At 39.2% G+C, this 70,509-nt stretch overlaps 8 protein-coding genes across 9 annotated transcripts in view; 5 read left to right on the forward strand and 3 right to left on the reverse strand.

Annotated features, from left to right (window-relative positions):
- Nucleotides 1-425, forward strand: part of LOC133710071 (uncharacterized) — a 1,187-nt gene extending 762 nt beyond the window's left edge. Inside the window, exon 1 of the mRNA XM_062136048.1 lies at nt 1-425. This exon is cut by the window's left edge and continues 762 nt beyond it. Within this exon, the coding sequence (XP_061992032.1) occupies nt 1-294 (294 nt within the window). The 3' untranslated portion in view covers nt 295-425.
- A 23,887-nt stretch (nt 426-24,312) lies between these two features.
- On the forward strand, nt 24,313-25,462 carry LOC133710267 (uncharacterized). The gene has a single exon (XM_062136295.1). The coding sequence runs from the start codon at nt 24,544-24,546 to the stop codon at nt 25,117-25,119; it is 576 nt and encodes a 191-aa protein (XP_061992279.1). The 5' UTR covers nt 24,313-24,543; the 3' UTR covers nt 25,120-25,462.
- A 779-nt stretch (nt 25,463-26,241) lies between these two features.
- Nucleotides 26,242-31,825, forward strand: LOC133709360 (DNA replication licensing factor MCM2). The gene is made up of 17 exons (XM_062135078.1): nt 26,242-26,538; nt 26,640-26,818; nt 27,042-27,208; nt 27,314-27,500; nt 27,620-27,839; nt 27,924-28,131; nt 28,350-28,484; nt 28,582-28,773; nt 28,855-29,027; nt 29,113-29,301; nt 29,389-29,505; nt 29,662-29,746; nt 29,842-29,994; nt 30,094-30,219; nt 30,307-30,489; nt 30,998-31,159; nt 31,301-31,825. The coding sequence occupies exons 1-17, from the start codon at nt 26,315-26,317 to the stop codon at nt 31,415-31,417; spliced, it is 2,817 nt and encodes a 938-aa protein (XP_061991062.1). The 5' UTR covers nt 26,242-26,314; the 3' UTR covers nt 31,418-31,825.
- A 628-nt stretch (nt 31,826-32,453) lies between these two features.
- LOC133709362 (calnexin homolog) lies at nt 32,454-35,048 on the forward strand. Its single transcript, XM_062135081.1, has 6 exons — nt 32,454-32,630; nt 32,746-32,815; nt 33,010-34,139; nt 34,238-34,309; nt 34,423-34,539; nt 34,627-35,048. The coding sequence occupies exons 1-6, from the start codon at nt 32,511-32,513 to the stop codon at nt 34,765-34,767; spliced, it is 1,650 nt and encodes a 549-aa protein (XP_061991065.1). The 5' UTR covers nt 32,454-32,510; the 3' UTR covers nt 34,768-35,048.
- A 129-nt stretch (nt 35,049-35,177) lies between these two features.
- LOC133709361 (pentatricopeptide repeat-containing protein DOT4, chloroplastic-like) lies at nt 35,178-37,728 on the reverse strand. Of its 2 annotated transcripts, XM_062135080.1 has the most exons (2): nt 36,661-37,728; nt 35,178-36,492 (listed from the first exon to the last, which is right to left on the reverse strand). In XM_062135080.1, exons 1-2 carry the CDS (start codon nt 37,577-37,579, stop codon nt 35,612-35,614), a joined length of 1,800 nt encoding a protein of 599 aa, XP_061991064.1. In that variant the 5' UTR covers nt 37,580-37,728; the 3' UTR covers nt 35,178-35,611. The 2 variants fall into 2 exon arrangements, with proteins under 2 accessions (XP_061991064.1, XP_061991063.1); XM_062135079.1 differs by having other exon boundaries at nt 35,178-37,728.
- Nucleotides 37,729-45,677: 7,949 nt separating this feature from the next.
- On the reverse strand, nt 45,678-46,613 carry LOC133711211 (uncharacterized). The gene has a single exon (XM_062137367.1). The coding sequence runs from the start codon at nt 46,611-46,613 to the stop codon at nt 45,678-45,680; it is 936 nt and encodes a 311-aa protein (XP_061993351.1).
- Nucleotides 46,614-51,253: 4,640 nt separating this feature from the next.
- Nucleotides 51,254-53,198, forward strand: LOC133709406 (uncharacterized). The gene is made up of 2 exons (XM_062135139.1): nt 51,254-51,618; nt 52,385-53,198. The coding sequence occupies exons 1-2, from the start codon at nt 51,314-51,316 to the stop codon at nt 52,842-52,844; spliced, it is 765 nt and encodes a 254-aa protein (XP_061991123.1). The 5' UTR covers nt 51,254-51,313; the 3' UTR covers nt 52,845-53,198.
- Nucleotides 53,199-67,454: 14,256 nt separating this feature from the next.
- LOC133708473 (respiratory burst oxidase homolog protein D) overlaps nt 67,455-70,509 on the reverse strand; it is a 4,403-nt gene continuing 1,348 nt past the window's right edge. The window contains exons 4-10 of the mRNA XM_062133945.1: nt 70,415-70,509; nt 69,516-70,331; nt 69,280-69,375; nt 69,066-69,181; nt 68,868-68,970; nt 68,129-68,771; nt 67,455-68,034 (exon numbers count right to left, since the gene is read on the reverse strand). The exon at nt 70,415-70,509 is cut by the window's right edge and continues 19 nt beyond it. Of these exons, the coding sequence (XP_061989929.1) occupies nt 67,925-68,034; nt 68,129-68,771; nt 68,868-68,970; nt 69,066-69,181; nt 69,280-69,375; nt 69,516-70,331; nt 70,415-70,509 (1,979 nt within the window). The 3' untranslated portion in view covers nt 67,455-67,924. The remainder of the gene's footprint in view (nt 68,035-68,128; nt 68,772-68,867; nt 68,971-69,065; nt 69,182-69,279; nt 69,376-69,515; nt 70,332-70,414) is intronic.

Below are 70,509 nucleotides of genomic sequence, written 5' to 3' on the forward strand. Positions count from 1 at the left end.
CCAGTCCCTTCTCCAAAGCTTAGCACTCAATTTTCGCTTCCTTCTCATCATCATCATCATCATCATCATCCTCCATGTCAAGCATTCTCGCCATTTGTTCAACCTCCGAGGATGTACTGGCATCCATCAGAGTTCACAAATCATGGTTGCAATTTCTGTAGCAACCCTGCCGGGTTAGGACAAGTTGGGATGGTGGATTATAAGGGTCCATGGAGGACTAATTTTCCAGGGAATAGAAGTGATCTTCTTCAAGCTCCAGATCCGGAAACTACTACCAATGGCAGATGCTATTGAGCTTTGCTCGTGTAGGTTTAGCTGGGTTGTATTATTGTATTACTGTATTAGCACTTTATGATTATACAGCTATATAACATGTGCTAAATCTTCATACTCCTATAAGAAAATATGCCTGCTTTCATGTGCAAGATTACAAGTTCACACTCCAACTATGTTGCTTTCTTTAATTCATTTTGGGGTGTGGAGGTTTGGCTGGTTTGTAAATACTGGAAGTCCTTGATTTTGGATGATATGAAGTTTTGTTACTGTAGTGTCTTAAACGGCAGGTGCCTTCTTCTTTTGCTTCTAAGGCTGCTACCTGAATTGCATCTTCACGTTTCTGGAACAACCTTGAAGCCCTTCAATAATTGAATCCAAATTAATGTTGACCTGCAACCACACACTCGATCAAGTCAAGCACTCAACCACATATCTTCAAAGCCTTTCCACAATGTCACTCCCATTAGAATTAAGTTTTGGATCTTTTCTTATTTCCGAAATCTTATCTCTATAACTTTTAACACATCTTAAAATAATAACGACTTCTGCATCTACTACTCCAATCATCCGTTAAATGTTAAATAATAAATAGGATGTTTTCGACAAACTCAATCTCGCCAAAACTACAACATGAGTTTGTACCTATATACATGTTAGTGAACTCCATAGAAGAACTATGGTTACCACAGTTTAACTTTATATTTCTGCTTTTTAGTCTCATTGATGTCACATCCTCAATTAACATGTACTATGTAAAAATGGGGCTGAATGAAACCTCCCCGTGCCATTACCATAAAGTAGAATATAATTGACGTAGTTAGTCCTTTTGAGTTGAGTAATCTTAGCCTAGTGTTGAGCATAGAAGTAGCTATGAATACTAATTAAATCCAGTGTAACATCAACGGTAGAGATTGTGTCGTACTCACAGTACCCACACGGTGAAGGACTTGATGAAGCACACGATGATGAGCCATGAGATGCTTGACCAGTTGACTGTTATTTTCACTAAATAATGGACGAAGTGACTAATACAAATTATACAATTACTTATTCATTGTTCAACTCATTCCCTTGACCCATTCGCATTCGCGATTCTCATTCACGATTCTCATTCACATTCACATTCAAAGTTATTAATCAAGAGAATCTTCATGACCTTGTACGACAAGACCCATTGATGTGATAATTTCACTTATCTAGTGCATTGGAAATAATTATGGACATGTATTCTTAGACTTTTGATTTGTTGTTTGTTCAAGTCAGTCTTCTATGAGACTATATCATGTAACTGCTAGTGTTTGGCTCCAAAACCAGTTGGCTTGCAAACTGTCTCTTTTGAGCGAGTGATTGCGCAGGCGTGCCAGCACCGCGGGGTGCAGTCGTTGGGGTAGTCCCTTGACCTGACTTCTTCTTCAAGCGCTGTGGACGAGGAGAGCACCAACCTCGTCACAGGGTTCTTCTCTAGCCTTTCGGAAAAGGACTTTTGCCTTACGGATAAGGACTTTGGTTGTGGTCTCTTGCGTTCACCGAATCGATACTTAGTGTTGTAGACTAAGCAGAGCAATCACTGGGAAGTTGGGAGAAGCACGGGTTTTTTGCTAAAGCGTGACTTTAGCTTCGCTGGGTTGCGAGGGCGTTACCCTTGCTTCGCTGGTAGTAACGGTGGCGGTTGCGCTCGCAGTCGGCTCGCTGGGAGACTGGGACTGGAAGTGCGGTCGCCGGGTTGGTCTGGTGATGCTGACAGTCGGCTCTTGGAGAGACTAGGACTGGCGCACGGTCACCGGGTTTCAACAAGGTTGAAGGTTTGCTCCGGGGAGGCTTTGTAATCGCTAGGATTGATTGATATGAGAGAGGTCTTTAATCTGTCCTCGAAACCTGGTATATATACCTAGGGTTTCGACCGCTCCTTGTCGTAGAAGGATTATTGACTGGAGTTTCCTAGTCAATCTCTATTACTTGATTCCAATAGGACTTCGCTCTCCTCATGGATTCCGGAATAGGCGGAGTCGTAACCCAAAACCAAGTATGTTTATTTTTGGGCCGCAGGTATCGGCCCGCTGTGCTAGATCCACTGAAGGATATTGCCAAAATTACTTTTGGGCTCAAACAGCTAGAACATTGTTAAGATCATAATCCTTAAAATGAATTTTTTTTTTTTTTTTTTTTTTTTAGGGCAACGGAAGACTAATCCATTGATATTAAAATTTAAAATCATACGACCTCACTCGGTCAAGCTTAGAGGTCGAAAGACCCCTCATATTACAAATCAATGCTCGCATAAAAGGACTAAAATCCAAAACTGAAACTCCAAAACTAAAATCCTAAAGGAACTGCAGAAACAAAATGCAGAAATTAAAAACTCCCTAACCCTACACAGCCCTAAAATGGAACCACTGGATTGAACATCTTGACGCCTAAGACCTTTATGATGTACGTCGCAACCCTCAACACAGCCACAACAACATTCGAGGAACAATACAGGGTAAAGAGCAGGATAGGCCACCTCCCAGAAATCTCAAAACCAAGCCCAACCCAAGTGTTGGAGGAAAGGGGAATTGAACCAACTAAGCCCAGTTCACCAGCCTGCATCTGCAGCCCAGATCGGTAAAGGCCCAAAAGCCCACTACCCAAACCCTTCGTCTCCCACCCCCAGATCGACCGGTTCTGACCTTGCAGAAGAGGCGGCCTCCGTCCATCACTGCTCCGGTGGCCGTCCACGGCCTTCCCCCATCAAGATTGCTGGAAAGAGACCTCCTTGGATTGGGCTCACCTGCAATCGAAGGAAGAGAAGATCCTAACAAAGCCTCCGGCGAAGACCCGACAAGCACTCACGCCTCCACAGAAAAACCAGGTTGCCGCTGCCTCACGCACCGCCGTCCTGCAACTCGATGCCCTCCGATTACAACAACCTACGTCGCAAACCAGACCTCATGTCACCCTTGCCTTCAAACCTAGCACCGGATCAAAATCCCCGCCGCTGTCCACGTACCAGACGAGAACGACGCCGTAAGACGTCCTCTTGCAGGCAGGATCGAACCGACGCCACCGCTCTGCTGCACGAAACCCTAGGTTTCGGTATACGGAGCTTCGAATTTGCAGGAGCTGACCGGGTAAACTTTACGAGTTAAAAAAAAAACGCTCGTACTTTAATATAATCCTTAAAAGGAATTGGAACAAGTAAATGAAAGGAAATTAAAAAGAAATAAGTTAAGCAAGGTTGATATTAATATGTTACAATGGAGGCATATTGCTTATATAAGTCTATCTATTTAAAAAAAAAAAAAAAAAAAACTTACGACACCCGTTTACAGGATGACTCGACCTGGTATAGAGATCAAGATGGAAACGCAGCTCATTTAGGTAGCTCAACACATTAGCCCAAGACTAAGAGTCATAACAGACATCTTATTTTGATTATTTGTATATACTATTCAGTCATTCGTCATTTTCTCAATATGTTTTGCTTCTTCTAAATACGTTGTAAATGTTTTAACAAACGCATTGTCTCTGTTTTTCTCAAGAAATAGAAAAAGTGGGTTACCCAATATGAGATAGCATTGTCTTCACTAATCTTTATGGATCCCTAAGTGCATGTACTGTTGACATTAGTGTTACACATCAGATGTAATACGATCTAGCCAATACCTGTGAATTTTCTTAGAGAACATCACTTCCATCTCTTTTCTAATCCAATTCTAGAACCCTAGGGCTTCCAAAATTTTCTTCACTACTAGCAAAATGAGCAACGTCCCACACTGATTTTGTACACACTGACTTTCACACTGATAAAACATATGTGGGATTTGATTTCCAGATACAGACATCTGTGTGAATTGATCAACTGGACCCTACATAAGCACATGTTCACACTATTGCCTACTGAAATCGGTGTGACTTAAATTTCTCATAGATATCCGTGTGTCTCACATATTCAGTAGATACTGACATCTATGAAATAAGTTTTACACACAGATAATTGTGGGTAATAACAAAATATAATTTATTAAATAATTTTATACCCACAGACATCAATGATAAAGGTTTTACACATGGATATTTGTGAGTAATAACAAAAATATAATTTATTTACTACTTTTAAACTTATAGATATCTTTGACTAAGGTTTTACACACAAATATTTGTGAATAATAAGTGATTTTTTTTTATATACTTATTTCAACTATCCACAAATATCTGTGTGAAGTATCAAGTGGTACTGACATCCGTAACAATAAACTTAAATGGACCCCATAGAAAATATATTCATGATTATACGGATGTATAATACAATATAAAATAAAACGTAGACCCACAAATATCTATGACAATACATACACAATGTTGTCTAAATCACTTTTCTAAATACTGAAAAAGCTAGAAGCTTCCGTTTGCCGCACGTGCTTAGCTTTGGTCGAAGGTTAGCAGAGCTCCTCCCGTCCGGCGGCGCTCCTCGTGTGTATGGGGCTTGCCTCGACGTCGTTGTGAGGCTGCCGGATGGGTGACGGTGACTTATAGTTCTCTGGCTTCTCAGATCTGCAGTGGCTCAAAGTTTGACAGTGGATCCGGCTCTGTTTCTAGTTTGAAGCCTCTCTGTGGCTTGGGCAGGCGTGGTTCCGGTCCAAGGGGAGGCGGCAGCGCAGCATCACCAACGGGTGCAGTTTGGCGTTTGTTGGGGCGCGGGTATCCTTGAATCAGATATGGTGTTTTTGGCTTCGCTGGTGTTCTCTAGGTGGTTTGGCGTGGGTTGGCGGTGCTCCTTGAAGCTGGACGGCGGCAATATGGTTGCGGCATGACGGGGCGGCGGCGATTTGGTTGCTGCATGATGGGGCGGCGGCGATATGGTTGCGCCATGACGTGGCAGCGGTGGCTGTTTCGCGGCTTGCTTGCGTCGTTCTCAGCACAGGGAGGTGGAGGTGGAACTGGGCTGGGCCAGTTGTTGGGCCTAGGGTTCTATTGTTTCTTTAGGCCAGTTGGGCTTTAATTAGTTAGTCTTTTCTTTCTAGTATTTCCTTTGTTAAAGGAACCCTAGGTTAGTAATGTTTTTACTATCAATAATTCCCTAATTTCTTAGGGACCTACGCACTTTTTGTGCCTTTAGCGAATCTTTCGGAGTAGTACCGATGGAGGATTCACGCTATCTCGATGTACTTAATGTCAAATGAGTGACCTAGTTGTATGTACCGCTGTGGGTACTAACACATCTTCTTGTTTGTCTATAGATGGCAGTGGAAGGGTATGTAAGGGCCATTCTGGCTTTTGATCAATATATTGGCGCTTTGCCTTCTTTCAAAAAAATAATATATCTATGACAATAGCTATCTCACACATATATCTGTGACAACAATCTCACACATATATCTGTGTATGTAGTGTTTGTATGTCATATAGTTATCTGTGTGAGTGAGAGTTAATAAATGTTTATCTCGAAAAAAAAGAGGGTTAATTTCATTATTGTTTTTGACAATATAATTTCACTATTTTTGTTAGAAAAAAAAATGTAATAAACATATTTATATAATTGATTCCTAACCTATTGACTTAGGGGTCATCATGAGCCGGGCCTAGTCAAAGTCAACAAAATTTAGGGCCGGGTAGGGTCGGGCCGGGGCTTAAATATGTTAACCCTTACCCGCCCGAAAAGCCTGATCCGCTAAGGCCTAAAGGGCCGGGTCGGGCAGGCCTTCCGAATAGGGCAGAAATGGGTCGAAAATGGCCTTATTTTGTTTAACAAAATAAAAATAAATAAATAAATAAAACATTTTTTTTTTCTCAAATGTGGCTCAATGGTTATATAGGTAATACAAGACGCATTGTTTTTTGTTGATCACATATAATATATAATATATATATATATATATATATATCAGTCCGGCTACACTAAGGATGTCCTTAGTTTTTCTTAGGTACGAATTTCCGGTTTTCACCCACTTTCCGATCAAATTTTCACATCTTAACCGTTCAGTTTTTAGGTCCTAATGTATAGATCACCTCTGCAAAATTTCAGCCAAATTGGTGATCATTAAGGCATCCAAAACTGCAAATTACAACAATGTAAACGAACGGTTCCGGTTCGACAGATTCGGTTCGTTCGTGTAAATTGCAGTTTTGGACGCCTTAACGATCACCAAATTGGCTGAAATTTTGCAGAGGTGATCCATACATTAGGACGTAAAAACTGAACGGTTAAGATGTGAAAATGTGATTGGAAAGTGGGTGAAAACAGTAAATCCGTTCCATAAGAAAAACTAAGGACATTCTTACCTGAGAAAAATCCTATATATATATATATATATATGAATTAACTTATAACATTTATTAATATTAGTTAAGGTGGTTATATTCAATTAACTATCTCTCTAAATCTCCCAATACTAATTGTTGTGTAACAAAGAAAATAAAAAATAAAGAAAACAAAGCTTATGAAATCAATTACAAAGAAAGAGATAAATTGCATATTGTAGAAAAAAGAAAAACATAATTAAAAAATATAAAATTATTAGGGCTTATTCGGGCGGGCTTAAAGGGTCGGGCCAGGCTTCATTTTCATGGCCCATACCCAACCCTATTTTAGAAAGGGTCCGGCTTCGGCCCTACGGGCCGAGCGGGCTTAGGGCCGAAGGGCCAAATAATGACCCCTATACTGACCTTAGCGGCTTAACCATAACTTTTCTTATCTTCTAATCATCGAAGCTTTTCTCTCCAAAGAGAAAAAAAGAACTTCGACTTCATCCCCTCTCCATCCTCTTCAAAGGTAAATGGGTAATCCTCTTCAAAGGTAAATGGGTAATCTGTTTCATCCCCTCTCCATCATAGCCTTTGATCATCAGGTGCCTCTCCATTTTAGAAATTATTCTCCATAAACAATAGAGTGATTTTGAATCTCAGATCTAGTCGATCTGCGTTTGTCTGCTTCGCTTCCAACTTGCCATGGCTCAAGGAAAAGGTGTGTTCCTATCTCTCTCTCTCTCTCTCTCTCTCTCTCTCTCATTTGTCTATAATAATATTTGGGTATTGATATTGTTGACGTGGCTCTTTATCCCAATAAGTCTCCAGAGTGTTCCAGCAGCTTCTTGACAGTTGTCATATGCATAGCTGGCAGTGACACGTGTAAGGAATAGTTGTGTAGTGCATACGTTGCTGCTGTAGCTTGAACTATAAATTCCTATCTTCTTGTATTTGTTTTCTTATAGTGGATTAAATAGAAAAAATACAGTGTTATGCTGTCAAATTTCTCTCTCAAGGTTTCGATTATCTTCATCTTCATTTTCCTTCATCTGCAACTTCTAGGGTTTCAATTCCATCATGTTATGATGGTATCAGAGCTTCCATAAGCTTCTCTGACACCGATAGATCCATCGCTTCCGCATCTACTCTGTATCAAAGTCCTGTGAAGAGCTGAAACCCTGAGGGCTAGATCTGTGTTCATCGAGGCTTCATCTCTTTTCGGAGCTACTCGATTATAGTCTACACTCAAATCCTCGCTCTCGATTCATCTTGTGAGCTCCGGATTTGCTGCATGTATGTTCCTAATTCTCAGATTTCTGAAGCAATTATTACTGTTCATATTCGAAGTATGATTTCGAAACTTTGATTTCATATCAGCATTGCTAATGTCCAGATTTACTATCTACATAAAAATTCATGTGTGATTAGTGATTGTTTGATAACTCATGATCATTGATAACACAAATCCGTTGATAACATAACCACATCTTGATTTAAAAAGGCATTTGATTTTGTTCGGTTGAATTGTGAAGTGTTACACATCATTTTGCTACCTACTGTTGGTATAGTTGAAGGGTGAAGTGTTATCACTACCATGCACAGTTGATTGATTGTGATAGCCTTTATCCTTGAGCAGTGACTTGTTCTGCAAATATAACACATATCATTCACATGGCTCTTACACAGTCCGAGATCAATTCTCTCCTTAGCATGATTACTGTTAGATTGGGAGAAAACAACTTCATCAAGTGGAGCTATCAGTTTGAATCTGTACTTGAAGGGAATGACCTGTTTGGCTATTTTGATGGCACTTGTCCGACTCCACCTTGCTTTGTATTCACTGAGGAGGATGGTGTAACCTCTAAAGTTACTACTGCATACAAGATTTGGAAGAAAACTGACAAAGCATTGTTGAGCCTTCTAATTGCTACACTTGATAATGAAATAGTGGACATTGTAGTTGGAAGTAAGACTTCAAGGGAGGCTTGGCTCAGTTTGCAGCAGAGATTCTCTACTGTGTCTAGAGCTAACATAATGCAGCTCAAGAAAGACCTTCAAACAATCAAGAAAGGAACTGATTCTATTGAGAGGTACCTGATTCGTGTGAAGCATGCAAGGGATCAGTTGGCTTCTGTTGGGGTCACTATTTCAGATGAAGACATAGTTGTTGTGACTCTAAATGGGCTTCCTGAAGAATACACAATGATCAAAACAGTCATTCGAGCCCGAGATACTCCCATCACTCTTGAAAATTTCAGGTCTCAATTGTTAGCTGCTGAGAGAGACATTGAAGGCATTTTCCAAACTCATCCTTACATGTCAGCGATGGTAGCAAGAAACAATGGTCATGGCACTCATTTTGGTGCTTCCAATGAAGGAGATAACAGAGGGGAATACAAGAAGAATTGGTCTGGGGGTGATAGACACAATGGTAGCAGCTCAAATAGTAGACCTTATACTTCCACATTTCAAAACAATGGTGGCAACAAAAGCAAGTCATTTGCTGGGAGTCTAACAACAACTGGAATAGTAATGCAAGAAATGGAAACAATGAATATGGCAACACATGGTTTGGAGGTGGCAACAACAACTGGTTTGGAAACAATAGAAACTTCAATGTGGAATGTCAACTTTGTCACAAGAAAGGACACACAGCAACAAATTGTTTCCAAAATCCTGAAAGGAGCAATGGGGCGTACAATGGTGACTATAGAACATATAATGGTGCCATTCCAGAATGTCAAATATGCTGCAAGAGAGGACACACAGCTATGAATTGCTTTTACAGGAGCTAGCGATATCCCACCTGATCATCCAAGCTTGTCTGTTGTAGTTTGCCAAATCTGTGGCCTAGCTAAAAGGACATGCATCTCTTAACTGCCATCAAAGATCCAACTATGCATATCAAGGTTCAGATCCACCAGCCACCTTAACGGCTATGACTACTCGAAATTACTATTCGGGTTCCAGTTCTCATTTTTCTAGATCGAGTTCTTACAATGCTGGTCCTAGCTCATCTTCTAATGGCCAATGCTCTTCTAATACACATCAGTTCTCTAATGGTGAAGTTTGGATTAGGGATACTGGGGCAACCCATCACATGACATCTGATCCCAAAAATTTGACCATTGCTCAACCTTATGCATCAGACAATACCATTACAATTGGCAATGGTGAAGGTTTGCATATAGAACATGTTGGCTATACTCATATTACTCCTACTGATCACACTTTTAAGCTTAATAATGTGCTTCATGTGCCCGACCTATCTGTTAATCTACTCTCATTTACTAAACTGTGTAAAGATAACGGTTGCTTCATTACACTTGATGATGATATTGCTGTGCAGGACAAGGCATCAAAAGTTGTGTTGTACCAAGGAAAGAGTAGTGCTGAAGGCCTTTTTCTTTTCAAGTCTCCAAACTTACCTTCCCAAATAAAAGAGCCTCAAACTGCCCATGTTGGATCAGCAGTAAAGTCTTCCATTTGGCATAACAGATTGGGGCATCCCATATCTGCAATTTCTTCCAGAATGCTTGCTTTGTCTAAAGTTCCTTCTACGAGTGATAAAACTAGTCATGTTTGTACTCATTGTCTTAGAGGTAAAATGCATCGACTACCATTTTCTGATTCTGTATCAAAATCAGCTCCTCTTTTCCAGAAAATTCACTCCGATGTTTGGGGCCCTGCTCCTTGTATCTCTTTAGAAGGTTTTAGATACTATGTCACGTTTATCGATGATTGTACAAGGTTTCTGTGGCTATATCAACTTGTTAATAAATCAGATGTTTTCTCTGTGTTTGTCAAATTTCATGCTCTTGTTCATAATCAGTTCAATACTTCAATTAAAATTTTCCAATCAGATGGTGGTGGTGAATTCAATAGCAAAATGTTTAAGAATTTTCTTGAGCAGCATGGCATCTTGCATTATATCTCATGTCCTCATACTCCCCAACAAAATGGGGTAGCCGAGAGAAAGAACAGACATGTGGTTGAAACTACTATCACTTTGTTGTCTGCGGCTTCTCTCACCAAACCATTTTGGTTTCATCGTGTTGCTAATTCAGCCTTTTTGATTAATCGTATGCCATGTCAATCTTTGAATATGTCATCTCCATACTTAGCTTTGTTTGGTTGTGCTCTAGAAATTTCAAACTTGAAAGTATTTGGGTCTGCATGTTACCCTTATCTTCGTCCATACTCTTATGATAAACTTGATTTTCGAACTGAGCAATGTGTTTTTCTGGGGTATGCACTAGGTTTCAAGGGTGTTTTCTGTTACAATATTTCAAAAAATAAACTTTGGTTGTGTCGGCATGTTGTGCATGATGAGTCTGTGTTCCCTTTTGCTAATATCAAAATATCTTCTTCATCCAATATTTCTCCTCAATCTACTTCTCGTAAATCATCTTCTGTTTTTATCTCTTCTTCGAGTCCTTCTCCACCATTTTCTAGTTCATCATCGTCCACTTCTTCGTCTGTTTCTTCTGATACTACTAATGCAGATTCACAATCTCTGGAGCCTTCCACTACTTGTCCTACTATGATGCCTGTCCTGTCCCCGGCACAGCTGCAAGTAATACTTCCGACTCCACCAAGTTCTCCTATTGATTCTCCTCAACAGGTTGATTCTTCTACTGTGGCTGCAGGGGGGGGAATGTGAGTGTGCATCCACAACAAGTAGTAGAGAATGATGTGCATCTTGAGTTTGACTTGGAATTATTGAATGCTGTTCCGGACTTAAATCAAGGTGTGCAGTTACCTGATGAATTAATGTTTGTTCAAGATCAAGCATATAATGATCATCCAATGTTGACACGAGCTAAAAATGGTATAGTGAAAAAGAAGACATTCCAAGATTTCTGTGCCTTTTCAAGCATTGTGCAGTTGAAGATGTATGATGACTTTGCTTATTTTTGTGGCTTTACACCTATACTTGATATTCAAGATCCTGTTGAACCAAAATCATTTAGAAGTGCTACTGGGAAATCAGAATGGGATGACGCAATGCAAGAAGAAATTGATGCTCTCAATAAACAAGGCACTTGGACACTGGTTCCTCGTCCAACTAATAAGAACATTGTGGGAAGCAAGTGGATTTACAAAGTAAAGAAGAATCTTGATGGCACCGTATCAAGATACAAGGCAAGGCTTGTAGGTCAAGGTTATAGTCAAGCTAAAGGCTTGGATTATGATGAAACTTTCAGCCCCGTTGTAAGGCATAGTACCGTGAGGCTTGTGATTGCTTTGGCTGCAATGTTTAAATGGGAACTCCGACAATCAGACGTGAAAAATGCTTTTCTTCATGGTGAGTTAAAAGAGGAAGTTTTCATGCAACAACCTCAAGGTTTTATTGATTCTGAGCATCCTGATTATGTATGTTTGTTGAGAAAATCATTGTATGGCTTGAAACAAGCTCCTAGAGCTTGGAATGAAAAATTTACTAACTTTCTTCTTGCTCTAGGATTCCAATACTCTCATTCGGATCCCAGTTTGTTTGTGAAACAATCAGATGATGGAATAGTTGTTTTATTGTTGTATGTCAATGATATTGTGATCACTGGTTCTGATATAGAAGGGATAAAGATGGTCATTGAAGAGTTGAGCTCTGTTTTTGACATGAAGGATCTTGGACCATTGTCTTATTTTCTTGGTCTTGAAATTACTCACAGGTCTAATGGTATCTTCATTTGTCAAGAGAAATATGCTAAAGATTTGATTGAAAGATCTGGTTTAGAGAAATCCAGGCCATGTTCCACTCCTTGTCTTCCTCATTTTCAGATGCTTAAGGATGAATGTACCCCTCTTAAAGACCCATCACATTATCGGGGCATAGTTGGTGCGCTTCAATACCTTACCTTCACAAGACCAGATATTGCCTTTTTGCGGTAAATACAGTTTGTCAGTTTATGACATCTCCTATTGATGTTCATTACAATGCAGTCAAGCGAATCTTGAGATATTTACAGGGCACTTGCTTAAAGGGATTGTTTTATAGATGTTGTTCTGGTCTACCTTGCATTAAGGCAAACTGTGATGCTGATTGGGCAGGCGAAATTAACTTCAGAAGATCTACAACTGGCTTTGTTGTGTTTTTGGGATCTTGTCCAATGTCATGGCAATCTAAGAAACAAGGTTTTGTGTCCAGAAGTTCGACAAAAGCTGAGTATAGGTCTTTGGCAAATACTGCTGCAGAGATATCTTGGATTAGGCCATGTGTGATCTTCATGTCAGGATCCCTGAACCTCCTTTACTAAAATGTGACAATCTTTCTGCACTTGCACTCAGTTCAAATTCAGTGTTTCATTCCAAGATCAAGCACTTGGATAATGACTTTCATTTTGTCAGGGAACGTGTTCAAAGACGTGATTTGCTTTTGCAATATGTTCCAACCATAGAACAAACTGCTGATGTGCTTACTAAAGGATTGCATAGTCCTGAGTTTAAAGAACATTGCTCTAATCTCAGCTTGTTCACCCTAGCTGAGCTTGAGGGGCGGTGTTGACGTGGCTCTTTATCCCAATAAGTCTCCAGAGTGTTCCAGCAGCTTCTTGATAGTCGTCATATGCATAGCTGGCAGTGACACATATAAGGAATAGTTGTGTAGTGCATACGTTGCAGCTGTAGCTTGAACTATAAATACCTATCTTCTTGTATTTGTTTTCTTAGAGTGGATTAAATAGAAAAAATACAATGTTATGCTGTCAAATTTCTCTCTTAAGGTTTCGATTATCTTCTTCTTCATTTTGCTTCATCTGCAACTTCTAGGGTTTCAATTCCATCATGTTATGAGATATTTGGTTACTTTCTGGGTTGTGGGTTTTGTTGCAAAAGGCTGAGATTGAAGAGGGTTGTGAGAGTTCCAACAATGTTGCTCTTTGAAAAAGTACGGACAGAAAACCCAAGGTATGAATCTGGTCTATTTCAATAGAAATTGATTATCATTGTGCTCAGTTGGCTTCAACTTCGCATATCAGAAACTTCCTTTGTTCTCATTCGTGTTATGATTTGTGACTCTGTGTTGTTATATTCAACAGGTGCCCAGTTAATTAATGGCTTTATCTTTGAGCTTTCTACATGGAAATCAAAGCGAATAAATGGCGGAACCCAGAATGAAATATTATCACTAAAATAATTTGGAATTGAAAATTACAAAAGCTAAAAGAATACAAGAATTAAAAAATTAATAATAAATTAATTATGATATACGAATTGACGCGGGCCCCGCACAACAATTTATACGGACTATAATTTTTTTATGGAGAGACCAATCTAATAGGTATTTTGCCTACAATGACAGGTCCCACAAAACAATTCACACTGATTTTCTATTAGTGGGGAGAGACCAAAGACCACCCCCCTTAAATGAGACAGAAATTAAATAGGGATAATTCCCGTATGCCCAAAAATTCCACGTATTGTGCCCAGATGCACCAACTTTTTCGTATCTTACTATTTGCTTGGGAAAAGACTAAAAGGGGTATTTCCTATGCTATCTTGAGTTTTTAGAGCTTTTGTCTACCTTAGAAACTTTATTTAAAAACAAAATGTAAACAAGACTAGCCTTCAACATGCCCAAGTTTTTCTCCTAACGGCTCCCTGCCTAGCGGATACTTTAACAGGCGGAATCACTGCTGTTTCGTCTTCATCTTGGTCTTAAAACTGGTTTTGTTTTGGTAGGCAAAGCTTTTCAAACTTCAGACAATGATAGGAAACAGATACTGATAGCTATAGATGGAATGCAGACAACAGATAGTGATAATGCAAAATTATGTAACAGATAGTGATAGCTAGAGATATTTAATTTTTGCTACATTTGACAAAATGGGTAGGGCATCCTTGTTTTATTTATTCAAATAGAAATACATGCTAGGAATCCAGAGCCTCATTCCTTAGGTAAACAGCACGAAGCTTGTTTAGTTATTCATGATAGCAATACTTACTTGGAATGATTGCTCACTACTGCATACTGAACAGGAAGGGAAGCACACTGCTATACTAGTTGAGAGAAGACTCTCAAGGTGTTATAATCTAGAACTGATATGGCTATTTTCGAATATTGGAATGATGTCTTCCGTTTCGAATGCCTTACAAATGAAACTAAAGCTCTTTATATAGAGAGCGGAACTCAAACTAGAATTCAAAATTCATAAATGTACAGGATAACTCCGTGATCTTCTGCTTTTCTGAGTGCTCCTGATGATGGAGGTCGGACAGGGAAAAGCAAAAGCATCAAGGTGAAATGTTTTTTCACCTTCTTCTTTTCTGAAAAGCAAAAGCATCTTTTGAAAAGGGAACAGTTGCTTTTTTGTTTTTGATGCTTTTTTCTTTCACCAGCTGCTACATGTTGTCATCAGTCTCTGAGTGGTGGCCAAAGACAAACGAGTGATTGTCTGTTTGGGCCATTCTAACTATTGTAGCGTTGTCTTCTACGTCTGTGTCGACGTACATCTTGTAGTGGTTGTCGTTTTCAAGTTTTTCCATCTACTGCATGCATGTCATTGTTGAGTCTATCTCTTTTCGGGTGAGAGATAGGAATAGGTCACTGCTGACGACGTCAGGATGATCGTAGGCAATGATAATAATCTTCTCTCCTGCTGCCAGGAAGGTATTGCTGAGGTCTTCAGAGATGATCTTCTTTATGTATTCCGAGGTCATGGCCTTCATCCATGGGATGCTAGAGTTTGGTTGGCCATTATACCCAACACATGCAGGTTGCAGATACTGTCTTGGAATAATTCTCACATAGTGATATGGAGCAATATATTCGACTTCACCATTTGCTTGCCGGATCCATTCTGGAGGGGTGGATCTAAACTTCAGACGAAGCTCACAGTCTGTTTTTCTCACATTCTTGACTGTATTGACGATGATAGGTGGCAAACCTTTTAGATCATCATTAGTTTTGGTCCACAGATTATGGACAAAACCATTTTCAACAAGCCAAAGCTTGTGTTCTTGTGGATCTTCACTTTGAACATTTACCAGGTATCTTCCAACATATGGTCCCGCGATGATGAAGAGGGTTGGAGGAACTAGGTCTTCTGAATTGTGCCTTCCTATTAGATTGTGGAATTTATGCCAGTCTGCTTCAGTGAGTGCCATGATAGGGACCCTAGCACTTTCTGGACTTTCGAGGAAGTTAATTTTTTCTTTCTTGACAGCACTCTGCTGTAGCTCTTCGAATTGTGGTCTAGCATTTTCGTATAGTTCGTCAGCTAATGCAAATAGGGCTGGAAACATTAGACCACTGCTTCTTTCCTGAAAGGCAAATAAAAGATTATCCAGAATTGCCTTCTGGTGGTAAGCTAATCTCCTGCCAGTTCTGAACACAGGAGTATCGAAAGTTCGAAGTTCGTAATTAAAAACATTAATTACTCCAGTTGGAGTAGGTTTGCTTTTTGGCAAAGCAACAGCCGTCAACGGTCTTGATGAGCCTTTACCGTCTGTCGTTTGAGACGGGCTAGCCAATCCTTTACCCTGGGATTGATCAGTTATGGCTGGTCTTTTTGGACCTAGCAGGAATTTTTTGAGGATTTCTTCTTTGGGATCCTCGATATCCTCATGTTCTTTTCCAAGTCTTCTGCTTCTGGGATTGCGACCTTCGTCATCATCTATTCTGTTGAACATGGCTAATTCTCTTGTTAAGGCGTCTGGAAGATAGTTCTTGTTTCCTGCAATTAATTCAACAACATAATCATATTGGTTAAGAAATAATTGCCAGTTAGCTAGTCTTCCTCTATCAGCAGCTTTATCAAGTTTGAAAATTTTGAAATTCTTTACTCTGGCACAATCGGTGCGAACAGTAAAGGGTTTTCCAAGAAAAGCTGGAGAATTTAAAATCGTTTTCTTTACAGCCAAAATTTCTTTTTCCCCTGTGGGATAATTCAGTTCTGCAGGGCTGAACTTGCCACTACAAAATTTACAGATTTTTTCAATGTTAGTTCCAGGCGTTTTTGCCAGGACAACACCAGACCAGTAATTATCACTCGCATCTGTTTGGAGGATAATTTCATCATTCTCTTCTGGTTGTTGAAGAGGAGGGAGGTTTTTGCAGAGATTCTTTATCTGCTTCACAGTTTTTTCATCATCTTCTGTGAAGTTCCATTTTCTTTTGGAACTTGTCTTTGGGGATAACATTGCTGTTAACCCTGAGATTTGGGGATGAAATCTCTCCCATAATTTATGACACCAAGGAATCTCTCTAGACTCTTAGCATCAGGAATTCTATCTGGGAACTTCCAGATTTTCTCAAGGATATGAGGTTGGAGTTTTATCACTCCATTCTTGATATTTATTCCTAGGAAATCAACTTCATCAAGGATAAAGAAGATTTTCTTTTCACCTAGGATAATTCCATGCTGAACTATCAGCTGTACAACCTCATGGAGGTGTTTCATGTGTTCTTCTCTGTTTTTGGAGAAGACCAGAATGTCATCTATGTAGACGACGCAAAACTCCGCGACATGCTTGAAGATGTTGTCCATCTTTCTTTGAAAGATTGAAGGAGCTTGCTTGAGACCAAAAGGCATTACTAACCATTCGTAATGGCCTTGCGGTGTTCCAAATGCAGTGAGAGGTACACTCTCAGGATGCATCTTGACCTGCCAAAAACCCGACTTTGCATCGAATTTTGAAAAGACCTTGGCTCCTCTAAGCTGGTTGATCAATACTCGTACTTGAGCAATTTGATAGCCGTCTTTGACAGTTTTCTTATTGACATCTCTGTAGTCAATAACCATTCTAGCTTTTCCTCTAAGGGTTTCTGCATGATTTCTCACGTAGAATGCTGGAGCATGATGAGGGCTAGTGGAAGGTTGAATTAATCTCTTGTTCAGGAGATCTTCAATATCCTTTCTGAATTCTTTTTGATCTTCCTCTTTGTATTGAGGAATGGCTTTGACATGACAGATGGCATTCATGTCATGCAATCTTAATTCACAGACCACTGGGTCTTTTTCCCAAAACTTCTGAGGGTCTACATCGATGTTCTGCTCGAGTAGTTTCTTGATTTTTTCAAGAGTGGGAATTTTCTGAGACTCAAGCTTATTCTGAAAGTGCTTGAGGTTATGCTCATGGATGAAACTAGCTTCTTCTTCTTCACTAGTTTCTTCTTCTTCTTCTTCAGAAGATTCTTCAACAAGTAATTCTTCTTGTTGTTTGATTTGGAGTATGGGTTCAAATTTGGGTTTGTAGGAGGTAAGATCACCACTATTCTGTTGCGATCTCTGATATTGGGTAGTGAAGTTTGGTCCTACCACACTTTTGGCTTGAGTAAGCCGATCTGCCCAGAACACTCGTTCTCCTTTTCTGAAGCCTATCGCTTCTTCATCCTGAATAAATCTCTGTTGGAGAATGAAATCATTACCCAACAAGAAATCTGCGCCTTGACCTTCAGATTGCCAGACATTATGGATGGTAAATGTTCCTCCACCAATGGTGATATGAACATTTTTTGCTACTTTATTCATGGTGAGATGGCTTCCATCAAAAGTAACACCAGTAGCTGTTTTCTTTTCTTCTTTCCAGAGTTTTTCTGGAATTGCAAATTTCTTTGCAACTGTAAATCCTGATCCATTATCTACAAAGGCATGTAGATGATATTTTTTATGATCAGGGAATTTTAGTCCAATCTCAATGTAGTTGCTGTATCTACTCGTAGAGACGACTTTCGATTGCTGAAGCTCATTTTCTTGAGCTTGTTTCTTTGGAATGAATGGTTTACATTCTACTGGAACATTTTTCTGAGTGGGAGACATATCAAAATTCTTTGATTTTGTATTATCCCAGCCTGTAGGAATTATCTCTTTGCAGTCTGGATTACTGAACCACAAAGGAGGGTCATATCTGACTTTATAGTCAAACTTGTCAGAGGGTTGGCCAAGTAGATCCCATGTTTCAGTAGCTGCTTTTTCTAAGAGATGAACATTTTCTGGTGGTTTCACCATTTCTACATTTTCTGGTGGTTTCACCATTTCTACATTTTCTGGTATTTCAACCAGTTCAATATCGTCATCGATTTTTTCTTCGATGATGTCTTCCTTTTTCGAGGAAGATGGTTCCATGGTTTCCCGGAACAAAGTTTCTACTTCTTTCTCTTTTTTCTCAGAGAAATATTCTTCATATTCTTGTTCAACCAGTTGGCTGACAAGTCCATTTTTGGTTTTTCTTCTTGCTTCAGCTATGAAGCATTCTTTGTGATAAGTCTTTTTTGACTCTTCACAAAACATAAGGAGACCATTCTTTTCATGACATAAACAGTAGTCACAAACGAATGTACCAGGGTTCACCTGATAAGAAGACATTAAGGATTCTGTCTTGCTTTCTTCCCAGTTTTTGATTCTCAAAACATTCATTTGTCTGGATTCGAAGTACTCTACTTCAGAATCTGTCTCAGACTCAGATGAATCTTCTTCTTCAGACCAGGCAGAGTAAACTGACCCGTCGTCTTCTTCATCATCAGAATAGGCTATTTCGTAGCCTTTCATATTTGCTGATTCTACTATATGCTCATATTCTTCAAAGAGAGCCTTAGTAGAAGATCTTTTACCCTTTTCCGGGCATTCATTGGCATAGTGCCCTTCAGCTTTACATAACCAACATCTGCAAGCTTTCTTGCTTGGTTGTTTATGTTGATGAGTATTCTTCTTTTTCTTGAAGAATTTCTTTTCAGGATTTTTCTCCTGTTGTTTCTTGTAATTGGAACTTTTCTTGAATTTCCAATTCTTCCTTTGATTGCTCCTCTTGAACTTTTTAGAGTAATATTTTCCTTTCTTCTTTCTGTGGAACTTGGATTCATGACATCCCCAGTTGGTTGGCATATCCAGTATTCCGTAACAGAAATTTTCAACTCCTTTGAGTTGTTTCTTGGCCATCTTAGCTCTAAGATTGGCTTTGCATTGTTCTTTCAGTAATTGCCGGATTCTGTCGGCAATTCCTCCAACTGAAAATCTTTCAATTGGTTTTTCTGCTATGCTTTCTCGCACAGCTGTTCTCCATGGTTCAGGGAGTTTTCTGTGCAACAGGTTGACTAGATCAATGCTTTCTAGTTCACCAATTGTACAGTAATATTCTTGAAATTCATTCAAGTATTCTTCAAAATATCTCATGTCACAAATTTTGAGAGCATAGATATTTGATTTGGCCGTTTCTCTGGCGTTTTCACTCATATTTGCAGAATCTCCATAGAACTGATCGTACAGGGGTACTGCAAAATCATACGGAGATTTTGAAGCCTTGATATCTTCAAGCCATTCTTTTCCTCTGGCCGTTTCTTTGAAAGAGAAATAATATTTCTTTGCTACTCCTGTGAGAGTAGTTTCAAAGTACATCTGAAGATCAGGAGCTTCGAATTTTCCAAAGGTGAGAGCAGATGCCATCATCAGGCTGTCTACCCATTGGTCAAGAGTTTTTCTCTTGTCTAGAGTTTTATCCAGATCTAACCAGATACCAAAATTGGTAATTGGTACTCTGGGTATCTTGTCCTCTGGGACAAGTCTTTGAGAATTTCTTTCTCCATCTCTGCCCGTAGGGGCCTTCTGTATAGGGAGTTTCACCTTTCCTTTTTCTCTGGTGATGAAAGTTTTGGAGCTTTCTCCTTCTTCCATTTCAACATCCTGGTAGGGAAGGAGTTTTCTTTCCTTTCCTGGATTGAAATTTTGCATTTCTTCGATTAGTTTTTCTAATCTTTCTGGATTTTCACAGAATTCTGCTTCTTCATATAGATCATAGAGCCTTTGTGTCTCAAGCATATTGACTGGTCTGTTTAGATCAGCTTCAAGGTCTTCTTCAGTAATTGGCTCTTCAATAATGGATTTTGTGCCACTAGTACTAGTTTCTCTAGTGCTGTAGCTTCTTCTGAGAAGATTTTTGTTTATCCTGAGATTCTCAGGACAGACATCACTTTTTCTGTGATTGTCAAAATTGAGACTGATTTCTCCAGTCTTTCTGCTTTCATAAATTTTAGCTTTTGCACTTTCTGCTGGTAGCTTCGGACCAGATAATTTCCATTCAATAGGAAACGTTACTTCGTTCCAAGTAACCTTGTGGATCTGTTGTGAATGGTTCTTTTGACTGGTGAGGAATCCAGTAGTAAGACCAGGGATGTTTGATATCCTTGTCTTTGGCTCTACTGTGGTACTCATCAGTTTATAGTATATGCTGTATACTATTGCCAATTCTTGCATATCATTTTTCATAGATATGCCATCTGTCTTGACTCTCAGTCGGAGACAGTGAGCTGCATCTTTCAAGCTGGTAGAGAAGTTGGGGAAGCAGTTGAAATATGCTACTTGGTTGCACAGAGATGCTTCAAGGGTTCCCAAAAGACTAGCTTGAAAATCTTCCAGTCTATTGTCTTGTAAGACACATAGAACTGAACAGTTTATGCCTTCTCGAGCTAAAAGTTTTATGCCTACTTGGACTGCTCCAATATGCATAAATTGATAATTTTTTGCTTTTGCTCTGGCGACTTCTGCAGGAGTGATTAGTAGTAGATCTGTTTCTCCTGTTGTAGAGGGGGTTGTAAATTCCAGCAATTTGAAATGATGGCTGTCCATCAGGTCAAATGTTCCCCTTTTGTATATTTGCTTGAAATCTAGCTTTGGAATTGAGGCGTTTTTTACCTCATGCTCGATTTCATTGTATTCAAATTCTTCAGAATTTAGGAGTTGTACTCCTTTCTTTTTCCCGAAGATGCTCATCATATTAACATCTCGAGTTTCTTTCGGGTTTTCATACCGAATACTAGTAGAACTAGTTGAGGGATCCAGAAAAATCAAGTTTGGAACAGGATTCTCTGGTCTTTCTAATGGTTTGAATCCATTAGCTTTCTTTTTTACTGTAGGCACTTTCTTGTCCTTCAGTATATTTTTCATAGAATCCAGCGTTTTTTGCTGTTCATTGATTTTTTTACTAACACTTGTTAGCTTTTCTTCTTCCGTTTTTGGAAGCCCTTTGATATAATCCAGTTTGTTTTCCAGTTTTTCTAACTGGTGGATTATAACAGGATTTTTTTCTAGATGTTCTTGATATCTAGATATTTCTTGCTGCAGGATCTGATATTTTTCATCAGAAGATTTTAATAGAGAATTCAGTCTCTCTATTATTAAATCAGACATTGTCCCCATTGGGGATTCCCCTGCTGAGCTCTTTGCAAGCTCTGATACCAGTGATTTGCGGATCTAACCAATGCTCAAATAATCAAGAGGTTTTTGTTCCTCTCCGAGAATATATAAAAGATTTTCAATATCTTCTTCTAATTTATAAATTCTGGTTTGAAGTCTATAGAGGATATCCCAATAATTGGGAGTTTCTCTAGGAAGACGTTCTCTATAGTCTTTCAATTTTCTCAACTTTTCTCTTTCCTGATTCAATTCTTTGCTAGTGTTTTTGCAGATAACATTTAGCTCAAGTCGATCGACAATCGAAATTATGAATATTAAAACGTACTGTTTGCCTTTTAGAATAGAGGATGAATTCTAACACTTCTATTAAAACAAATAATTTTAAGAATGGGCCCACCACGTTTCATCAATTATAACAGAAAGTATTAAACTATATGAATATGCAAAGAATCAACAGAAGGGTACTGATGGTAAGAAAAAGAGATATGTTGGGTCGGTAGGAAAGAAAGGGACAGGAGTCTGGGTGAACAGGAATAAAAATAACTTGTTGGGGTTTTTGGGAGGTATTTTGATGGATTCAGGGTGTATGAGTATTAACCCAATTAAATATGTGAGTGTAGGGTGGCTATTAGACTTCCCATACAGATATCAGTGACTATTAGATATTATACTCACTGATTCTAGTAGTGTGTATAGTCAATTTTGCTCACTGATTTATGGTTACTGCCATTTTACAGTTCACACGAGGATGGTGCCATTTTTGGCATGGCATTATACAGTTATACCACGAGGCAGACTTGAGAGGGTGACTTCGTGTTATAAGAGCAAGTTCACCCGTAGTCAAGAAAAGGCAAAGTCGAGAAGTCAAGAATTCGACCGGTCAAGTTACTATTCACTGCCACTGGACATGGGTTTACACCCGTTGTTTTTCTTGCCCGGTCAACACTGTTCAACTTTTTACTGTTCACGCTACTGTTCACCCAAAATTCACTATTCACCAGTGGGTTTTCAGTGTTTAAATTCAATGTTCATTTTTACTGTTCATCGGTTTTTAAAAAAATTGCAGTCAACAATTGCAGTCTATCACCTCATTGGTGCGTTCCCTCCACGCCTTGTCTCCTCCGCGTCACTCTATGGTTGTCAGTTGCAATAGTCACCTCACATGCATGCTGGGCGAGCTGGCAGCTGGGCAACAAATTAGTCATGAACTTGCCTTTTATTTTGACTAGGGGCATCAAAAGCCAAAACATGGCTGGTCAAAGATGGACCGGTGGAGTTGCAAAAATTGCCTTGGCCGGTCAACACGTCAACATTCTCCCAATTTGCCCGGGCAAAGTCCAACCGCTGGACTTGCTCTAACTAGGCTAGCTAGTGATCCAAGTTGTAATCTTGCTGATTAGTTATAATCATTATTACCAACAATAATAATCTCAAGTTGTGGTATTTTATAATAAGAATAATCAAAGCAAGACATTTGCTTTTAACCCTATTATGAATGACAACCAATAACCCTATTATGAATGACAACCAATAAAGCTTCCCTGGTCTTCTGTCTTTTTCTTAGTAAAGAAGAAAAGCTGCAAGCTACCCTAGCTAGTTTGGAACTTTGCATATTCTACCTTCCATTATTTCCCAGAGGACTAAAAGCTAGGGTCAAACAGTGATAATTTCATGCATGTTATTCTTAATATTTACCTGTTTTGTATGTGAGATGCGCAAGATCTAAAACCAGATCTCAATTAAAGAAGAAAAGGGAGTTCAAATGATCTATTATATGTACGTATAAAGAGGTGACGCTATGGAATTAGATTGTGATAAATAGTATCATCAAACATGATCTGTTTGGACGGAAGTGGTCATTGGCCTCGATCTGAATTCCCTTCATCTTATGGTGTTGTTTAATAAACTTTTTCACACATTGATGGGATGTTTGTGAAAGCAGACAATATAGATGTCATGGAATGCGAATCAGACTCTCTTGCAGTATTGATTTTTACACTCAGAACACACTTAATCTTAACGAGTATGTTAATTAAATGATGTCGTGGTCTAGTGGATCAAAATCGTATTACTAACTAATGAACATGCTGAATGATTCAAAATTTATTAGTAAATCGACCAAACTAAGGAACTGAGTATTGAATAGTGCATCTTTAGGCATTCAGTGATATACGAACGAAACATATAAAATGAACAGTTCAAATCGTGATTACTTCGTTATCAGGCATGAACACGAACTGATGAACGAAGTTAATTAGTCTGCAGGAAATCAAAACCTTGGAACAGAGGCAACGAATTATTCACTCTTTTGTCCAAATTCACTTGTCACTGCTACTACTGGCTTCAACTTTCACCGGCCAACGGTCCGAAATTCCTTTTTAACACCTTTCCTTAGTGGCAAAGGTAAAATAAAATAATGTGCTCCCAACCCAGAGAAGAAACCCTGAAAGCCATTATTCCAGGGTACAATCGTCTTTTCAACCAGAAACATATGCTTTAGTTTCGGGGGCTGTGTGCACCCAGAATAGCCCTTATTACCATGCTTTTTAGGGTCTGTCCTGGAGTCGTGTACGGCGAGGATTGATCAGAATAAAGATGAAGGGCATGTGCACTGTGCTAAGAAAGAAGCTTCCGTAACTGAATACATATTTGTTGCTTTCACAGAAGCACTTTCCCCCCACCACTTCACAACCAAAACCCAGAAGCTGCTGCGCGCTTTTGCTTTTGCTATATATACCCCCCAAAGCCTCTTGTATTCCTTCATGCAAAGCTTCGACTAATCACACACTAGAATCCTATTCATCAACATTGCATCTCCTATATCTCTCTTTATTTCCTTCCTTGTTCAAATAGAGTTCGTTCACTCCTGTTTGGTATTTCCTTTTCCCAAAGTTTTCAGTACGTGTACGTTTTCATCATGAAGAAGGCTTCAGTTTTCTTGAAGCAGATAATCACCTTGCTGAGCTCGATAGCCAAAGCCAAGACAATGGCGATCAAGAGCAAAACCAGCGCGGCCAAGGCTCGCCTCGTAATGTTCTCTTTGCTGAAGAACAAGAAGGTCTTGATGGACACAGTCTCCCACAAGTTTCATAACCTCCTCGGCCACCACGACAAAGACAGCAACCAAGGGGATGGCGATGGAGACGAGAGCCGGGCCATTGTGCTCTACAATGCCATTGCCAACGAGTACTCGCACGCAGCTGGCTCGAGCCGCCTGCACACCATTGAAGACGAGGAGGAGGATGACAATGACAAGTACCCGGATCTGAGGCACTGCCTTTTCGACGAAGACGAAAACTTTGATGACATTAAGGCCGGTGTGTCTGTGGTTGATATTGTCAAGAATTCGAGAGTGGAAGGAGAGGACTTCAAGCTGGAAGACGAGATAGATCAAGTTGCGGACTTGTTCATTACAAGGTTTCATAAACAAATCCGCTTGCAGAAGCTTGAGTCCTTCAAGAGGTACAAAGACATGCTCGAGAGAAGCACCTAGACTGGACTTAATTTCTCAGTGCAAAACTTCTTTTACAGACATGTGGGCCGGGCATTCAATCCAACCCGCCCTCCTTATATTATATCTACTAGTACTTGATCAGCCAACTTCTTATGCCTCACGCAGATAATTGGCCCGGCCGGTTTCAGAAGTTATGTGTATTTCACTGAAACCATAGGCTTCGGGGTATGGGGATTGTTTCTATTTTTTCTTTTTCTCTTTGACATTTGTAATTGCCTTGTAATTTGCATACATGGCCGTCGCTTAATTAATGCTGCTACCACTACTGATGTATAGTTTGATATGAATAAACGTTGGTATTGGTATATGATATTTTCCAATAGCTACAGCCAATATGACAGATCTATTATTATTATTTATTTATTTTTGGTTACAACAGATGTGTTATTGTTTGGAAATCATAAATTCATCGGTACAATTATGGCCCCAAACATGGGACTCGAATTCCAACTTCGACCCAATACCTCGGACTCGCGACCCAAATCCTGATCGAGACCCCAATATGGGACCCGATTAGACCAAGATTACTTAGAAACGAAGAAAACACTCGCAACAGGATGGAAGGAGGAAACAGTGAGTCAGTGATGGAGCATGGTAATAAAGTGACTCTTAAAAAAGGTTGTGTTTTAAACAACATTTTTTGAAATAAGGAAAAACTGTAACACATGATAAGCAATTAGATTGAGGGCTTTGAAATTATGGATGAACTGGAATCCATAGGAATCTTACTTGAACTAAATCAAGTAAGGTACAATGTGATGGGTTAGAATATTAATGACAAAAAGAAAATTATTTTGGTGAGTTTATTAAAAACTATCAACATTTCCCTAAAATTTCATCCAACTTTTCATCTATTATTGGTGTGTAATCATGCAGTTCAACACCAGAGATCTGATAGTCTTCTGTTTTAACAAAACTCGTGAGGACGAGTTATCACAGACTCGGCCCAACAAAGAAATTGTTTTATAAATCGCAAGTTTAGGCCCAAAAACATTCGGGTCAAGCGGATACGGATCATGGTCCCCGGATTAAAGCAACGTGGCCTCCCACGTGAGGCAAAATAGCGGGAAAGGTTCCCGCCAAAATGTAAACCCTTAAAGCCCTAATCCCCAATCTCTCTAATCAATTGCCGCCGGCTTCAGCTATAGAGTGAGAGAGTGAAAGCAAGTAAGAAATGGCAGACAACTCCGGGAATCCGCCGTCGACGCCGGACTCGCCAACGTCGGTAGGGTTCAACACGGACCAGCTGCCGCACACGAGCCGCACCTCCGAGAACTTCTCCTCCTCCGGCGACGAGGCCGACGTCGACCCCAATATCCTCCAAGATGACGTGGAGGACGACCTCCTTGTCGAAGAAGAGCCGGAGGGGGAGGATCTCCTGGAAGGAAATTACATGGAGTAAGTAGTTCGATTTTTTTTTGTGTTTGTTTGTAAAGTCATGGATTTGAAATTGATTTGTAGTTCGATTTTGACTGAAAATTTTGTGAAATGGAATATAGGGACTACCGGAGAATGGATGAGATGGATCAGTACGAGTCGGTGGGGCTGGATGATTCGGCTGAGGACGAGAGGGATTTGGATCAGATCATGGCGGATCGCCGGGCGGCTGAACTTGAGCTTGATAAACGCGACGGCGTACCGGCCTCTCGCAAGCTTCCTCATCTTCTTCATGACCAAGGTACTCTCATCCAACTCTTGTTGCACTCAATTTGGGGTTTCAGTACAATTAGGGGAAAAAAAATTGGAAAAATATGAATGGAATGCATCTTTATTAGATGATGATGATGATATGATGGTTGTGGTGTTAATGTAGTGTTGTAGATACAATTAGGAAATAGGAATTGAATGAAAATGTTTTAGATGATGTTGGAGGTGGTGATGAGGTTGATGTTATGTTGCAGATACTGATGAGGACAACTACAGGCCTTCAAAGAGGGCGAGAGCTGACTTCAGGCCTCCGAGGAGCGCAGATGATACCGATGGAATGCCGAGTTCGCCTGGAAGATCACAGCCTGGACACTCCAGAGAGGATGTCCCCATGACTGATCAGACTGATGATCAATATGAGGTTTACCACTTTGCTTAAATAGCTGCTTTTACGAATTTCTCAAGCTACACCATCAAACTTTCTCATTTCTCAATTCTCATCACCATCATTGGGTTTTGTATGTAGGATGATGAAGATGAAGATGGGTTTGACATGTATCGTGTCCAGGGAACACTCCGAGAGTGGGTTACTAGAGATGAGGTACGAAGGTTTATTGCCAAGAAATTCAAAGAGTTTCTACTCACCTATACAAATCAAAGGAATGATCATGGTGACATTGAATATGTGCGCCTTATTAATGAGATGGTGTTAGGTAAATGCATAGCTCCTTTCTACTGATTCTCTAGCTCTGCTAATGTATTCCTTTTATCTTAAAGGGATGTGTTAGCTACATAAAGCATTACATTAACCAAATCACTGTTGCATTTGCAGCGAACAAGTGCAGTCTGGAGATTGATTACAAGCAATTTATCTATGTTCATCCCAATATTGCTATTTGGCTGGCTGATGCGCCCCAGTCCGTCCTGGAAGTCATGGAAGATGTTGCGAAGAATGTTGTGTTTAATTTACACCCCAATTACAAGCTTATCCATCAAAAGATCTATGTCCGCATAACTAACTTGCCCGTTTATGATCAGATTCGTAACATTAGGTATGGTGGAGATTCATTTCTGTCGCAAATATATCTTTCATTTTTCTTTCTACCTTTGTCTCATCATACTGTAATGTTCTTCAGGCAGATTCATTTGAATACCATGATTCGTATTGGAGGGGTTGTGACCCGACGGTCTGGGGTGTTTCCCCAGTTGCAACAAGTAAAGTATGATTGCAATAAATGTGGAGCAGTCTTGGGGCCATTCTTTCAGAATTCTTATTCGGAAGTTAAAGTTGGTTCTTGCCCTGAATGTCAATCAAAAGGACCATTTACTGTCAATATTGAGCAGGTAAATTTTATACAAGCTCACATGTGCCTTGGTATTCTGGAAAATTCTGAAGAGACGAAACAGAGTTACCATTGAATTGTACAATGCTTTAGAACCTCACATTTTCACTATAAAAAAGAATTGAGACTGGAAGTTATCTTCTTTCCGTTTCCATACATTTCTCTTAGAATTATCTCTGTAACACAAACTTGATAATATATCCATTCTTCTTATTTCAGACAATATACAGGAATTATCAAAAGCTTACGCTCCAGGAGAGCCCAGGAATAGTGCCTGCAGGTCGGCTTCCAAGATACAAGGAAGTGATACTATTGAATGATCTAATTGATTGTGCTCGTCCAGGGGAAGAGATCGTAAGTTTCTTATCTTGGTCTTGCTGATTTTTCTTGTTACCTTTTTTAGTGAATGCTTACCGAAATTTTCTTGTTTTGCTCATTTGATATATTCCAGGAGGTCACTGGTATTTATTCAAACAATTTTGACTTGTCTTTGAATACAAAGAATGGTTTTCCTGTATTTGCTACTGTTGTTGAAGCAAATTATATCACGAAGAAGCAAGACCTCTTTTCTGCTTACAAACTTACTGAGGAAGACAAACAACAGATTGAAGCGTTATCTAAAGACCCAAGAATTGGAGAAAAGGTTTGTTAGCTAGACCCTCTTTGTCAATGCCTCTTATAATATATCATTATGAATTAAACTAAAGTTGTTATGAACCAACAGATTGTCAAGTCCATTGCTCCATCTATCTATGGCCATGAGGACATAAAGACTGCGATAGCTCTTGCCATGTTTGGAGGCCAAGAGAAAAATGTTGAGGGAAAACACCGACTGCGAGGTGATATAAACGTACTTCTCCTAGGAGATCCAGGCACAGCAAAATCACAGTTTCTCAAGTAAGAGCTACTATCATTGGTTGAATGTGATTCCAATCTATAGGGGTGAACATTTATTTAAAATATAAATTTTCTCTCTCATCAGGTATGTTGAAAAGACAGGGCAGAGGGCTGTGTATACCACTGGTAAAGGAGCATCTGCTGTGGGGCTTACAGCAGCTGTGCACAAGGATCCTGTTACAAAGGAGTGGACCCTTGAAGGAGGAGCCCTTGTTCTAGCAGACAAGGGAATATGCCTTATTGATGAATTTGACAAAATGAATGATCAGGACAGGTATGCAAATTCTCCCATTAAACACACCACCCCCCACCCCCTCTTTTTTTTTTCTTTCTCTTTTTTATCTTTTTTATCTGCGATTAGGGTGAGTATTCATGAAGCAATGGAGCAGCAAAGTATTAGCATATCAAAAGCTGGAATTGTCACTTCTCTCCAAGCACGCTGCTCTGTCATTGCAGCTGCAAACCCTGTTGGAGGAAGGTATGTCAATAGATAAATTATGAGAAGTACACAACTTGACATGGATATCTGAAATGTGCAATTACATTTTTAAACCAGACAATGTTTTTCTTGTCCTCATCCAACCATCCACTTGGATTTCTAGGAACAAAGCTAACCTATATGTCTGTATTCCAGATATGATTCCTCAAAAACATTTACACAAAATGTTGAGTTGACAGATCCCATCATCTCGCGTTTTGACATCCTTTGTGTTGTGAAGGTCAGAAATTGGCAAACCATATCCTTCTTTCCCACTTTTTTTTTTTTTTTTTTTTTGAGTTCATTTTAACAGGGGTGGAAATTGGTAACATGCAGGATGTGGTTGACCCCGTCACTGATGAAATGCTTGCAAAGTTTGTAGTTGATAGTCATTTCAAGTCGCAACCCAAGGGAGCTAATATGGATGATATAACCTTGGACGAGTCTCAAGAAGATATCCAAGCCTCCACCAGTCCAGTAGATCCTGATGTATATACCATATCCTACTCAGTCTCTCATCTTGTTGCTTCTAAGTTTGTCTGAACTTGGTCTTTTTCTGAATCTCATTTTGTTTTTCCTTCTTTTCAGATACTTCCTCAGGACTTGCTAAAGAAATACTTGACTTTTGCCAAGTTATATGTATTCCCAAGGTTGCACGATGCTGATTTGGATAAACTCTCAAATGTTTATGCTGAACTGCGGCGAGAATCTTCGGTTAGTTTTTCTCATACTTGTTTTCTGTTGAAGAGTTTTTGTTTTTGGTTATTATAGGAGGCTTACTATTTTGTTTGCCCTGTTTAGCATGGACAAGGAGTACCAATAGCTGTAAGGCACATAGAATCAATGATACGAATGTCTGAAGCACATGCAAGAATGCACCTTAGACATCAAGTAACTGGAGATGATGTGGACATGGCAATTCGCGTAGCACTCGATTCATTCATCTCAACCCAAAAATTTGGGGTGCAGAAAGCTCTACAAAAGGTATCCAAAGACTGGCACACCTTTTCTTTTTTTAGTTCTTTTTCCCCATACTAGTTCTTAGAAATTGTTCTGGAGCTTCTAGTAGTTGATGGCAAGTCTAGTTGCCACATCGAAGGGTTCTGATATTAACTAATACTTCTCATAGCAATGGTAATTTTACATGGTAATTTGCATGGTCAATTCAACGTGTGAGGATTCTTAAGTAGGACACTGCTGCCATCTTGCTATTCATATTATTCTGTACTCGTTACTGGTTAATGCTCACAGATTAATCAATTGACTTGTAATAACATCTGTAAGTGGGCTGAACATGCCCTTAACTTTTGAAGATCAAAACTATGTTAAGCGTCTTTTAAACACCTGATGATATCCCTTTTATAACATCATGAATTGATAATTCTTCTATACCCATCTGAGTTAAACTGTAGACTACTTGGTAAAAAGTTTGAACTTCTTTAATAGTTGATTCTCAAAGATTTGGTTTTGAGAATTTGCTGTGTATTTGCAGAGTTTCAAAAGGCATATCACTTTCAAGAAAGATAGGAATGAACTGCTCCTCTTTCTTCTCAAAGAGCTAGTGAAGAATGCGTTGCAGTTTGAAGAAATTGTTTCTGGCTCTTCTTTAGGGCTTACCCATATTGATGTAAAAGTGGGAGATTTGCTGAACAAGGTAAATGCAATCGTGAATAGTGGATATGAAAACTTTTCTTTACTAGCATACACAAATTAGGCACTTATCTTTTTCTTTTTGGTTTGGAACAAAATAAGCACTTGCCATTTAGCTGACTGCATTTTATTTCATTTTATGCAGGCAAACGAGCATGAAATCTATGATCTAAACCCCTTCTTTACTAGTGCTCTCTTCACACGTGCCAATTTTGTGTTGGATGAAGAGCGGGGATTGATAAGGCATCGCCTTTCAGGATGATGTGGAAATGAAGAGCAAGAGTTTTTCATGAACTACTGTAGTAGCTCTCCTTTTTTTGTTGGGCAATGAACTACACAAGTAGCTGGCAAGAAGATCTAAGAATTTCCATGTGCTTTGTTGAATGCGACCATATTATCTCTAGTCTTTGAAGTTCCTTTTCTTCGTAATACTGCATTCCTGTCCATCCCAGATTGTATAATGTGCTTTGGTAAAACTATGCTTACATTAGTAGGAATCCAAGCTATAGTGAAACTTAGTTCTCGTTTATGCACTTTGGGTATGCATCTGAGATTGATACATGTGAAAATGTATGACATTAGAAGAGTGTTATGCAAAAGTACCACAAGCTATTTGTGCAAAAGATTTAATACTGGAAAGAACGAATCTATGATGCACTCCTTATTATCATAGCCGATTTTCGTTGTCTAATGTGAGAAACCACTGAACTTAGCAGATTTTTCTCGGTGCAAACGAACTTAACAGATGTGCGCGAGTATTAAACTGTTCCTGTTAGTTCTACAGTGTTGTCTACTAAAAGATCATCCTTGCCTGCTATATCAAACCCACTGGCTGCTGATGAACTAGTCCTCGCGGTGCCTGCTGCCGTCGGCTAGTTTGGATTGAATTGATCGTCCTGTCCTGTAAGTCGTGATGAATAACCTAGCCAACTTATGGGTTTAAAAGGCTTGTTGCATAAGCTAAATGCAATCGCCTTCCTTGCCTCCCAAGTTGGTTCAGTGTGTCAGTGTGTGTTTTTGCGTGTACTGTCGTTGTCCTTTCAATTTTTCACTTTCCTTTGGCTTTGATTTACTTGCATGCAGTAGCAGCTAGCTTAATGCTTGCCATTAAGCTTCTACGTTTAAGAATAAATTTGCGATGCATGTATATCCTATAGCTTGGTGAAGTTAATGTACTTTGTATGTTGTTATATATTCAATCTGGTATTTCCGATCCGAGAGTGAAGTGTCTAAACTGACCCCCTTCAGTTTAACGGCGAAAGAAGAATAGAATCAAGATCCCCATCGGGGAACCCAAATATATATACAAGTCTCTCCCTCCTATCTTTCTCTCTGTTCTAATTGACTGAGCGCTTATGGTCTTGATGGAAGGGAGGCCTAAGATCACTGAGCTTCGGCCACTTCTACTGCTACTGATCGCAGCTTGCTTCGCCATTGAGATCCACGCTTCTTCTCAAAACCACGACGTCAATGCGGTAACACTCCTTTAACTATATATTCTGCATCAATACTCATGCATCATGCATTCTTCTTCGTCTTCTCGCTCTCTCTCTTTCAATACTCTGAAACACAATCGATGATCATCTGTAGATCTTTTACGAGCCGTTCGATGAGTCATTCGAAGGTCGCTGGATTGTTTCCGCCAAAGATGAGTACAAAGGTTAGGGTTCGTCTTAGCGAACTATTCATATATTTAACCACGTACATTATTATCACCGTGTTGAGTTCTCCATGTCAGTAGATTGAATTGTTTTGTGCTCATCAATCAAGCTAGGTTATCTTAGTTTTACTGTGAATTGTGTGTGTTCATGTGATCGTAAAATTGTTTTTTGAAATAATGATCGTAAAATTTAGGTGTGTGGAAACTATCAAAGAGTGAGGGGCATGATGATTATGGGCTTTTGGTGAGTGAGAAAGCGAGGAAGTATGCGCTAGTGAAAGAGCTAGATGAGGCTGTGAGCCTTAATGGTAGAACTATTGTGTTGCAGTTCGAGGTTCGGCTACAGAATAGCCTTGAATGTGGTGGTGCTTACTTGAAGTACCTCCGGCCACAGGAGGCTGGGTGGAAACCTGAATGGTTTGATAATGATTCCCCGTATTCAATTATGTTTGGACCTGATAAATGTGGCACGACGAATAGGGTTCATTTTATTTTTAAGCACAAGAACCCCAAGAGTGGTGAGTACGTTGAGCACCATCTCAAGAACACTCCAACTGTGCCTGATGACAGACTCTCCCATGTCTACACGGCAATAGTGAAAGCCGATAAAGAAGTTAGAATTTTGGTAGATGGGGAGGAGAAGAAGAAGGCAAGGTTCCTTTCTGCTCAAGATTTTGAACCTGCATTGATTCCAGCCAAGACTATTCCTGACCCAAATGATAAGAAGCCAGCGGATTGGGACGAGCGGCCAAAGATTCCAGATCCAGATGCTGTGAAGCCTGATGATTGGGATGAAAATGCTCCAATGGAAATTGAAGATGAGGAAGCTGAGAAACCTGAAGGATGGTTGGATGATGAGCCTAACGAGATTGATGACCCTGAAGCGACAAAGCCAGAGGATTGGGATGATGAAGAGGATGGTGAATGGGAACCACCAAAGCTGGAAAACCCCAAGTGCTTCTTGGCACCAGGTTGTGGAAAATGGAAGAGGCCGATGAAGAGAAATCCTGCTTATAAAGGAAAATGGCACCGTCCTCTGATTGAGAATCCCAGTTACAAGGGTATCTGGAAACCTCAACAAATCCCAAACCCTCATTACTTTGAGACTGATAAGCCTGACTTTGAGGCCATAGCTGCCATTGGCATTGAGATCTGGACAATGCAGGACGGCATATTGTTTGACAACATTCTAATAGCTGATAATGAGAAGGTTGCCGAATCTTATAGGAGAACAACATGGAAGCCAAAGTTTAATGTTGAGAAAGAGAAGCAAAGGGCTGAGGAGGCAGCTGCAGGTCTTTCATTTGGACTCTCAAGCATCCAGGTAATATATTTCGTCTTCTTCTTCTTATTTGAGTTTACTTCATTGGTAGTAATCTTTGGTACTTCAAAGCTAACAATTTTATGGACTAATACTTGCAGAAAAAAATATTTGACGTTCTCTACAAGATAGCAGGTGTTTCGTTCTTGGATGCATACAAACCCAAGATCATTGTAAGCTCACATCCTGTCATCTTCTTTTATCCCCTTCAAATGCACTGCTTAATTTGAGCTAGTAGAATGTGTTAACCATTGGTATTACTATATATTATGCACTTCTCGTGCAGGATCTAATTGAGAAAGCAGAAAAACAGCCCAATATTACAGTTGGTGTCATTGTATCCATCGTGGTCATTCTTTTGACAGTTCTCTTCAAAATTCTTTTTGGTGGCAAAGCACCTGCGGTATGCTATTACACCTTGCATATATAGTTGCATTTCTCTGTACTAGCTATGATGTCTGATGTCGTTGTACTGAATCATTATTTGCAGGTTGCTCCTCATGAACCTTACAGGGGAGCGGCTGCAGGGATTTCCACCAAGGAAGGAAGCGGAAACAGTGGGGTGAAGGCAGATGAGACTGAGAAGGAAGATGCCACTCCCCGCAGGAGATCTACCAGAAGGGAAACTTGAGCTTGCCGTATAACTACTCTGTGGTTATATTGCAAAATTTTGAGAGAGCCTATATGGCTGGATTTATTGCTAGTAGGTTTCCATGATTTTCTTTTCTACTTATTAGAACAACTTGTGTTTTTTGATGTGTTCTGCTTGAGTTAGATGTTCCACTATACATACAGAATTGGACCTTCATTTTTCCCACTGTTCTTCATCTCTGTCTTGGAATGCTTCGTGTTCATATCCCTGTCTCATCTTTGCAAATAGGCTGTCATTATAAATGCGTAGTTTTCCAGCAATGACATAAATATCCACAGGCCCTGAAGGCTAGTTAAATAAAATACATTTAACACTGTTCATTTGCCTGTTATATTTGTACTCTTCTTCTTGTTCTTGCTTCGTATATTTGTAGAAGCAATATTTTGGTATCCCAGAGAAAGGAATAATGTAATCCCATAATATTGTGAATCCTGAAGACATACACAACTTAGAAAGAAAGAATGTGATATACAATTTTATTGGGAAGGTTCATATGATCAATAAAAACTGAGATGCGAAAGCATGTTACTTCTGGTACTTAGCGATTGAGCTCTCAACGTATCCTAATCCGCCTCTTTCTCTACCCTTCTCACTACTATTGCTAACCCCAAAGGCTTATCTTACAGCTTCATCGTGCTCCGGTTGTGCTCTTCATTTTTTTTCCTGGTGACATGAATTCATGGCAATGCCCATGTTTCTAACTATCATGATGCGATGCTCTGTTCTAACTTCTAATTCACACAGCATCAGAATCTGAAACTGCCCCGGCTCATTAGCCTCACTGCCTCAGCAGTTCAAGAATCCGTACAGACAGCTAATTAAATCACCAAAAATCACCACATGAACAATATCCATCCTTAAAATGGTGGAAACAATTTGGGTCCTTGAGTATGATTTCTCGTCCTACCATCTTGGATATAGCTTTTGCAGAAGCATGGCAATTGCGGCACACCCGGAGGTTCTTAGTTACACGTATTGTTGTTCCAGCTAGTGTACTGATGAGACCAAAAGAAATTGCCAACATCTCACTGTGTCCAATTTGAATGCACTCCCGTTCTTCATATACATCATGGAGACTATAATCCAAATCAAGTCTGATATCTTCATCTTCCATTTTCTTTGTCAGACACTGCAGCTCCCAGTATAGTCTCTCTGATCTTGGGTGAGCTGCATCTCTCGTCCCAAACACATGAATTTTGTTTCTGAATTCTATCCAAGAACAAGCTTCCCTCGGTTTCAGACCCATGTCAGTAATCATTCCTCTGAGTGCAAAGACCATGTCCCATTTTGCATTGTCAGCATACAGATTGGAGAGTAACACATAATTATCGGGATTAAGAGGTTCCAAATCACAGAGCTGCTCAGCGAGCCGCTTACCTAATATCAATTGCTTATGAATCCTACAGCCATCTAGCAGTGCTCTCAGTACCTCAGCATGTCCTTCAATTCTTTTCTCTGATATGAAGTTCCTTGCCTCATCAAAGAGTCCAGAATGAGATAAAAGAGCTACTAACAAAGCACAGTGTGCAACTGTAGGTGTCTTTATACAGTTGAAGTAAAACTTCCCTTCCTCAACCATTCGTGCAGCAACACAAGCATGAAGTACAGCAGCATATGTTAATTCATCAATCTTTATGCTCGAGTCTTTCTCTATTTGGCGGAACAAATCAACTCCAAGGTGTCCTTGTCCATGTAAGCTGTACCCTAATATCATCACAGTACATGAAATAACATCTTTGTGCTTCAACCCGGCAAAAAATTTCGAAGCACATTCAATAAATCCTGATTTGATATACATGTCCATAAAAGCATTCTGGACAGTGAGATTCATATGGATTCCATTTCGAAGCAAGTATCCATGAATTTCTTTACCTTGTTTATTGGCGGACACTCTTGCACAGGCTGGGAGGACGCTAGATACCGAGAGTTGATCCGGTTTCAGTCCATCTGCAATCATCTGCCGAAACAATTTAAGACCCTCATTGAAACCTCCCTTCTTCACATAGACACGAATCATCTCTGTCCACGAAATGACATCTTTTGCAGGCCTCTGATCGAAAATCGCCCGAGCATCCTCTACACAGCCACAATCAATGTACATTTTCGAGAGGCTATTGCTCACCAACACATCAAACTCCAACCCCCGCTCTTTTGCAACCCGGTGGACTTTCATTCCATCCGTCATCGATTTCAACAAGCCACAAGCTCCAGCAGCCGTCGCCAGTGCCACGGCATCTATCTCAGCTCCAGACTCAACCATTCCATCGAACATATCAAGCGCCATTCTTGGCTTACCTTCCGCAATGTACAACCTAGCAATCATAGTCCATGACACCAAATCCCTCACATTGGACTTCTCATACACCCATTTCGCCGTGTCAACGCTCTGAAGACGCCCATAAAGCTCAATGAGAGCAGCAATTACATACCTGTCATTGGAGCAACCGAATTTCAAAGCATGGCAATGGAGTTGTTTGCCGAGAGATAGATCAGCCGAGAGGCGGGAAGCGGATAATGCACGAGGCAGAGTGTGCCTATCTGGGCGAACACCGCGGTGGAGCATTTGGTGGTAAGTAGAGATGGCGTGGTGGAAGTCATTGTTGGCGATATGGGTTTGGATAAGCTTATTCCAAGCGTAGGTGTCTGACTGGGGCATTCCGTCGAACACTTGGTGTGCCACAGCGACCTTCGTTGGGGTCTGAACATTTTGGGCATGTCTCTGCTGGGAAGCGTTGAGTGGGTTGTCCTTGATGAGAAGACGCTGGGTTTGTATTGATGGGAGGGCTTCCATTGGTAAATGGATCAAACCCAGGTCTGCATTTGTGTGTATTGGATTGGAGGAGGAGGGCTGGTGTTGGGGGAAGAAGACAATGATTTGCTATGTTATTATCGAGGACTGGTTTCTATTTTCGGACTTCGGAGATAGGGCTTGTGAGCGGTTTAAGGTTAGTGTACAAACGGCATGCCGTTTACGCTCTCACAAGTGCCTAATAAATCAAGGGTTATATTTTGAAGATAATAATTTAATGGTTCAAATATATTATTTTAACATGTACGTATGTGTTTGATCAAAAAAAAAAAAAAAACATGTAGGTATGTGTTAAAATGAGTGTTACTCCAATTAATATAAGCAACTTAAAATGAGAATTGACGGATAATTGTATGAGTTAAGAACAATTTAAGAGTATCAACGGCAATGCAACTTAATTACAATGATTTGTGTCACTTTGTAAGAGTATGGTATTGCATGAACGTTTGATTTTGTGAATGACTAAAGGGCTTAATTATATCTGATTAAAGTTCTTTAAGGCACTGGAGCAAAACACTAATATATGATAAAGTTTGGGGTCATTCGGAGAGTAAGATGACTTGAGAAAGCGTGGTGTAAATAAAATTTATTTTTAATTAATATAAAATATATAATGTAAATAAATAGTGATGATGAAAATTTCAGTAAACCTACCGAGTAATAATAATTTTATATTTTCTCATCCCCCACATTTAAAAATTTTAAGAAGTGGCTTCTCTCACACAAAAGTGTGAGACTCAAATGACGTTAGTCATGTTATATGTTAGGCCAGTGTGGCAATTGGGTCACGCTCAATGGTCAGAAGCGTCTCAGCCCACGCCCCAAATTGGATAGAGACCATGATGCTTCCCACAAGGGGGGATTTGGATTCTTCAACTTTTTTCAATCTCTAAGGCTAAACTTAGGTAGTAATTGGGCTAGTTGTCCACCTGTGGACATGCATGCTCTAAACAATAAGTTCATGTTAATAGGTTTTTTTATTATTGTTAATTTTTTTAGTGGTTTCTTTTCATTGTAAGTGGTGATTCCTCACCTTCAATAGTGATGTCATTTCATTTTGTACATCTTTTTGTTTTAATGTTTTTTAAGGTTTAATTTGATATCAAACAGGAAATATTCTAAGAGTTGATTTTAAATCTAATTTATGCAACGGTTAACTTCCAACAATTATTCTAAGATTTTCTCAATATATCAAAAAAATTCTGAAATAGCAGGTAAAGTGCATAGAGAGCAGCTAAATTAAATGGGTATATAATTTTTTTTCTCTGCTAAAAAAGTGAAACCTAGGTTTCGAATATAGAAATGGTGCCACGTTCGACTGGAATCCGCTGTATCAAGTGACGTCGGCCATCGAGTGCTTCTTCATTGAAGGAGCGCGTTCGGTCTGGGTTGGGGTCGAGTTGGAGTCAACGGCAGGTTGGTGGTTCGACTGTCTTCCGGTTGGTTGAGGATTGAATCGAACGAGCGACGTGCAGCGGAATCTAGGGCTGGGCACGGGCTGGGACGGGCCGGTTATAGGCTGATACCGAGCCCGGTACCGGAAATATTTTTCGGGACGGGACGGGACGGGCCTTGGTTTTTTTGAATATGGTACCGACGGTACCGAAACCGAACGGGATCGGATCGGGCCCGGGCCCATTTCGGGATCCCAAACTCCCTTGTTTTTTCCTATCACTTGATTCACTTAAGGATATCTGGTTTTCCAGATTTCACTCATCCCAAAATGCAAATACATATTTCTAGCAGTCCTAGCACTACAGCCTACAAATCTACAATGTTGACACATTCAATTGTCTTAAAACAAATCAAAATGAAGCACATTTGGCCATTTGCCATGAAAAGAAGAAAAGAAGAATGACAAGTTGACAACAATCACAACATGTCAATATCTGCACATGACAAAATATCAAGTCAAAAATCTGCAACTGATTTAATTGTAGATCCCATTCATTTCATTGATCTCAGTATGCAGCCCTGCAAGTGCAAGAACCTAACAAACTAGCTCCACTAGTACCCAAATTTGAAAACAAATCAAACTGTACTAAGACTATTGTCTTGGTGCTGCACAGGAGGAGAATGATTGCTACAAAAAATGCAGTTATGCACTAAAACAGTAAAACAATAGAACCTGCAAATTTGACACACTTGCACAGTTGCACTATTTCACAATCTAATATGAGTAATATCAAATTATCAACTAATCAACACTTCAACACAATGAAAGACCAAGCAAATCAGAAACGAATCAACTCAAAGTTTTGCAGAAGTGCAGATAACAATGCAGAAGTGCAAATCAAAACAAAATTCTGCAGAACTGCAGAAGTGCAGATAACAATGCAGAACTGCAGAACTCAAAGTCTAAAACACAACAACACAAGTACCCAACAGTGACAACACAACCATTATCAAACTCATAAGGTGCAAACTGAACTAGTCAATAGAAATAGGGACTGCAGCCTTTCCCTTCGATTTTGCTCTTGGGATCGTTGGACCACTTGGACGTGTGTTCCTGCTTGATGCACTGCTCTCATAATCTAACCAAATACCAGAAAAATAAAAGTAAGCACTCGAAGTTGTTCAGCACTTGCAAGAACACAGAAAAAAAAATTAAAATGCAAACTGATCAAGTACCTAATTCAGCTTGTTCATAGAACTCGGTGTTTTCAATAGAAGGCTCCTCATCTACCACTTGAGCAATATCATCTCCCAACAACCAATTCTGCATGCATATTAAACCCTCCACTGATTTAGGAGTCAATGAACTCCTAAATGCATCAATCACTCTGCCTCCGGTGCTAAAAGAAGACTCTGATGCTACTGTGGATGTTTGAATGGCAAGTACATCTCTTGCTATTGCTGCCATAACAGGGAACTTAGGACCATTTATCTTCCACCAACACAATATGTCGAAATCCTCTTCCTCATCATCAACAAATTCAAGGGGAGCATTCAAATACTTATCCACTTCATGTACCATGACAGCCTCATCACTCTCTTGGACCACCTTTTTCCAATTGTTTAGCATCTGACCCCTCACACCTTTCCTAGGATTACTTCGGCTACTAGTGATTGTGCTGCTTGAACTTGTAGGGCTTGGATGCCTGCGCATATGTCTGCCACCATCTACTGTTGGTGCATACTAAGAAGCAATAAGACAAAAAATTATGCATTAATACTTAGAACAAACTAAGACACAAAAAGCTGAAAAGTAAAAACATAAACAGCCTTGAAACAAAGTGTAAAATCATCAAAGTTCGAGTTGTACCTCATCGTAGAGTGCCATCAATAGAGATTTAATCTCATCAGTTCTGTGTTGCACATCAAAGTCATCCAAACCCTCTTCCTTCAAGGAATGTGTGTAATTCCTAAGCTTGAACCTTGCATCGAGTACAAGTCCGATAATAACCAAGTGGTTGAGGTCTTGAAAGCTGCCATAGTATTTCAAAAACCTAGATTTCATATTTGCAGCCATATCGGTTAAAACCTTTTCTGTATCGGAACCAGTTGCTATCTCAGGTTCAAGGAATAGGCTGTTGATGTTTTTCTCCATTGTTACGACATCATGAAATGTTGTATGCACAGTTGGATGCAAGCTTGCACTAACTCGCAGTGTCACGTCGTAAAAAACTCTAAGTAGATCAACAAAAATCTCAGCCTTTTCCCAATCTGATTTTGCAGGTGGTCCAACTCTGTTTCTCTTGTTAGTACTAGGAATCAGATTGCCCTCCTCATCATACTCCTCTTCTGGTTCCTTAAAATAACCTAGATACAGCTGATCCTCATCTTCCTCCATCCTAACAAAAGCTTTCTTGAATTTTAAGGCTGCCTCCAACATTAGATAAGTTGAATTCCATCTTGTTGGGACATCAAGACAAACCAGCCCTTTAAGAGGAAGCTTTACCCTTTCCACAGCTTTTCGAAAACTATCTAGTCGATTAGGTGAAGACCTAACATACTTGACAACATTCCTAATGGCTAAAACACTCTTTTGCAGCCTCTTCAAGCCATGTCCCACAATCAGATTGGTTATGTGGGCTGTGCATCTCACATGCATGTATTTACCACCTAAAACTGGTTTGTAACCTTCAGATTTGTTCATCTTTGATATAAGCCACTCTAAAGCTGACTTATTGGCAGATGCATTATCGACAGTGATGGTTAAAACTCTCTCAATCTCCCACTGCAGTAAACATGACTCTATAAGCCTGCCTATGGTTGCCCCTTGATGATTTTGGATAACACAAAAGTTTATAACCCTCTTGTGCATTTTCCAATCAACATCAACGAAATGGGCAGTAAGCACCATATAGTTGATGTTTTGCACACTAGTCCAAGTGTCCGTTGTAAGACACACCCTATAAGCCTTCAAAATCTTGATTAATTATTTTTTCTGTGCATCATACATTCTTAGAAAGTTTGTAACTAGTTTCCTACGAGAGGGTACTTTAAACAGAGGGCACACTCTAGTACAAAACCGATTAAAACATTTCTTCTCAACAAAGGTAAAGGGCAACTCATCTATGACAATCATTTCTACACAAGCTTCTAGATAGTCATCTTGATCATAAGCTACTGCAGTTAGCTTGTTTCCTTGAGACTTATCACCTACAAGAACCCTCTGAGTCTTGCTAATATTAGGTGGATAGTACCTACAAAATTGATTAATATGCCTAATCATCCCCGAAGTCCCATTCTTAGAACTATCCACTGCAAAGTCTCCAATTTTCCCTCTAGGACAGTAAATACAGTGAGCTCTTTTTTTAACAATGTCTATCTCATTCCCTTCAGCATCTTTACCCTTCTCAATCTTGTCATACTCCTTAAAATGTTCCCAAACAAAACTACGTTTAGCAGAACTAACCGGATTAGCAGAATCACTTGGAGTTGCAGAACCTGCTTGAGTTGCAGGAGCTTCATCATTTACAGGAGCTTGCTGGCTTGAAGTGGCTGGAGCTTCAATTTGAAGAGGAGCAGAAGGTGAGGTTGCAGTTGAAGAATCTTCAAGCCCTGAAGCAGTTGGATGAGGCCGAGCAACTGGTTTCTTCCCCCTAGCCATGGAAATTGGAATCGAAGAATTGGTTGAAATTGGTCAGTTTAGGAGAAAGTGTAAGAATGGGGTAAGAGATGAGATTGGGGATTTCGGAGAAGAGAAGAAGTGAAGAATGAAAAAAGAGAAAATGGATGAATTGGGGATGGATTCGGAGAAGAGAAGAAGTAAAGAATGGAAGAAGAGAAAATGGATGAATTGGGGAATTAGGGATTGGGTCGAATGGATTCGGAGAAGAGAATAGGGAATTAGGGATTGGGTCGAATGGATGAATGGTCGATATGGTCGATAGTTCATAGTTAATATCGAGATCGTGTGCATTCAGTCCTACATGAAACCATTCATAGGACTAATCAGATACAGCCACGTCATCAAACGGGACGGGACGGGATTAAACGGGACCGTTAGGGTCAGAACCGGTACCGGGCCCGATTTCTCAGAACGAGACGGGTTCGGGTCGGGACCTACATTTTCCAAAATTCATCCCGTACCGTCCCGCCAATTTTCGGGCAGGGATCGGGATATCGGTTTCAGGTGCCCAGCCCTAGCGGAATCGGCTTTTGGTGGTCTGTTCCTTTGCTCGTTTTTGGGCTACAGAATTTGGAGTAGAAGTTTTTTCTGCTCGGCTCTCTTTGCTCACTGGTGATCAGTGTTTGAGGCTGTACTTACATGAGCATTTGCCTAAAACATAATTAGCTATAATGAGTCACGCTCATGCTACCGATAGAGGTTCCAAACAGCCATCAAGGGTGTGACCTACGGAAACACCACCAGACAGGCTATCGCCTGAGCTCCGGCTCAGCCTAGGATCGCCGCCAAGCGCCGCGCCAATATCACCTCGCTTAAGTATCCGAAACTGGGAATAGAAGCATATCAGTCCCACATCGAAAACAAGGAAGAAGTCAGTCTCTTCCTCACCTATAAAAGGTTCACTCCTCTCTCCTCATTAATTACGCATTTACTACTTACCTAATGTTATTTTGTCAACGCAAATACATTGACTAACTTAGGCATCGAAGTAGAGAAGACCGCCAACCGCAGTCTCCCTCTGGCGCCCTGTGTATTTTATTTGACAGATAGTGGAAACAGCAAGAGCATCACAAGTAGCAGTTCGCCCCGCGGGCCCGCTTTGACCAAGGTTCAGCTACCGCTAAATCTTAGACATTAACAGAGGCGTGGTCAAGGTCGAGGCGCATCGGATTTCTGATCAATTGTGTGATGTGATGGACAGGCCGACCGTCAGAAGGCCTGACGGTGGCAGAGGCAAACGAACAACATAGGTCTAGGATTTCTGCCTTGTTGGTTTGGGCTTGGGATTGGGTTTTTGGGCCGGGCTCAAACTTGGACTGATGGGCTCAAATATGTGGCCCTTCAAGGAGGAGTGCCTTGACACCCTCATTTATCACTTAGTACTTAGTAGTGAGGGTGGGCTCGGCCTAAGTGGTGGACATTCTTGGACAATTTTGTCGGTATATGGTTCATGACCAATCATTTTGGGATCAAGATTGCTATGAGAGTTGGTAATTATCTAGAATAAGATTGACAGTTTTTTCAAGCGGCTTATGGATAATGAGTTGCTCCTATTTGTTGGCTAGGAAGTGGCTTTCTATTGGTACAACAATTGTTTGATTGGCTAATGGGATAGTAAATGATTTTGCCCTATAAGACATGGAGTTTCTTTGTTTATAGGTTAGCTAATTTTAGCGAGCTTATCATCGACTTGTGATGAGTTTGTTTTTGCTTAGAATAGGGTTTTTGAATTTTTTTACCGGCTATGTTGTTGTAAGTGCATATAGACTCTAGTCATTGGCTGTTGCTGGCTATTGATTCTAATGATATCAATTTCTATTCAAAAATAAAAAAGCAGGAAAAGTGGATACTTCTTATTGAGGTCAAACAAGAGTTAAGGGCTTTAAAGCCAAAAAAACTATCGCCTTAGTTTCACTCATTTCTATGTGCCTGATTCTTTTTTTGATGATAATTCTAGAAGATCGATAAATAGATTAAACAATAAAATATTAGTGTAAAAACTATAATAGTTGATGTCTTTTTCCTCTTGTTATTGAAGAATTTAATACAAATCATCGTTTTCTTTTTCTTTTACTTTTTCTTCCCTTTTTTTTTTTTTGATATGTTTTTATTTCTTTCTTTGAACATTTGATAGTACGCGCTTAAGCTAAGGTTCTCTCCAAAATCCAAATGTTATTTTCAAGATGAATCTTAGCCTTTCTTTAAAAAATAATAATAATAATAATAAAAATAAAAAAAAGATGAATCTTAGTCTGAAGTCTGAACGCCATCCAATTCACGGTTTGACTTTGACAGTCCTAGAAGTTACCAGTTACCTTACATTTCTATATTTATTGCCGCGGGGGCTCCAGACTGAAATTCACCCCAAATGACCGGTCAATACAAAAATAAGAGCAGCACACCATTTAATAAACCACCAGAAATATGGGACAGACAACATGCAGAGGACCAGTTCCAGTCTCTGTAATAAGATCCAAGGGAGGATTTTGACCCAAAAAGCACCAAACCCAAGTTTTGACTATTGGTGTGCAAATTGGTTTATTTCAAATTAATCCATGTTTTATTAATCTGGAAAACTTGTGTGTAAGATTGAAAGGGAAAAGAAGCCCTTTTTTGACTGCTAGTTTGTCCATTTTCTCCTTCGTCCCAATCTCCAAAAATCAGAAACCAGAACAAGTTAAAGGTATCGCTATTTCTTCTCCACCAAAAGCTAGACAGTCAGTCCAACTTATCCAGCTCTTTTTCTGCCTAACCCATCATCACATAATACAAATAACACTGTTCATGTGTCACACCCGCCTGGATTTGAAATCCATCCAAAACCAATAATTTGCAGAGCCAAAAAGATAAGACCTTTGCATGGAGATAAAGAGAAAGTGATAGCGTACGTTTGTATTCAAATTGAGAGCAAGAAAATCTAGTCATGTATGTACAAAATTCATATATTCATTTCAATTCAATCCTAACTCCTAGAAGTAATCCTAACTAATTAAAACTGGGTCATCATTTCTTTGATGATTTGATCTTGATCTTGGTTTTGGAATGGTGCTCAGATTTTACTAAAGTAGCAATCTTTGGACTCTTTGAACTCTGTGTTGCTTTTGATGAATTGGGTTGAGATTTCTTCGTTGATCTTCTCATCCCAAACGAAGAAAGTCTTGATCTTCTCTTGGTTTCCCGGGTCTCTCTAATTGGCTCGAGCCTCGGCTTCCATTGTCTTGATCCAACCAGTTGCGAGTAGTCTTTCTGTAACTGCGGCGTGGTACAGACTTTGCTGTTGTTTGGCTCAAAACTCTTACCATGTTCATCTTCTTCTTCGACTTTAGCTTCGTCGCTGAGCTTGCCTTCCTCCAACAATTGCGATATAAACTCGTCGGAGACACGTATTCTCAGGCAACCGGATTCCGATTTCTGTATATGAAAAGGCTCGCAATTCGCGGCCTTTCTTAGAAACGCATTCTTGGAATTGGTGGAGGGAACCGGCGAGGGCTTTTGTTCGGGTTCGGATTCGGGTCCGGAGGTGGCGAACGAGGCAATGGTGACGAAGGAGAGCACAGTCTGGAAAAAGTGCTTCGGTAGCAGAAAGTACTTTCGGCCGAGCTGGAGCTGGTCGTGTTCCGAAAGAGCTGGGATTTTCTGGCCGATGTAAAGTGAGTCGGAAGCACACACTAGGTGCTTGGGAAATTGCCTCATAAGCTCTGATACATCAATCGGCTTGTTGTAGATCTTCACAAGGCCGTCGGACTTAACGACCTTGATGGTACCAACCACCGCGCGCTTACCACCTACCTTAGCACGCTTACCACCTACCTTGGCGCGCGGTGGTTGATACTCCTCATCGTCGTCCGGTTGGAGCTGGTCGCAAGAGGAGACATGATGGTTGCCCGTGACATGAAAACACATGGGGATCATTTGGAGAGTGAAGAACCTCACACCCATTTTGCTCGACACCAAAAAACAGCCAATGTGAGAAGGATTGGTATCAGAGGGCAAAAGGGTTTCTGTATTTTATGGAAGGGGGAGGGTAAGGGGAGGTGGATTTGAGAATTGAATACAAAGCTATCTAATAAGATAGGGGTAGAGTATTTTGGGGTTTATATATTAATGGGAGTGTGTATAAAGTTTATTAAAGTTCAAGAAAGAGCTTGGATTTTAGGGAGTAGAGGAAGGAGGACTGACTGAGAGGAGAGGGGGGAGAGAGGACTAGGAGGAGATGGGCGTGAGACCCGGGTAAAGCTTTGCTTTCTTTTGTAGGCAACAACATCAACCACATAGTACTTTGTAGCATCTATCTACCTTTATTTTATTCACATATTTTGAAACTTTGACTACAGGTTCAGTCTTCTCGAACGCCAATTGAGGCCAAATTAAGCTGGGTTAGCTTAGCTAATGAAGGAAACCCTTTTAAAAAAAATCTCAGATCCCGCCTTTCATTTCTGAAATTTTTGGTGGTCCAAGGGCGTTTAATATATGGCATACGAAATCCTCAGGATTGATTAATAGGGGAGGAATCATCTTTATCCAGATATATGCACGAGGGGAACAGAGATTTATTGGAGTCAGATGAGAGGACCAGACCATATCCAATCAAAGATGCCGAAGGCATCGACTGTATTATCCAGCGACACATCTGCATTGTCTATTGATTTCTTCTTTAATGTATGGACTGCAAAATCTGCCATCATCAGTGGACTGTGTGCTAACCCTAGTACATGGTGACCGTGTTGCGAAGGGAATTGTAGCCCTCCTCGAATTTATATTCGACCGTGAAACTACTTCCATTTCCATAGCTTAAAATGTTTATGAAAATATTCAAGAGAGGTTTAGACGGTTGATTAAGTAGAGATAAACGACTTGAAAGATACAAATTAAGAGAATATTTGATTTGAACATGCAAGTGAAACAAGTTAATGTGCGAGCTTTATTCTCATGCCTCCATGAACAAGAATTCATGTATTCGTCCACAAAAGATATTTTTCGGAGAGCTCCTTATTGGGTATATGATTTAGTAATTGGAACAATTCAATTTAATTTTTTCCCTATGCAAGAGTTATTGTAAAAAAAGAAACAATTAGCAAATTTAGAAATTTTTCACAAGGGTTATTATCACAAATGGTACCTGAATTATACCTCAATCTTATCGATGGTACCTGAACTTCAATTTTGATCACAACCAGTACCCGAACTTTTCGATTTCATTTTAAATGGTACCTAGAGCCACCTCCGGTCAATATTCCGACTAAAAATGGCATGTGAGGCTATCATAGTGATGATTTTGATGATTTTAAGGGTTGCGATCATATATTAGTGATGATTTTTTGGAAATAGACTTGCCTTGAACTTGATTTTTTTTTTTTTTTTTAGATTGGCTTTTTTGGCCGGAATAGTGACCGAAGGTGGCCTTAGGTACCATTTAAAATGAAGTCGAAAAGTTCGGGTACTGGTTGTGATCAAAATTGAAGTTCAGGTACCATCGATAAAATAGAGGATAAGTTCAGGTACCATTTGTGATAATAACCCTTTTCACAAATATTGATGTCAGTTTTTATTTCACTTGTATATGACAGATGATATTTGTCAGTAAATAAAGAGAATTGTGAAAGATCATTTTGCAAACGTGTATCTAACTGGTGGAGTTATAGATACTTTTGTTTGTAAAAATGAAGGTTGGAACTTAGTCAAACTATAAGTTAGCGGGTAGTAGAGGGCGTAATAAAGTGAGCTATGCTAAGAACTACCATTCTTACAAGTCACGAATGCAAAAGTAATTAAGTTTTCTTTTTATAAACAAGTTAGTAGAGGACGTAATAAAGTGAGCTATGCTAAGAACTACGTTCTTACAAGCACACAATTGCAAAAGTAATTAAGATTTCCTTTTATAAACAAGTTTATTGCTTCTAAACAATCCGACTCAATTGAGATATGCTAGCTTATACATATAACTCGGTTTTTTAATTCATCACATATTTAGTTAGCTGAATATGCAAGTCCCTAGTGTTAAGTTAACATAAATTTCTATATAATACTTAATTTGTTGCTTGGAAACAAAAGAATATCTCTTTTTTCTCTAGGTTTCGTCCTTCGTGTGTTGCATGGTCTAAGGAAAGGGTGACAACACATTACATTTCCCAAAGAAGCGTAACAGTAACACCACCCCCATCCCATACGTGACGCACACACCACCATTCCCAACTTCAAGTTCTTCGTCGATCACATAATTATAAATCAAACAAGTTCAGAGATTTCATTTATTCTATCCAGTATCCAATCACAAGTTTAGGAAACAATATAACTTTTCTTTGGTTTCATAAACAAAAGATGAGAGATCTTGATTGGTCGCAGCTGTTTTCATTCTGCTCAGTCAAATCTGTATCCTTGAATTTATATATTGTATATGCATGTCAGAACTCCGCAGCAAATTTCTAGAGCTAGGGCACAAGGTCAGATGTGTTTGAGGAAATGAGAAGGAGCTTCGTTCCATTGGCTAAATAACCCATTAAATATTCTTCGAATACTGTATTTCATTTTCAACTAATCAGGGGGGAAATTGCAAAAGAGAGGTAGTGCTTCGATACGTGATTAGTACCCTGTACGTAATTCGTATTCAAAGTTCAAACTGGGTTTCCCTATATGAGCTTCACCTCCACCAACACGCACGGTCTGGTATTATTAATGAGCTAAACCCTAGCTAATTCATAGAAATCAGAATTAGGGTTGCGTACGACAAGGATTTGTGTCTTTTTGTTGCCACTAATTACACTGACACCGATAAAACAACATTACCACTCACCATTTGTTCACACTAATCACACGAATGCTCAAGCTAAGCTGAGAGAGAGGGAGAGTGAGAGAGAGAGAGAGAGAGAGTAGAGTTGGGTTTTGACTTTTGACTGGTACTCTTTGATTTCCTAAACGAGGATGTGAATGCTCAACATATACACATTATGAACTGTCTTAACCAAAAGTAGGAGGGCCTAAGTAGGATCAATTTTAGTTGTCACATCAGAAGTTGGATGCATGTTAGTTGTAGATACTATTAGCTAGGTTAAACTCACTCTTTGACTCAAACACGCTTGCCAAGTTCTCATTTTGGATCCTTTCCAAATATGTCAAGAAAGGTAGGCATTTCACAACCTCACGGGGTTTTGCTAATTAAATACAATTGATCCATCATAACAAGGATTACAAATGATAAGCGAGATTTTATTAGGTTAATTTGAACTATAAAAATGGAAATTCAAGCATAAATTTTAATTTCTGACACAATTCAAAGCAATTAGACACAAATTTGATTATATATAATACAAAAAACATCATTTAATGTAATACACGAGTAAACATTACTTTTTTTCTCATCATATATATAAAAAGTATGCATGAATACTGTATGTAACATCTCAACTCAGAAATCAAATCGTATATAATATAATCCTAATTAAGTTAATATAACACAAGATCGACACTCATACTCTTGAATACATATAAACGAAAAAAATAGTGCTTCATATCTTGATAAGCTTATATGTATATGGTCAAACTAAAAAATTGTTAGTCATCAAAAAACGCACGTATATACCTATAGATCCAAAGATACAATAATTCATCCACCAATTCTTGTTGGCGCTATCCTAACCACATCCAGCTGTTTAAAAAGCAATTCAAAGAATTGAACATACCAAATCAGAGGAGCTAAGGACGATAAAGATCATTCTATTCTGCCCGCTCTCTCTCTCTCTGTGTCTCTGTCTTTGACCAAACACACGTGTTTACGTTTACGTGTTAAAGGAAAGTGAAAATGACTCGAGGATAATAAACAATCAGACATATGTCGGTGCCAAATTTCATTTATCATGTGATTCATGAAAATGACATGAAACTTGGGAACCCAACGGGATATCAAATAAGTAGGGGAATTTGAAAACAACCTGTTTACCAGACCATTTAAAGTCTATGGGTCCTCTTTTGTGTTCTAGATGCCATGAACATGACCGTTTCAAGACATCACAAAGTAAAGCTCAAACTCATGTGCTCGAATCCCATAAAGTAGCGCTTTTGAGATGGAGTATTTGACGGTTTTTTCCCCACTTATTACAATAAAAATTCATTTTTAACTATTCAAAACAGCGTTCTAACACAATATTAAAAAAATTATCTTAATCAATAAAATTTTAAATTTTGAGTAAAACTTTATTTGATTGGTTTTACAATTTGCATACCAAATTTTCTGGTTTTCAAAACTTCAACCAAAAAGAGGAAAAGAAAAAAGAAAAAACCTGACTGACAACCCTTTTAACGAAATGCTAACAAAACTACAAAAATATCTCATCGGAACTTGACTATGGTTTTACTCGGTTCTTTTAAGTCTACATACTGTACCAAATCATTTGGAAATAGAAAACTTCAAGTACATAAAACAAAAGAAAAAGTTCCTTTCAAGAAAAAAAATATACATATATATAAAATAGAGATAAACAAAAGTGCAACATGTGGGCCTATTAGTAAAATGGTGAGCCCATACGTAAACCCAGCTCCGGCCCATTCATCTCAGTAGCCCGTACTATGTAGAGAGAGAGAGAGAGAGAGAGAGAGAGAGACTGTGGAGTCTTTGAGAGGAGTTGAGGGGAGAGAGAGAGAGAGAGATGGGGAAGAAATGGTGGGCGATCGGAGTGGCGGTGGCGATAGTCGGAACGGTGAGGGAGGTGAGCAAGCAATACGGGTGGGACAAGGACGCTTTGATCAAGGTCTTTGCTGAATTGTCTGATCGCTTAGGGGTTTGGGCAATCCCAATCTACGTCGCCATCCACACTCTCACTCTCGCTCTCTGTTTGCCCTACGCCGTCTTCTTCGAGGCCGCCGCTTCTATGCTCTTTGGGTTTTTCCCCGCGGTGCTCTGCGTCTTCGCCGCCAAGCTCCTCGGCGCTTCCCTCTCATTCTGGATCGGCAGGTACTAATCCAATTCTCCTTCTTACACAATCTCACTAATAATTATTAATTAATTTTAATCTATGGGGGGCATTTATTATTTCACAAGTTTTAGGCTAGAAAAAGTTGGGGACTTTTAGTTTGGCAACATCAATAATAATTTGGAGGAATTAACCTGACTATGGAAGCCTAGTACCCTTTTGTAATGTGAGCAAGGCTTAATAGGTATTATTGTGAAGGACTGCTTAATGCTTTTGTGGTAGAGCTTAGTAGTCTTATGTTTTTGTGAGATTCTTTGGCTGGAAGAGTTACGAGTATGAGAAAGCATGAAGTAAGAAATGAAGGGTTTTGTTTTGTGACAGAGGATCAGATAGAGTGATAGTTTGTTGGCTTTGTTTAGTGATGGATTACATCCATTTATTGGAGTGGTTTGGTTTTTGAGGGAAGGGCAGGTTTCATTTGCATACCCATTTAGATGAGGCCCTCTGCATAAATCTTAGTTTGAACAAGTAGCGAGACTTGGTCTATCAAAAATTAATGCATAGTAATACCATGGATGAGGATGATGACCCAGACCAGAATCGAGTACAAGTGGGTAGTATACTAACCTGTGAGCTGCATTGCTCGCTAGACCTTGTGTTCTTTATATAATGGGACTACCGCCATAAACTTCAATTTTCCCTCCTGCCAGTATGAGGGATTAATGCTCTGTTTGTGTAGGTTGCACTTTGTGTGTGTATTTTAGTGATTGCTATTGGGAAGTGCTATAATGCTTGTGTAACTTTCAGGTTGATATTTAAGAGTTCAACTTCAGCAATGGAATGGGTACAGAAGAACAAGTACTTTGCTGTACTCTCCAGAGGAGTTGAGCGAGATGGTTGGAGATTCGTGCTTCTTGCCCGCTTCTCGCCAATGCCTTCCTATATTATAAACTATGCCCTAGCTGCGACAAAAGTTCGGTTTGTTGTGGATTTCTTGCTCCCGACAGTTATTGGATGCATGCCGATGATTTTACAGAACACGTCGATTGGCAGCTTGGCTGGTGCTGCTGTTTCTTCAGCCGCTGGCTCCCAGAAATCTAAAGTTTGGTCATACCTTTTTCCTGTACTAGGAATTATGTCGAGCATTCTTATTTCCTTGAGAATTAAGAAGTACTCTACTGAAAAATTTGTGACTGAATCGTCTCCCATCCCCAGTGAGCATTCACACGACTCTAATAACAGCAATGACTCTAATAACAGGACCTGAAAAAGGGTCAATAGTCGATACTTTTCTTTCTGCCAGTAATAACAGATAAACCTTTAAACTTGATTTAGTGTTTTGATCTTCTCTCATTGCTCGATGTTATGCTGTCGAGATTACTTATAGCTATAGTCTGTATCATTGGATGATCTGCTATTTTGATCTCAATGTTACCAGTCAGGTCTTGTTTCTTCTCCTTCCTAAGGTTCTTTGTTTATCATGATTAGTTAAACTGTAAGATGGGTGATTTTGGGACCATGTCAGAGATCTTATGCTCTCTCATCCCTGCCCTCTAGCGTAGGAAGATGAATGTACCATGACAATGTTTACTGCACAGTAAGTTAAAAGATCTTTCTCATACATTGTGGCTACTTTGTATCAGTTCTTGTTGTCTGCTGGAACCGTAACTTTACCCCTATCTATCATGTGGAAGAAATCAGCCCCTCGTAATGCCTATTCATAAATCATAACCATCCAAATGCTGAAAAAAGAATCCCAGGTTTTCTTGCATATTCAAAATGGCATCGTAAACAATCCCAGCTCTGTTCGTAATATGGCTACTGGACCTTACAACCCCTTTTGTCAACGTAATCCACTTCCCACCCAGGCAATGTTGAATACAATTTGTGCTAGTACGATTATATTCATTGCACTTGTATCCATAGGTTCAAAATGAGGCTTAAAACTTGAAAACAAAGTAAAAAAACATCGTGACCGAGAATTGATAGAATAGTATTTACTCAATTTCAACAGCAATAACATCACAGAACTAATTCGATTCTTTACAGTAAATTTCTCATACGGCGAGGTCTGCATCGATCGCAAAGACAGCTCAATGTGTAACACCTCTCTTGATGATCCATCAACATGGCCAATTTTGTGGAGAGAAATACTTGTATTGACTATTGACACGCCTGCATACACCATAAGCACAGGTAGAAACATAAAGCAATTGTGCAGTTCAGTCTTAACACCCTTCTCATCCATGTTGGTCTTTGGTAGTCCAGCTGATTACGTACTTAAAAGAGACGAGCCTTCTTCTCTCGTCATGTGATAACAGGATGCTTTCGGGTTCTTGGGTTGATGAATGTCAAGAACATGGAAAGGTTGCGGCAAGCCATCTACAGAAATATACAGCAAATCTTCAAACCAGTGAGGACATAATCGGAAGAAATAAAGAATAACATTCTGTTAAAAACCCTAATGGATCTCATCCAGGATATATATATTGTCAGCATCATATCACTCATTTTGTTCAGCTGGTAAGTAAATGTGAAAATCTCAGAAGCTAAGGGAACGCGATGGTTTTGTACGCAGGACCCATTTTCTCAACTGGAGATCATGGAAACTACGCCTAGCTATTTAATAAACTCAAGAGTAGTAGCTAACTGCTAGTTACCAACTTGATTGTGCATTTGACGAGAATTAAGTTCGTATTGGTGAGGCCATTTAATAAAAGTTAATGCAACCCTAATTGTTTGACAATCGTTTTTTATGGAAATAAAATACTTAAAGAAGGAAGTCTCTTGGGCAACCAATATTTACAACATCAAACATCAAGGCTCTAGAAGCCTCACTAGGAACCCTATCACTCCCAAGACATAGGAGAAGTAGCAACATGTCCTAAATTTGCAATGGCATAAGCTACAAAGTCTTCCCAATAGATATGCTCATATGCTTAAAGGAAATTTTAGAAAAGGAAGTTGCGATAGTTCTAATGTTTTCAATCAATTTGAGCAGCCTCCAAGGTGGGATCAGAAACTTTGGTATCGTTGAGGCATAAATATGAAGCAACTCCAGCTGATAACCGAAGGTTTTAGGATTTAAAGTATTGTGGTCAAGGGCAGGTGGGATATTCCAGTCTCTGGCGTAGGGTTGGTGCTTCAAAATAGTACCTGATTTATCGCGGGCGGAAAGTGATCAATCCTAAACTGTACGATATCCGATTATCCAAGAACAATCAGAAACGAGAATCGGGCACTATCAACCTGTGTGGTTATATTCCACAGTTGACCATATTAAATTGGTCGATCGTTGATTCAGATACGTACATATGTAATATAAGCTGATATTAGGTCAGCTGGGAACTCATTAGCTATATTGTGTATTGGGGTCCAAGTGCAAATGAGACCATAGCATAAGCTCTTATAATTCAACAATCATGAATTACAACTTTAAGGATTTCAAAAGGATAGATCTTAGATCTTACTTTTTGAAATATATGTATATTGTGGAAGAAATCATCCCCTAGTAATACAGGAACTCATTAGCTATATTGTGTATTGGGGTCCAAGTGCAAATGAGACCATAGCATAAGCTCTTATAATTCAACAATCATGAATTACAACTTTAAGGATTTCAAAAGGATAGATCTTAGATCTTACTTTTTGAAATATATGTATATTGTGGAAGAAATCATCCCCTAGTAATACAGAATCATACCAACCATATGTTGAAAAATACAATCCCAGCAAAGCTTAAAGCTTGCCAATTCAAAAGTGTAGTTCTGTATATTGCGCCAAATTGACTACCTAGAACAATTGGTGTGGTCCTTAGTCTTGCTCATGCGATGTATATACATAAATTTAGAAGTTTATCAAAAGCAGTGGGTGCTTAATTAGGGTCTCGAGGGTAGGTTAAGACTTAAGAATGGAGTCTTTACTCAAGCATCGATCATTGTATTATTGACCATCGAATATTAATTATCGAAAGAGTATTTATTCAACTTCAACGGCACAAATCTAAAAAACAAAATTGTATTTATCCTCTCTAGTGTGAATGAGCTGTAAATAAGAACGTTTGTGATTGTATATGATCTGACGGGTAATGTTGACTAACATGATAGACACTCATATGTTGATTAATATCTCCTGATTTTTCGAGAGTCGCATTACGAGAGGTTTGTATCGACTATGATAATGTTGGAAACCAATTACTATTAATGGAACTAGTTTTGACTTACATACATAAAATTTAAGTGAATACCTTAACGGGAATGTGTTTCATTCGAGTTATAAGTTCAAGAACGTAGTAAACATATCAATGGAATGACTCGTTCCCACCCAATTCACTCTCCCCAATTCTCCTTACCCCATTAGATTCTCATTCTCATTCTAATTTAGTTACATGTTTATATCTCATCCATATCACGTATATCATAAAGGATCAGCAACATATGACCACTTTGTGCAATTCTAGTCGACAGAGAATTAAACATCTTGTATAAGAATAGTGGTTTTGTTGAAGTCGACATCATGTGTGTCTCTTCAAACTAGGGTTTAGTCCTAGAGTTGTAATAGGAGAAAGTTCTAGATTTCCTAGTTATGTTCGGATTCTATTACCTTTTATATACTCTGTAAATCCCTATATATAGGGCTGCTATTATCAATAATACTACGACAAATTCCAATTTACTTCAACAGGTTTTAGTAAAGACAAGGACAATGAGGTGCGAAAATCGTGCCGTTGGAACTTTTGCGATGGTCTCGAATTCAATATCTGGGCTTATTGTCCTGAACCCAATGAGCCTAAAAATGTAATATTTAAGAAACACAGATTGTCCGACAAAATATTAATCACAAAAACTTCTAATAAAACATAAAATAAAAGGCAATGCATCTTTATCGCTGAAACATTCGTCGGCAATATTTGATTCTACCCAATGTCCTCCTTACTCTATTCAATTTCCATTCTCATTACGATTCAGCAAACATGTCATTAGTATAACGAGTATCATCTTGAAATAAGTAACATGATCACTTTTGTTAATGTGCTTTGAAGAGAAGAGGATTGAGGTGAAAATGGTCTAAACTTGGTGCTAATATTTTGCTATTGCCAGTTTGCCACTTGGAACATCTTGTTATCCTTAACAAATACGATAATTGTTTCTGGTACGGCGAAATCCCTGATAGGTTCATCAGTTCTATATATTCTACGTTATGAGTGTGTCAGGGTAATGATGTTTTCTGGTACGGGATTTCGCTGTTCAATTAATTAGAGAACTACACACTAAAGAATTACAAAAAAAAAAAAAAAACGTAGAATATATAGAACTTTACTCAAATTCCAACAGTAACAATATCATAGAACTAATTTTGTTCTTTACAGTGAATTTCTCATACACTCAGATCTGCAGGCACTGCTTAATTTTTAATCTCTCGCGATGACCAATCAACACGACCACTTTTTTGGAGAGAAATACTATTACGACATAATGCTCGTACGTCGGAGGAACAACAAGAAAAATACCTGCATATAGACTAAGACTATAGAGCATAAGTACAAGTCGAAATATAAACGACTGTGCAGTTCAGTCTCAACACATTTCCACAATCTCGATCAGCCACCTCTTTCTGTAGCCCTACTTGAAGGAGCTGACGATCACCCTTCTCCTCATGTTGTCGAAGACCTTTGGTGCGGGTCAAGCCATGTACAGTCGTACAGATATATACAGCAAATCTTCAAACCAGTGAGGACATAATTGTAAGAAACGATCAAGGAAAAGAGAGCAAAACAGTGCGGCTGATCTCCAAAACAGGATCTAGTTTTCATTAAGAGAACTCGAGTGTATATATATACACAACCCTAAATCCTATGGAATCCCTAAACTACCCCAAGGTATATTACATTATTTCTCTAACAATGATCGGAAGAATAACATGATAATTAAAACCCTAATGGATCCCATGCATCGTGGATATATCTTATGATCTTATCAGCTTCATATCACTCAGTTTGTTCAGCTGGCGGGTCAGTCAATAAACGTGAAAATCCCAGAAGGTTTTGTATGCAGTACCCATTATTTTCTTAACTAGCCGGAGATGGAATCGAACTAATAACCTTTTTATTAAACTAGTAGCAATTAGCTACCAACTCGTGAGGAGAAGAGAATTACTTAAGTTGGTATTGGTGACTGGTGAGAAATGCACCTGACTGTTTTGGTATTGTCTTTTGAATTTGTTCTTTTCTGAGTTTCTCTAAGGCTAAGGGATTTTGGCTTCATGTTCATCTTTTATTTATTCTCTTTTTCGTTTAATAAATTATTTAAAAAAAACAACCTAATTGTGTTTGATGAGAAAGTGTAGTTGATGAGGCAATTTAGTAAAATTTAAAGCAACTCTAGCTGATAACTTGATTGTTGTGGACTTGTGGTTAATAAGGGGAGTTGAAATATTATGGTTCCGGGTTGGTGTTGTTAACAAGTCAACCCTGTGACTCAGGTCAAGATTTGTTGAATAATGAAATGTGCTGATGTGGCTTGGTTTATTATCTGCTTAGCTGGATCCTAGCAGGATTTACCTTCTATAAAAGTTAGTTACATGAGTTTGTTAGAGTTTTATCAGTGACTACTATAAATAGGTGTGGCTGTAATAATTTTTATTAGCTTGCATTATTGAAAAACTCAGTTAGATATTTTCTCTCTTGCTCATCTTCATCTTCTACCTTGAGATCAAGCTTCCATGGCTGCAATGTTATCATGGTATCAGAGCTATGGCTCCTAAATCTTGATCATATGCTCTACTCCTTATTGAAGTTGTGTCTGATTCTTCTCTTTTCTTCCGCATTCAAGTCTCTTTATGCTGCATCAAGTTGAAAACCTAGATATGTGGTTCGATGATAAAGTGACTCATAGCTTGCTTCTGCAACTGTGTGGGCTCTCGGAGCTCTGAAAATCTTGTTCTATGGTACCACATCATCTCAATTCAACTCGTACACTGCATTTTGGGCCCTAGTTTCTCCAACTGTGCTCGTCGACTTCAATTTGCAGGTTACTGCTTCACTACTCTTGTTAAGATTTGGAATTTACACTATGTTCAGATCCTGCTTTTGGTCATGTGTTCCTTCTGTACGATTATGGATATCACTTGATTCATTACTTTGAAGTGATCTTAATTGTTTGAGCATTTTATCGAATACCTACTATGCGTCTGCATGTTCATGCTATACCCTATTTTGTTTTGACTGAACATTGCTTCTAGTGGTTGCCCTGTGCATATTTGATTTTGGAATGGATTTTGGAGGCTCAATCGTCTGACTTTCAAGTTGAAGAGTTGTTATTCTATCTGGCCTTTCATCGAACATCTTCGGGCAAAATCATGGTATTATCTTTTCAATTCACCTAGTTTACTGGTATTTGGAGTATCTACACTGCTATACATGTGTGTTGCCTACATATGATGGATGCTGCTATGATTGAAAACTTGCATTGGTCTATGAAGCACTAAAGCTTTTGGAATAGTAAACAGAGTTATGTTGATTGGTGATGTTACCGAGAGTTGGATGGTGATGTTTAAAGACAAAGTCTTCAATTAAACAAAACAAAGTCATGTTGCAAGCCGTACAGTGGCTTTGAAAACAAAGTTTTCATAAAGTTTGGCTTGCAACTGTGGATGATGAAATAATGGACATTGTGGTTGGAAGCAAGTCTTCAAGGGAGGCATGGCTCAGTCTACAGCAGAGATTCTCTACTGTGTCTAGAGCTAACATAATGTAGCTCAAGACCGACCTTCAAACAATTAAGAAAGGAAATGATTCTATTGAGAGGTACTTGATTCATGTGAAGCGTGTAAGATATCAGTTAGCTTCTGTTGGGGTTACTATTTCAAATGAAGACATAGTTGTTGTGACTCTAAATGGGCTCCCTGCAGAATATGCAATGATTAAAATTGTCATTCGTAGGGGTGGGCGCGGTTCGGTGCGGATCGGTGTTAGGCCAAAACCGCAACCGAACCGCTTCATTCGGTTGTGCTATATTTAAAACCGCAACCGCATTTTTAAAACCTACACCGCTTACTTCGGTTACACCGTTTTGCGGTGCGGTGCGGATCGGTTTCGGTTGTGTTCGACTACACAAATAACATTAACAAACACTCAATCCTGCAGATCAACTATCCAACATTCAAAGTTTCAAACATCAACAATTTGCTCCACCTGTTCAACATTTCAAACCAAAAAGCAATTTCCAAATCTAAATCAAAGTTCCAAGAGTCTACAATCTGTTTCCAAACCAAATAGCTAACATGCAGCACAAACATAAATGATAAATCACAGTTCCAATTAATCGCATTGGGAGTTTGTGATGCTCCACTTCCCTGACAGTAAAATAAAAAACAGAATTATCATGATAATTTAGCATCAAACCACAACCATCAAAGTCTCAAACAATCATTAGCAATTTAGCATCAGTAAAGAATTAGATACAAAGTCAAACAGAAACAAGTCTATATTCACTCGACAAGGCAAAACAACTCTATATTCACTCCACCAGAAAATGAGTTTAACAAATCTATATTCACTCGACAAGGCAAAACAACTCCCGACTCTGGAAAAAATACTCGTACAGACTACGACTCAAAATTATAAAAAGATTGAACTCGATGCTGCATTCAAGAAACCACCCTCACTAGCATATGATAATCATCCCAAGTAACCCAAGTAAGATCCATCAGATCAACCCAAGTAAGATCCATCAAATTAACCCAAGTAAGATCCATCGAAATCGAACTAACTCAGTAACTCTCATACCGATTCCATGCTCAGATCAGATGAGAGCTGAGAAGGCCGTTGTCGTCAGCGTCAGTCGGCGTCGTCAGTCTTCGGTTGTCGTCAGCGTCATTCGGCGTCGGCGTCATCAAATTCAGTCGGCGTCGTCAGTCTTCGATTGGCGTCGAGTGGAGGCGTCTTCAGTCGACTGAGAAACTGGGGAGACTGGGAGAGGTCGGCGTCGTCATCGTTGAGTCGAGAGAAATGAGGTCGGGAGGACTGAGGAGGCTAGCAAAGTCGAAATGAGAGGCTGATGCTAATCTGCTAGGGTTTTCGACTTTTCTCTCATAGACAGTAATCCAGTGCAGCAGGGAGTAGCTGTACCTGGACCGAAACCAATTACAATTCGACAGCACATTTAAAAATATATACATAATACTAAAATAAGTAAAATAATATTAATCTAAATAAATATTATATATCCGGTCCGGTTCGGTTATTACCGGTCCGTTCTGAAGGTAAACCCGGTTCCGAACCGTTAAATACCGGTTCGGTCCGGTTTTTTTTTTTTGCATTCTTGTTTCATCCGGTTCGGTCCCCAAACTGGATTTCCGGCCCGGTTCGGCCGGTTTTTGCTGTCCGGTTCGGTTTCTGCCCACCCCTAGTCATTCGTGCCGGAGATACTCTCATCACTCTAGAAAATCTCAGGTCCCAATTGTTAGTTGCTGAGAGAGACATTGAAGGCATTTTCAAAACTCATTCTCACATGTCAGCAATGGTAACAAGAAATAACTCTCAAAGAACTCATTTTTATGCTTCTGATGAAGGAGATAACAAAGAGACATACAAGAAGAATTGGTCTGGAAGTGACAGATACAATGGCAACAGCTCAAACAGGCCTTACAACATTTCAAAACAATGATAGCAATGAAGGCAAGTCATTTGCGGGGAAGTCTACCAACAACTGGAGTAGTAATGCAAGAAATGGAAACAGTGAACCTAGGAACACATGGTTTGGAGGAGGAAACAGAAACTATGGTGATTACAATCATGACAACAACAATTGGTTTGGAAAACAATAGAAACTTCAATGCAGAATGTCAAATATGCAGAAAGAAAGGATACACAGCTATGAACTGCTTTTACAGGAATGATATCCCATCTGATCATCCAAGCTTGTCTGTTGTGGTTTGCCAAATTTGTGGCCTGAAAGGACATGCAGCCTTGGACTGCCATCACAGGTCAAACTATGCCTTTGAAAGAGCCAAATCACCTTCTACTCTTACTACAATGATTGCATGTAATACCAATGAAGCTATTTCTTCTGGTGCTTCTAGTGATTCTGCTTCTGCACATGGTTTTTCATTTGTTGTACCATCTGTTGGTACTGGTTCTTTATGTTCTTCTTCTACTACTCTACACAGCCTACAACCTAATGCATGTCCTTAGTCAGAATGTTGTTCTTCCAATCAGTTCGGCTTCGAGTAACTCTCTTGACACCCACATTGGAGTCTCTCCTGTTATGGTTGATGGGGGAGAACAACAAGTGACAAGTAATGATCATATTGATGCACAGTTGCAGTTGCCTCTTGAACTTTAATACCTTAGTAAGTTGCCTCGTGAACTTCAATACCTTAGTAATTGTGCTGTGTCTGCTCCTATACATCATACTGTTAATATGATTCCTGGAGTGTCAAGTGTGCATCACTACAATACATCACCTTCTGCTTCCACTACACACTTTGGATATGCTATACCACAAAATACTATGATGTCAAGCTCTGAATTTGCCATTGCTAAGTCTTCATACAACTCCGGTGGTCCTACATTTGGTACTTCTTCAGCTCCTAATCCTGGATATGTTTTGAATAATGGTATTGGTAATGATATCCTTGCTGAAACTTTTTCTGCTCAAGATCAAGTATATAATCAACATTTCATGCTTACCAGAGCCAAAAATGAAATTGTCAAGAAGCTGACATTTCAAGATTTTTGTGCTTGTGATGAGTCTGCATACTTCAATGGCTTTACTTCTGTACTGGATATTCATGATGCTACAGAACCAAAGACCTTTAAAGCTGCTGTTAGAAAATCAGAGTGGGATTCTACTATGAATAAAGAAATTGGCCTAAGAAAGCAAGAGATAAGTCACAGATATAATGAGATGTTCATCTGTCAAGAAAAATATGCAAAGGATTTAATTCATAGAACTGGTACGGATACATCAAGAGCTGATATGCAAAGCATTTTCATGTTGATAGAGTGCAAAGGTATGATCTTTTACTTCAATATGTTCCTACTACTGAGCATACTACAGACATTCTTACTAAAGGTTTACACAAGCCCAGTATTCAGTACACATAACTCCAATCTTAGTGTGCTACTCGCACTGAGATTGAGGGGAGGTGTTAACAAGTCAACCCTATGACTCTGGTCAAGATTTGCTGAAGAATGAAATGTGCTGACGTGTGTCAGTTTGTTATCTGCTTAGCTGGATCCTAGCAGGATTTATCTTCTGTAAAAGTCAGTTACATGAGTTTGTTATAGTTTTATACAGTGACTACTATAAATAGGTGTGGCTGTAATAATTTTTGTTAGCTTGCATTATTGAAAAATTCAGTTAGATATTTTCTCTTTTTTCTCTCCGGCTCATCTTCATCTTCTACCTTAAGATTAAGCTTCCATGGCTGCAATGTTATCAGGTGCCATATTATCAAAGAAAAATTCGTCAAATAATACCTGATTTACAACGGCCGGAAAATGACCAATCCTTAGGAGTATGAATCCGATTATCCACGGGTGCCAAAACAAATTGGGCACTATCGACGGGTGAGGTTATGTTCCACAGTTGACCAGTTTGTTTGATGCACATATACGTAAGCTAATGTTAGGTCAGCTACGAATTATGGGATCTCCTCATGAGCTATATTTTTTTATTGGGTCCTAGTGCAATTGAAATCATAGCAATGTGTTCTTATAACTGAATGACAACTTTAATTGGTTAAGGATGTCAAAAGATAGATCTTAGATCTTACTTTTTGAAATGTATATATAATAATGTGGAAGAATCAGCCCCTAGTAATAAATAATCGTACCAACCGACAAGTTGAAAATATGATCCCAGCTAATTAAGCTTAAAGCTTGCCAAATCAAACGTGTATTCCTGTATTTCACCTAGATCGCTAAGGTTCCTTACGAACCCTTCAGAAAATCCAAAAGTGGATTTTCTCATGCTATGTATACATGCATATTTGGAAGTATAAAGAGGGGTATGTGCTTAATTAGTGTTTGGACTTCAGCATGAAGCCATGAAGTAAAGACTCGAGCATCATTGTATTGACCATGGAATTTATATTCAAATTTAATGTTCAACTTCTGCGGCACAAATTAATATAAAAAATGAAAAGAATTTTGGAAGAATCCAAAGAACAAAAAAAGAAGAAAATTAAAGAACAGTATGTGCTCTTGGAGTCTGTTTACTAGCATGAAATGGAAGTTGAACAAAGTGATAATCAAGACGACGTGGAGTTCATATTAAATCAAGGTTCACATCACATTACTTGTATAGGTGGTTTTCACTGGTATATAGTTTGCTTGCTCGTAGAACTTTTGTGGTGGGTTCTTAATGTGCTGAATGCTGATCAAGGTTTCAAATTTCTCCGAAATTATTGAAATTTTCATCGAAATTTCTGTAATTTGGAAGTACTGAAACGAAATTCATGTGCTATATCATTTGCGTCAGGGTTTCCCAAAATTTTTCATACATTTCCGCGAAATTCTTAATTTCTGAAATATCTACACACACAAAAAATCATATGGTGAATACAAGAAAAAATCTTCTTGCTTTTATTTGCTACCACATACAATACCCATGCGATGAAGTATCAAAATCATTTTTAAAATTCATGTACTTGGGAGCAGTATTGTATGATACCAAATGAAAGCAGTTCAACCATATGGATCGAACCACATCGTAGTAACTCTTATTATTAATACTTTATACTGCTTTTGTTGTACTTGTTCATTTTCGTTTACAGGGTTTTGGTATTACCTTCCTCTCGTTGTATTTTTCTAATTTATTAGTGAAAAATGCGTGATGGCCAAGCCCAGCTCCCACTGGACTCCAGTCATCCAAAAAAAAAAAAAAAATCACATTCACATTATCAATATACAGCACATTTGTAATTACATATAGATTTTTTTTAGCTCAACACTCTTACCCGAATTTATTAAAAAACAAGTAAAAAAAGATATATAGCAAGGGAGGCTAGACCAAACCTTGCCGAGAGAGAATACAAAATTGCAAAATACAGAAGATACAAAAAAACCATTGAGAAGCGTGGGACTAGGCCAAGACCGCCTCCTAACAAACATAAAACTAAAAGATAAAATCTTTTCTGTTTTTTTCCATCCATAAAAATAAAACAACCCTTCCACTATGAAAAACGATAATTTGGAAAACCCAAATATTCAGCTCGTAGAAACCTGTGGAGCTCACTAGGAGGATTATCATACCAAGTAAACGTTGCATTTGAGATTCCCATATTTGCCATCTTGTCAGCTACAGCATTACCTTCTCTAAAAATATGACTACATCGAAAATTCATTTGGTGTACTTTAGAGAGACAATTGCCCCAACGAACTCTTAAATTCCATGGAGGAGAAAAGGACCTAGAAGAGAAGCAAGCTACCACACTAATAGAATCACTTTCCAACCATAAATGGAACCACCCTCTAGCAAAGGCAATTTCGATAGCCAAGATAACAACATATAGATGAAAACACTAGTTTAGCAACCTACTACAGTACTAGCTAATTATTCGTCCATATTAAATATCACAATTCTATTATAGATGTATAATTTTAGAGAGGTTACATTGTAAATCGGTTTGTTATATGTTAATTTAGTTTATGTAAAAGTTTCATTCAAAAATATCATCATTTTATAGATGCAAATAATGTGATTTCTTTATTTTTAACCGAAATTTCCACTGAAATTGAAACTTTCTCCTAAATTTTCTTAAATTTGAAGTGCGGAAACCGAAATTTGAATTCTTGGTGCTGATGATCATATAATTATTACACATGTATTAACATATATATGATTACTGTTCTGGAGGAAAGGTTAAGACTTAATAGCAAAGTAAATTAAAGGAATCATGATTCGCAATTGAACAAACTAAAGTACCGATTGGGTTCAATTTCAACAGCAGAAACTAATTACATCATAGAACTATTTCTATTCTATTCTATAAATTTTCCTTACAGTTTGAAAACTGCACACAAAGGCATGATCTTACGAAGTAAGGCATGAACAGAAAATAATTGAAACACGTACGTGTACGCCTCAGTAAAACATAAATTACATGTAGAACTGATCGCCTGAATAAAACAAAAACGTAAACTACTTGGAGAATTGATCACCTAGCTGAATTGAGTACGTACTGGTGCATGTAGCGATTTGCAGTTCAATCTCAGCCGAGTTAGTGCTTTTCCTATTTCGCCTTTCCCAACGCCATGCATGTCTTAGAGAAGGAAGTATTTAATTTGGTGGCTAATTAAATCTTCAAACCTGCAGTGAGGACATAATTGGAATCATATCATTCTAATTAATCAAAACTCTAATTGTCAGCTATGTATATATGATCAGCATCATATCGATCGATGATTTTGTTGGACTTCGGAGTAGGAGATTCAAGTAAATATCCCAGATGGAAAACTAAGTAGATGAAATAAAGCCAGCTTCAGAACTCTGAGTGTAGTAGCTCCAATTTAGTAAAATTGCAACTCGATCTCCACTATTTGTGTTTGATGAGAAATTTTAGTGTTGGATATGGGGCAATTTGGTAAATTGATGAAGCAAACCCACCGTCTTTGTTTTCAATCATAATCTTATTTCCTTAAGGATGGATTATTCAAATTGTAGCGAAGGATTGATATCAGGATTTTAACTTCTGTGACTCAGGGTAGTTGAGATATTTCTTGTGGTAGTTTAGAGTTGTTACACATACATACATTTTTTGTTTGTTTGAAAGATATTATATGCAAATATTATACGCATGCACGCACACACACATGCCAATATAAGGTCCGAAATATCATCATAATTATCGGGTCAAAGCGAGCAATCAAAAAAATTGAATTAGCTCGTAAAACTTAACAATCATGAACAGTGACAACTTTGAGGATGACAAAATATAGATCCTAGATCTTACAATTTTAAATGTATATATCATTTGGGAGAATCCAGCCCCTAGTACGTAATACGTAGTCTAGTAATCTACACCAACCACATGTTGAAAAATATGAACAGTCCCCCTTCAGACTCCCAGAAAAGTTTAAGCTTTGCCAATTCAAATTGGTATTTTCCAACAAAATGGTTCTGTATGCACTAAATTATTGACCACCTAGCTAGATCGCTATGACAGGTTGTGTTATTCAGTTCAAGATAATGTGGCTACCTCAAAACCACTTTTTAGGTTAGGTTTGGTCCTTAGTTTTGCTCATGCATGTACCCAGTACACATATCAAGAGTGGTTGTTAGTGTTTGGGGGGTAGGTTAAGACTTAAGCATTAAGTGATCGAAGACTGGAGCATCATTGGATTGACCATGGAATAGATCGAAGAGTACATTTGTTCAACTTCAACGGCAGAAATCTCATAGATCAAATAGTATTCTTCAAAGTATGGGGTGTCAATCAGTTGTAAATAAGAAACTTTCAGATGTGATTTCATGGTCCGTTTACTAACATAAAATGGAAGCTGTATTGTGCCCTGTATTTACTAATACGGTGAGAACTAAGAAAGCATGGAGTTCATAGTGCCCTAATTTTGTCAAGAGTCACATCATTTAGGGGTCGGCCGTCGGCGTTGAGCATAGAGCCATCGGGAACCTTTTTTTTTTTTTGTTTTTTCTAATAACAAACCGAAACTCACTTTTCTCCATAATCCAAAAATTAATACACTCGTATCTAAATAATCAATAATCTAACTAGTTGGTCATTTAAGGAGAATGTTTTGCATTACAAATCCAAGTGGGATGACTCTCATGACCCCATTTCATTATTTCCCCAATTCCTCCTCTCCCTTCCAAGTTTGTAAGCATGCCATCAGCATAATGAAACAATAAAAAAGGAGACTCAAATCTGCTTTGGCTCTTCAAGTTTAATTAAAGAACGGACATACACCCTACTAAAGATTTCACAAAAATGTAGAAAAAGTTCCAAGGGAACACAAGAAAAAGTGTATTGTTATATATATGCAATTGGGCACTTCTTGCTGTGGCTGGTGTGGTGATATTTCAAGCTGACACACCATAACCATGTCTCCATTATTTGGTGGTCACTTTCTGCGGCGGGTCCTTTCCTTCTTGGCCACTTCCTCAAATTATGGGACTACTCATGGGCAGGCACTCACCCACCACCAAGTGGGTGTGGTCCTTTTATTTCCCACTTTGGCTGAAATACAATTTACAAAGAATCTTCCCCCTAATCTAATAATCTTAATCTCTATCCAAAACCAAACTGTTTGATTCACTTACATAGGCATTAGGTCATCTAAGCATATACAAAAGATAATGTGCTATAGCTAGCTATAATACTCGTCTAGAAATTCTCTTTATGAAACTCGAACTTGGTGGAGGTCCTGTGAGAAAAGTCCAGCGCCAATTGCCTCAGCTCCTTTGTTAGTGCCGGTGCCCCACAGTAAAACACACCTGCAAAATACACAACAAAAAAAGATCAATGATTTTGCTCACTGGGAACTAGTGGCGGCATAATTATTGAGGCAAGGTTAGCAATGCTACTTACCAACTCGGCTATCAGGATGATGCAGCGCGATTTTCTTGTAGACTTGACGCCAATTGGGTTTGGCGAAATGGGATTTGACGCGCGTCCCAGAGACTACATCTACGCCATTCTTGGCATGGTGGAGATTCTGAAGCATGGCTATCAGTGCTGACCTGGCATCACCTTCCTCGTACACACTGGTACAGTAATTGTGCAACTCTATCACACCCTTTTCGTCCATCTCTGCCACCTCATTGAGAATCCCTTTGAACCATTCAAACGAGCCCTGTTCTCTCGTGACCCAATAGTAATAAGCTTTCTGGGTCCTGAACCCTTTATTGCTCTTGTTGCTCTTGCCACTACTGCTGTTGTTGTTGTTATTAACAGCCTTGCCACTCTCTAGTACATCGTCCAAAACTGCGTACTCGTCTAGTTCCTTGTTCTTCAAGAAATTCATGTTGTTGATGATGTCTTTGACAATGCTGACCATGGGCGTGGCCCCGATTCCGAGGCCGACCAGCAACACAACGTCGTATTTCTTGTAGTCTTGTGCTGGTGCTCCGTATGGACCGTCGATTAGTATCTTCGGAAAGCTGGGGTTGTTTTCTTCTTGCATGTCAGCTCTGAGTAGCCCACTTTTACCAGCAGTTGAAGGCTGACATACCTATAGTGACCAATTCATACAGTAAAATATAACAGTGAGATCATGCAAATTAAAAATGACATGAGTTGTATTAAAGGGCAAATGTGAATGAATTACCGATGAGAAAACGGTCTTGAGCTGCCGAGTCCAATCCCCGAGTGTTCGAATGTGGACGCTCAGGTAGTCATCTCCCGGTGAAGAGGTAATTGAAAATGGATGCCTGTTTGTTTATACCCGGCCCACGTACAAATCATTAGTTTAGTTCCGGTCACAATGTCAACTAAATTATGTAACAACAAAATTTGTGTTACCTACCATTCGAATGGAGAAACTGCGGCGCAGTTGACGAACATGTACTGCCCGCTCTTGTATTTGAAGCCTTGCGGCTTAGACATGTGCAGTGCAAGCACATTTCCCGGATAAACAGCAACCTGCAATGATTTAATATCACAATTGTGTCACCAACACTAACGAAGAAATGAATCAAGAGTAACGGAACTAGTTGGGCCAACTTGGAATTAGTTTTTACCTTGAGAATCTTCACTGGCTTGATGCTTGATCTAAAAAATCTGATCAGCCTTTCACAAGCGTAGAGGAAAACCGGCACTGCCAAATACATCCATGTCTGCAAACCCGTAAAAGTAGAGTCATTGTCATCATAATGCAACATCCGCTTCTCATATACATTCACATGAAATAATATATGCAGTAGGTACGTACTCAAAATAACATGAATTGATGATCAAATGAAGGAGAGGAACTTACCGTTTTGTAGTACCATTTCTTAGTGAGGTAGAGTTTAATGCTATGGATTATGAGGAGAGTGTAGACAATCACAAATAGATGGTGTGAATACCAAAAGGCGTTGAAACCTGTGAGTTTCTTCAGCGGCTTTGGCAAGTTCAACTTGTTTCTTCTAAACCAAGGAGTGGCCAAAGTGAATGCTATAGTCATCAACACCACAATCCCAATCCCAGTCAACCCTTCCACTCCCTTCACAAACCACCAGTAATTCTCAGGCTGGTCTTTACCAAAGTATGGTATCATCAGCTCGTACTGTTCTTCCGTTGCGTGAATCAGCCTCGGAAAATCACACGTCAAATGTGCTCCGGCGTGTAATCCAACCCCGATGACTATTCCAACTGCAATGACCTTATGAAAGTTCAGATTATCATCAAACGGGACTACCACCCCCAATTTGGTCTTGTTTCTGAGCCAAGTAATTGTGTTTCGACAAACCGGTAACAAAATCAGTGCCATGTTGAATTTCAAAGTCTCTGCTCCTCCTTTGGCTATGCAAACACAATAGCCCATCACTTCAAATGCTTCCCTATTCTTGTACTGAATAAACTTGTACACAAACAAAGCTGAGACTATCCCAATCCATAGCATCATAACCCAAACTCTTTGCCAATTATCTAACAAGAAGTACTTGGTCTTCTGGTACCATCTTGTAATTGGGTTGTTTTCTTGTGTTGGCTTCAGCTTCTGACTCAGTAGCTGACTCAGAACTCGGCTGTCGCTTACCGTGATCGATTTGTGCACCGGAGCTTGCAGCAACAAAGTTTCCAAGTTTTCAACCTGTAAATTAATTATTTCGGGGTCAAACAATTTAATCAAAGACTTAAAAGCCATTATAATTCTAATTATGGAGCTAAACATACCATAATGTAGCCAACATTGTCTGGGTCAAGCTCTTCCATAATGAGCGCTGCATATTCCTGAGCTTGTTTCTGAATGTTGGAGAGTTTGTTCGCAG

This window comes from Rosa rugosa, chromosome 5, assembly GCF_958449725.1.
Source record: "Rosa rugosa chromosome 5, drRosRugo1.1, whole genome shotgun sequence".
Taxonomy (NCBI): domain Eukaryota; kingdom Viridiplantae; phylum Streptophyta; class Magnoliopsida; order Rosales; family Rosaceae; genus Rosa; species Rosa rugosa.

Excerpts from the sequence above, each read along its gene's own strand:
- LOC133710267 (XM_062136295.1), top strand. The coding sequence starts at position 24,544 with ATGAAGAAGGCTTCAGTTTTCTTGAAGCAGATAATCACCTTGCTGAGC.
- LOC133709360 (XM_062135078.1), top strand. The coding sequence starts at position 26,315 with ATGGCAGACAACTCCGGGAATCCGCCGTCGACGCCGGACTCGCCAACG. Across the intron at positions 27,501-27,619 it reads TATTAATGAGATGGTGTTAG|CGAACAAGTGCAGTCTGGAG; the intron begins GTAAATGCATAG and ends TTGCATTTGCAG. Across the intron at positions 27,840-27,923 it reads GATCAGATTCGTAACATTAG|GCAGATTCATTTGAATACCA; the intron begins GTATGGTGGAGA and ends AATGTTCTTCAG.
- LOC133709362 (XM_062135081.1), top strand. The coding sequence starts at position 32,511 with ATGGTCTTGATGGAAGGGAGGCCTAAGATCACTGAGCTTCGGCCACTT. Across the intron at positions 34,140-34,237 it reads TTGGACTCTCAAGCATCCAG|AAAAAAATATTTGACGTTCT; the intron begins GTAATATATTTC and ends TAATACTTGCAG. Across the intron at positions 34,540-34,626 it reads TTGGTGGCAAAGCACCTGCG|GTTGCTCCTCATGAACCTTA; the intron begins GTATGCTATTAC and ends CATTATTTGCAG.
- LOC133709361 (XM_062135079.1), bottom strand. The coding sequence starts at position 37,579 with ATGGAAGCCCTCCCATCAATACAAACCCAGCGTCTTCTCATCAAGGAC.
- LOC133711211 (XM_062137367.1), bottom strand. The coding sequence starts at position 46,613 with ATGGGTGTGAGGTTCTTCACTCTCCAAATGATCCCCATGTGTTTTCAT.
- LOC133709406 (XM_062135139.1), top strand. The coding sequence starts at position 51,314 with ATGGGGAAGAAATGGTGGGCGATCGGAGTGGCGGTGGCGATAGTCGGA. Across the intron at positions 51,619-52,384 it reads CTCTCATTCTGGATCGGCAG|GTTGATATTTAAGAGTTCAA; the intron begins GTACTAATCCAA and ends TGTAACTTTCAG.